Source organism: Musca autumnalis, unplaced genomic scaffold, assembly GCF_047663935.1.
Source record: "Musca autumnalis isolate F117 unplaced genomic scaffold, ASM4766393v1 scaffold_4, whole genome shotgun sequence".
NCBI lineage: Eukaryota > Metazoa > Arthropoda > Insecta > Diptera > Muscidae > Musca > Musca autumnalis.
Window position 1 is genome coordinate 180,576,304 of NW_027411977.1, and position 72,089 is coordinate 180,648,392.

The following is a 72,089-nucleotide window of genomic DNA, read 5'->3' on the forward strand; positions in this document are numbered from 1 at the left end:
GACGAAATCCGTTTCAGACAATTTGGAGTTGATTTAGCCATGTCTGTGTTCTGTCTGGCGCACGATAACTCTCAAACGGATCCACCGATTCGGTCCAAAATTTGGGTTTCGTAATATTTTGTCCAAACTTAAGTTCGAAGATAGGTTATATCGGTACACTCCTTCCGGTACCTTCCCCCACAAAAGTTCGAAAATATTGAGTCCGATTTGGTCCATATTTTCGGAAAATTTCTACCAGACTTAGATGAGGTACCAATATAGACTCAATCGGTCCACTCGTTCGGGTACTTTCAACACACAATTTCGGAAAATTTGAGTTAAGGATCAGCTTGTATTCATTGCCGCCCCATAAGACAAGTTTCATCAGGGGCAAGTCTTTCTTCTTCTTTATTTGCCAATTCGGTTTTCGAATTATAGGCGACCAAAACAATATTGCAAAAATTAATTATGTGCTTAAGATATTATAATTTCATATATTTTTCAGGATCTCTGCAAAGGCATCCCTGTCTTTAGCATCACTTAGAAGTCTTACAGAATCCCGAATTCCAGTCCATGCTTGGATATTGTCTAGCCATATAGTTTCTTTTCTTCCTCTTTCCGGTCTGCCAGCAATAGTTGTCCGTAGTATATTTTGTAGCAATTTGTATTTGGGGTTTCTCATAATATGTCCTAGGTATGCTGTCTTCCTTCTCTTTATCAAATCGATCAACTCCCTTTCGCAGTGCATTTTTCTCAGGATTTCGGCATTTGGTATGAAATCAGTCCATGATATTCTCAGTGCACGCCTATATATCCAGATTTCGAATGCCTCCAATCTTTTTATGTCTGCTGATTTTAAAGTCCATGTCTCAACGGCATATAGCAGAACTGACCAAACATACGTTTTTATAAATCGTCGCTTTGTTGTGAGATTAATATCATGACTTGACAAAATTTTTTTGTATTTATAAAAAGCGTCTCTTGCCATTTCTATGCGACTTCTAATTTCTCCTGAGCAATCCCATTTCTCGTTGATATTAAATCCAAGATATTTAAAGCTCTTTACTCTTTCGATGCAGGCGTCTTGTACTTGCAGCGTGATATCATTGTAACTGTTGTTTTTGCTGATTATCATGTATTTCGTTTTTCGCATATTAATTTTTAGCCCGTAAGATTGGCTGTATGTGGATAGTTGATGCATTAGATATTTCAGTCCAAGCATGCTATCAGACAGTATTGTTGTGTCATCCGCATATCTTATATTATTAAGGAACATTCCGTTTAAATATATACCTTTTCGAACGTTGCTAAAAGCCTCTTGAAATATTTTTTCAGAGTAGATGTTAAAGAGTAAAGGGGAAAGAATACATCCTTGCCTGACACCTTTAGATATAATGATGGTTTCCGTCAGTTCTCCGCTTATTTCTATTTGTGCTGATTGGTGCCAGTACCAGCTTTTTATACATTGGATCTCTTTTTGGTCTATATCAATGGATGCAAGAATTTCCATCAGTTTATCATGCTGCACTGTATCAAAGGCTTTCTCGTAATCAACAAAGCATAAGAAAACATCCTTTTTTGCGTTTCGGCATTTTTGAACTAGTGTCTGTACAGAGAAAAGTGCTTCACGTGTTCCCATGCATTGTTTGAAGCCAAATTGCGTTATGCCCATGACGCTTTCACATTTCTTATAAATTCGTGAGTGAATTATTCTGAGGAATATTTTTAACGCGTGACTCATTAGACTTATTAGTCTGTAATCACTGCAATATTTTGGATGACTTTTCTTGGGGATAGTTATGAATGTTGATTTTAGCCTCGAGGATATTGGCCCGTATCGTAAATTCGGTTGAACAGTACTGTTAGAATGTCCATGTTGTCGTCGTCTATTAACTTCAGAATTTCCGAAGGAATTTCATCTGGACCGCAAGCTTTTCTGTCTTTTAAGGACGTTATTGCAGACTCCACTTCGTGCTTTGTAATTGAGGTTCCTGTGAGTGGTGGGGAAATGGATTCGTAAGTGGATCTGTTGTCGTCTGTGAATAGCTGTTTTATATATTCAATCCATATTAGCTTCTTCTCTTCAGTGCTAAACACAACTTCATTATTGCTGTTATATAAGATTTTTGAATTTGTTTTCCGGTAAACTCCCGATGCTTCTTTTAATTTTTTATGGAGATTGAAGTCGTCATGTAGATTTTGTAGTCTTTCTATCTCCTTGCATTGGTTTATAAGATGGTTGTTTTTTGCAGCGCGTACTGATATTCGTATTTCTTTGTTTAATTCCCAGTACCTTTCATAATTTATGTTTTTATATTTACGACGTTCATTTATTAGTTGCAGTATTTCGTCTGACATCCATTCTTTCTGTTTTTGTGGTCGATTGCAGCATCCTAGACCATTGTCTGCTATAGATATTAAAGTTACCTTAATGGACTTCCACATATTTTCAACATCCTCTGTGTTGATCTTACTTAGCTCCGAATTGACGCGCTCTTTTATATTTGTCTGAATATTTTCATCTTTCAGTTTTTCAATATTTAATTTCTTTCGTTTTGCTCTTTTCTTTGCTGTTTTAATTTTGGTACATATGCTCGTCATTAGGAGGTTGTGGTCTGATGGTACATCTGCCCCTGGATAGGTTGACGTTTTTGTAATGGCTGTGCCGTACCTCTTGTTTATAAGAATATAATCTATTTGATTTCTGACTATATTTCCCTCTCTGTCCTGGGGGGATTTCCAGGTATAAAGCCTTCTTTTAGGTAGGCAAAACATTGTGTTTGTTATCAGCATGTTATATTCTTGGCAGAAATTAATTAGCCGGTCACCTCTATCGTTCCTTTCACCCAGTCCATATTGTCCAGTAACACCACATACTAAATCATTACCCACTTTGGCATTGAAATCGCCCTGTATTAACGTCAGTTCATGGTGTTTTGTCATTTTCATTAAGTCCTCAATTTCTGCATAGAAGGCTTCTATATCTTCATTACTTTTATCTGCTGTGGGTGCATATACTTGAATGATATTGATGTTTATTGGCTTGGCTTCTATTTTTAATAGCATTGTTCTGTCAGATTTCGGGACAAAACCACATATAAACTTCGTTATGCTATTTTTTACTATTACGCCTACTCCATTTCTATGATTCTTGTTGTTATTTCCGGAGTAAAATATTTTTGTGTTTTGGGAGCAGAATTCACCATTATCTGGCCACCAGGTTTCACTAATCCCAAGAATGTCAATATTTAGTCTGTTCATTTCCGAAATTGCATTGGCTAGTTTTCCTGATTCATATAGGCTGCGGACATTCCATGTTCCTACGTTGAGTTTTTGTTTTCTTTTACCTCCGGGGATTCTTAGCACCCTCTTATTACCGGAGATTGAGGGCCATGTTTCGTTGTTTTATTCATATTGTATGGTTTACAAGGGATAATACTTCAGTGGTTTCCCGTTGCCTTCTGAAGGGTTTAAGTTTTCCGTCTATATATTCAGCCGCTCCAATGGAGTACAGACGCTGTTTGCTGCCGCCAATTGTTGGTCAGACGCTGCCTTTTTCCTTTTTTTTTTTGGTTCGCCCCGCATATTTTATTTTTGCGGTACCCGTCATATCTGATGGGCTTTCCCCTATCCACCACCTGGGGAGGCGCCCGATGGGAGAAAGAAATATAAGGAAAAAAAAACTCCGCACGGGGGCAAGTCTTTACATACTGAGAAAATACCCAATGGTGCACAAAATCCCTTATGACACCGTGTGTAGTGAGTAGTTGGAGCGCAAGATAACCCTCGAACGTATCTGCCGATTCGGCCCAAAGTTTGGCCTTCGTAATATTTTGTCCGAACTAAGTCTAAGTTCACTTCTTCAGGTACCTCCCCCACTTAAGCTCAAAAATGTTCGGAAAAATTGTGCGGCGATAACTCTTGAAGGAAGTGAATGATAGCACTTGAAAGAATACTTTACACATCCTAATATATCTACCAGATATAGATCAGGTTTCGGATAAGTTCTCTTTAAGGTCTGCAGTCGAATCACTTTGATTTTTGTTGAAGCAACTTGCATTCGCTGCCTCAATTACGACGGTAAAAGTTTTTTCAGGGGCAAGTCCATACTTCTTGAGAAATCAGCCCGAAAGGTGTAAAAAACCCCTATGGCACCATATGTAGTGACTGGAGAGCACGAAAACTTTCGAACTGATCACCCGATTTGATCCAAAATCTGGCCTTCGTCACATTTTGTCCAAACTCAGTTTCAGTTCAAAGATGGGCAATATAGGTCCACAACTTCCGGCTAATTTGGTCCAAACTTTGGATCCCCCAATATTTTGTCCAAATTTGGTTTAACTTCTAAAATGACCTATATTCCTCTCCCCACAAAAGTTCAACATTTGTGTCTAAGTGCAGTTCAGGGTCTGTTCAAAGATCCTTTTGAAGTGTATACCGATGCTGTTCATTGTGGTCTTTTTACAGCGATATTATGTTTTCCGTGGACAACTCCATACTTCCTGGCATACTGGTCCAAAAGTTATACGATAACCCACTGAAATAACTAGTGGGCGCGATATCTGTCAAAAAATATGACTTGGTCGATTCCTTCAATACCTTCTCCGCAACGCTTTTGAACTTTAGTCCTAATCCACCTTTTTGTTGGCAAGTTCAAATGTCCAAAAAGGGCCATACAATTTTCTAAATACATTCGATCTGTCCGTAGATGAATGTTTCAATTCACATAGGCTGAGGGAATATCTCTGTCAACAAAGCCGACTGATACTTTTTTACTTGTTTTTTTTTTTTTTTTTTTAACTATTGGTAATGCCAAATATTGTTATACCCTATACCACAATGTGGAAAAGGGTATTATAAGTTTGTTTTGGTAAAAATTCATGTAACACCGCGAAATATTCGTCGGAGACCCCCAATGTGGTATACCAATCTTCATATCTCGACGAGATAAAGCGATTTTGAGATGTGTGTCTGTCCGTCCGTCCGTCCGTCCGTCCGTCCGTCCGTCTGTCCATTATAAATTGTAAACACGCTCCAGGCCGCAATTATGGACAGATCGTCACGAAATTTTGTATGGAGGTCGGGTTCAGATCAGAATAGATCCCTATTCTTATTGGTGATGATCGAGAAATATTTATCCGATTTTGTAGTGGCTCTGTATGTCGCAATTATAGTCCGATCGCCTCGAAATTTTAAATAATGTAAGATTATATGACAAAGAAGAAGCTTGCAATTTGAGATGGTGATCGGATGATGTTTAGAGGGTTAAATGGACCACAACTTTTGTGTGAAAATTGTGAAAATGTTTATTATTCCGGAAATATCTTTATTCCTGGACCACACATTCCGCCCACATAAATAATATTTGGAAGGACAACTCTTGCCCGTTCAATTAATGGCAATTATGTTGATTTATGTGGTCAGATAACAGAGTTACAGCCTAATATATCCAGGGTTTTGCTTGTAATGTAATCAAAAGCATACTAGAGGTCGCAATTATAGATCAATAGTCACGAAATTTTGCACGAGGTAGGGGTTTAGGTCGAAGAAGATGCCTACAATTTTTGATGATGATCTGATATTATTTAGCGGTTGCAATGGACCATTACTTTTGTATGCTAAATAAACACATTTTATTTTTGGTCCATATTTGAATCTCTGGAGGCCATATACCGGCAAAGTCGCCTATATATGAAAAATTAACTACCGATCTTTCCTCTGATGAAAATTGCAATAATATGTGTGCTTGGTAACGTACATACTACCTAAGATATAATGAGTTTTGTGAAGAGAACCACATCTTCCTCCCATGCTACAAATTTTCCCTATCATGACAGACAAATTCCCAGTTCTTACAAATTGCGTGGAACCCTATCATATTACCTGTCCAATTTTTCAAAATTTAAAGATGTAGCAGAAATTGCTAAACAACACCAATTTTCAAATTTAAGAATATTTCTTAAAATGTACTGTATATAATTGTTCCACAAACATCCCAGTAGGGACAAGAGAGCCTCCTCTCATATCAATGAGAGCACCTCGATTAATATCAGCTCAATGATATGTAGACAGCGGAATTTTATGCAACACCTATTTTTGTAAAATTTGCATATTTTTGGCTTCTAATTATACCCTATACCACAATGTGGAAAAGGGTATTATAAGTTTGTTTTGGTAAAAATTCATGTAACACCGCGAAATATTCGTCGACATTGGGGGTCTCAATGTGGTATACCAATCTTCATATCTCGACGAGATAAAGCGATTTTGAGATGTGTGTCTGTCCGTCCATCCGTCTGTCCATTATAAATTGTAAACACGCTCCAGGCCGCAATTATGGACCGATCGTCACGAAATTTTGTATGGAGGTCGGGTTCAGATCAGAATAGATCCCTATTCTTATTGATGATGATCGTGAAATATTTAGCGGGTGAAATGGACCAAAAACATAATATTTATCCAATTTTCTAGCGGCTCTGTAGGTCTCAATAATAGTCCGATCAATTTTAAATAAGGTAAGAGTATATCACAAAGGAGAAGCTTGCAATTTGAGATGGCGATCGGATAATATTTCGAGGGTTAAATGGACCAAAACTTTTGTGTGAAAATTGTGAAAATTTTTAATATACAGTTTATATCTTAATTCCTGGAAATGACATTCCGGACAAGTGAGATATACTTGAAAGTGGAACGCTTGACCTTTCAATTGATGCCAATTATGTTGGTGTGCATGAACAGATAACAGAGTTACAGCCTAATATATTCCGTTATTTGTTTGTAGTGTAATAATAAACTCGCTAGAAGTCGCAATTGTACATCAATAGTCACGAAATTTTGCACCGGGTAATAGTATAGGTCGAAAATGATGCCTACAATTTTGAATGATGATCTGATATTCTTTAGCGGTTGAAATGGACCATTACTTTTGTATGACAAATATAAAATTTTTATTTTTGGTCGATATTTTAATTCCTTGAGGACATATATATATATCGCAAAGTAGCCTACATATGGAAAAAAACTAGTTACCTTTCGTCTGATGTAAATTGCAATAAAGTGTTTGCTAGATAACGGGCCTACTGCCTAATATATAATGGGTTCTGTGTAGAGAACCACATTTTTATCCCATGCTACATATTGTCTCTCCAAAAGTTTATGTAACACCACGAAATATTCGTCCTAGACCCCTTATTTGGTATGCCAAAATTCATATCTCGACGAGATAAAGCGATTTAGCGATGTGTGTCCGTCCATTAGAAATTGTAAACAAGCTTAAGGCCGCAATTATGGACGGATTGTAACGAATTTTTTAAGGAGGTGGCTTCGGGCCAAAATAGAAATGATTAATTTTTGGTGATGATCGTGAAATGTTCAGGGGATGAAATAGACCAAAAACAAAATTTTAACCAATTTTGTAGCGGCTCTGTAGGTCAAAATAATAACCCGCAAAATTTTAAACAAAGTTTGAGTTTATGATGAAGAAGAAATTGGTAAAAAGAAACGAAAGTAGTAGTACTACATCAGTGGGTTTCATTACATTTTAGTTTGTGTGAACTAAATTTTCCTTTCCTGCTACAAAAATGTCTGTAATGCTAGATAACTTTTTGGTTTTGGTCATAAGCATTATATATTACATCTCTGATATTTGATAATTAAATTTTCACAGTCATTGAAAAGAAGTTCCGTGGAGAGCGATTGTCCAGGGAAGTGGTATAGGGTATCTCATGGTCGGCTCCGTCCGACTGTAGACTTTTCTTACTTGTTTTTTACATTAATTTGTAATGGTTTATTTCGCTTATATTTTTAAATATGATATATGTGTGTATGTACACAAGTGACTTGTCAGCCTAAAAATAAAGTAACAAAGCGTAAATGTAAATGAATGTCCCCAATGACATACCTTTTAATTGTGAATGAATATTTAGGCAAATATTTACAAATGGAAATGAGCAGACATTTCGAAAATGGATTTTCAATGTTTTAGCCTCACTGCGGTTACTCGTTCTCATAGATCTAATAACCGCAAAAGAATAATATAGTAGTATGCCCGGTTAGCCAAATGTCGTTGGTGTTAGGTTGTTCTACTTTTATATTACTGGCGAACATTACGAATTGGCAGGAATTTGGAAAGAAATAACACATATATACACAATCATACATATGTATATAGTTACAGTATGACTTTGGTGTCTAAACCGCATACACAGTCAACTGGGTTATGTTAAATTAATAGCAACAGCAATGACAATAAAAACAACAACAATGTTATAATAGCAACAATAACAGGGACAACAACAATAATAATAGCAATGAACGTGCAACAAAATATCCAAATACGTTTCCAAAGGGGTTGGCTAGAGAAGGAGGTAAAATCAACAGCAACTACAAATACAAAAAGTCATTTCATATTTGGTTACAAATATTTTTCGTTGTGTAAACACCGGCGAGCGAGTAAACTAAACAACGAACAAGAAGTGAACTTTATCGTTTGATTGCAACGCCCTTCCACTGTCAGAAATTTTAGTGGTGAAATTTGCTGTTACGTACATAAGTACGTATGTATGTTTGTTGTTGACAAACAAATAGCAAATTCGTACAAATAAACATTCACACTTTGCACCCACCGCATATTTGTAAATACCAATGAATACCTACATCCATACCCAAAACTGGCATTTATACACACGTAGCGTACATATAAATATTTACCCTAATATAAGCAGCACTTTATGTTCATACTCTTTGGATGGGATACTCCTTCCTTTTAGCATTCCAAGCACAACAATGATTATGGCTTTATTAAAGAAAACATGCCGACTAAAAACATTTTTACTTCACATCCCGTATGTACTTCTATATGCACATACATAAGTACATACAGAGGAACTACTATTGGCGAAAAGAAAACACATTCGGATGGTAAACATTTTTTGGTAAGTAGAGCCATTTACAAGCAGTAACAACATTACTGAATATAGCCAAATATTAGTGACATCTATTTACATACATAATGAGAAAATGTACATACATGGATGGTATTTGTAAGTACACACATATGTATGTACATATAAACAATTATGTGATGCAGGATTTAAGGAATATAAAACCTGAAGGTATATGTTGATGTCTAAGCTTTATAAAACATTTCTAATTTAATTAAAGAAATCAAACAGCTACCTTGAGTTATCATATAGCTCTGATGATGAAAATTCTGACAACTCAAGTAATCCATGTTGTTTTTTATAGAAGTGGGTGAAATTTCGTTAATTTTCGGTTCTCAACAGGTAGGAATTACAGTATAGCTAATATAATTTAGTCACAATACGCTATGCAACAGTGAATAACATGAGCGGTTTATTGTCCTTATGATAAAAACTCATATGTTTAGCACACAAGAGTTACCGCACCAAAATCGATGTCGAAAGTATATTTGATATTTTCTTTTTCTCCTTCACTGCAATGTAGAAAGAACATTTATAAGTTGGTTTTGTCGTTGCCTGAGAATGAGTTCAGCCGTGTCCAGGGTCGCCATAAGAATCCACTAAAGCTTACGGAAAGAAAATACGATCAGATATTTATTGATCTAAAACTTGTTTATAATCTAATAATGTTCAAATACGATAAGTTTAAATAACTATAATAACGAACTGGGGGCTATATGAAGGTGTAAGCCTATACCGAAAATGTTCAGGAGAAAAGTTGTATACCCCTAACGAAGACTAAATACCAAATTTCAGCCTTTCAAAACACCGGAAATCAGGAGGTATCGTTCCATTTGACCTATATAAAGGCGATAAATTTTAGGTGGAATGTTTTGTATCCCCAACGAAAACTAAATACTAAATTTCAGCCATTTCAGTGGATATTGAGGTCACAACTTTCAAAACAGCAAACATCGGCACATACCTTTTTATGGAGGATATATGAAGTCGAGGACCTATGTTGAGAAATTTCTGGTGGAAAGGTTAATGCCCCCAAGAAGACTTTTCTGATATTTCGACGGGATATTGAGATCACAACCTTCGTTATGTGAAGGCGTGGGCCTATACCGACAACGTTTTATACACCCAACGAAGACTAAATACAAAATCTCATTTTGTGGGATATTGAGGTCGCAACTTTCAAAATTCCGATAATCGGGGTGTACCGTTAAATACCAAATTTCAGACATTTCGGTGGAATATATATAGAGGCCACAATTTTCAAAATAACGGAAATCTGGAGGTACCGTTCCATTGGAGCTATATGAAGGCGTGGACCTATACCGACAATTTTCAGGGGAAAAGGTTTACATATATCCCTAACGAAGACTAAATACCAAATGTCAAACATTTAGGTGGAATAATGAGACCACAACTTTCAAAATTTCGAAAATCGGGAAAACCGTTCTATGGGGGGCTATATGAAAACGAAAAATTTCTGGTGTAAAGTAGGAATCCCCCAACTAAAATTTAATTCCAAAGTTCTGGCCTTTCGGTGCAAAATTTGGAAGGCACCCTTCTGTGCCGGGTATATTAAAACGTGGACGAACACTGACATTCTCTTCTGGATTGTTTTATACCCCAATTGGGACTAAATTCCAAACTCGGTGAAATGGATTGATAATGACCCTGTAACCTTTGAAATACCGAAAATCGGGAGGTACTCTTCTCTGGGGGCTATATAAACAATTCTCTTCTGGATAATGAAGCTTAAACCTTTAATATACCTAAAATCCCAAGGTATAACTCTATGGGGCGCTATATAAAAATAAGGACACTTACTCACCAATGTTTATGAGAAAGCATTGTAGCCTCAATGAAGCATAAATACTAAATGTCAGCCAGTTCGCCGAGATAATGAGGTTTAAACTACCGAAAATCGGGAGGTACCGTTCTATGGGGACTATATCAAATCGTGGACTGATATAGCCCATTTTCAATGCCAAACACCCTAGGAGTAATAGAAACTTCTATACCAAATTATAAAGCTCTATCTTAAAAATTGTGAACTGTATCTTGATTAAAACAGAAGGACTTTTGGATGGACCAACGGACATGGTTATCGACTTAGAATTTTATGCTGATCAAGAATAGGTATGTATAATTAGGTCTCCGACGAATATTTCGATGTGTTACAAACGGAATGACAAAAACAGGTTTCAAAAATCCCGGTATTCGGGATTTTGAAATTCCCTACTCGGGGTTTCCGGGGCAATTTCGGGACTGCGGGATTTGTCGGGACTTGCTACTAAAGGAGTATTTTGCGAAGTAAAAGATTAAATTTTCATTGAAAAATGAAATAAATAAAATAAGAAAATAGTATTGTAAAAAACAAGCAAGAGACAGCTATAGTTGGACAGAGCCGACCATGTGATACCCTACAACACTTCCCTTGGACACTAGTTTTCCACGGAATTAATTTTATATAATTGCATACACCGTTATTACTGGAAACGTTAGGTATTATTTTCTTTATTTTATAATGGACACATATACCGTTTTGGCTATATATACATGCATGTTTTTTCCCAGATAGCATTTAGAAGACTGTTTTTTCAAAAATCACATTGAGGAGTCTTTTTAGAGTCCTTTTGGTGATCAAAAATTGATTAAGTCGCTTGTGTGATCAGAAAGGGACTCGAAAGTGACTCCCTGTAATGATTAAAAAGAGTTCAATTTAAAATACAACAACAAATGTGTAGCAATCACAAATAAATCATTGAGGTGTTTAAAATGTGACAATTTTTTGTTATTTATTGTCACATTTTGATCATCTGGAAGATTGAAAAATGCTTAATCAAAAAAGGGTCATACAGGTGTTTGAAAAGTGATTATAATTATGTATACTCTGATCATATTTTGAACAGTTAGGTGATTAAAAACTGATTGCTTTGTTTTATTTTTATTTGGTTGTAAATAAAAAAATAAAATTCTCATATACACTTTCTACAAAATTTTGATATAAATGTAACGTATAATATTAAAGGTACAGACAAACACAACACAACAGGTTTTGCCAAGTGAAATGAAGAAGCAGTATACTAACCACCAAGCAACATAAAGGATAATTAAAAGACATAACAAAGCAGAAAAGACTATAAAACAAAGGAAAGAAACAAAGAAGAATAAAAAGAAAATTTTTTTAATTTATTTCGTCTAACAAAAAGACTCATAAATGACTCCCTAAAGACTCATAAATGATTATAAACATGACTCTAAAAAGACTCGAAAAAGGGTCCGAAATTAATCAACAAAACACCAATAAATGATTGAAATACGACTCGAAAAAGACTCATTTGTGATTTGTTTAGAAGAGTCGCCTGAGGTTATGTTTTCCTACCGACAAAGGAGTCATTTATGATCAGAAAATGAGCTCATATTCTAGCTTTTTAATCGTGCAGTCGGATCAAAAAAGACTCGAATTTGATTAAAATTTTCAAAAAATGCTGACTGGGTTTCTTCAAAAATTAACATTTGTATAAAGAAAGAAATATCAAAAGATATTTAGAAGTAGCTTTCGCTGATTTTTACCCAATCATCCAATGAAAAAAAGATCTATTTTTTTAGGTATTACATTACTTTTGACCAGAGGTTGCACAAAATTTTCAAGACTAGTATATCATTGCAATTTGCATCAATTTAGGTTGTGGGAATTTCGCTAGACATTTTGTAGCATATCAACTAAATATAGTTCGTTACAAGCAAACCAAAACAATAAAGAACCCCATTTATATGTTAGACAGTGTTTCCGTTATCTAACCGCTACATTGATATAATTTGCATCAAGAGAGGTCACGAGTTGGTTTTCCAGTCTCGTTTTCGTAACGTGCCTGAATATGTCCCAAAAAAAATTTGGAGCCAAAACTAATTTTTAATATCTTTCTCACAAAAGGTTTGGATAATTTTAACCGCTAAATACTATCCGATCATTATCCTAAAGTGTTGGCATCTTCCTTGACCAGTATTGAACTATAACTGCGACCTTTAGCGTGAATGTATTTACACTGCACACAATTAAAACTGTGGTATCCTTGTATATAATAGGGTGTAACTCTGTTATCAGACCACGTACATGAACATAATTGACATCAAGGGAAAGGTTAAAAGATCGTCTTCAAAATATAACTCAAGTTGTCTTTCAGGATATAATAAACATTTCCGTCCATTTTACCAGCTAAATATTACCTGATCATCATGTTAAATTGCAAGTTTCTTCTTCGTCGTAAACCCAAACTTACTTAAAATTTCGCGCCGATCAGACTATTATTGCATTTTTTTAGCATCGGAGGAAAATATGGTTCCCACCCATTATAAAAATATATAATATGATAGGCAGTAGGCCCGTTATGTAGCAGACACATTATTTGCAATTACCATGATGGAAAGGTCACTAGGTCTTTTTGCAAAGTAGCCTGCCGGTATATGCCTTCCAGGAATTAAAATATGGCCCAAAATTAAATTTGTACATTTTTCATACCAAACTAATGGTCCATTTCATCCGCTAAATAATATCAGAACATAATCCAAAATTGCAAGCCTCTTCTTCGACCTAAACTCTTGCCTCGTGCACAATTTAGTGACTATTGAGGTAGAATTGCGACCTCTAGCTTGTTTATGATTATACTAAAAACAAATAACTGGATATATAAGGCGGTAACTCTGTTATCTGATCATGTACACCAAAACAATTGACATCAATAGAAAGGTCAAGAGTTTCTTTTCCAAACATAGCTTACTTGTCCGGAATTTGTCTTCCAGGATTAAAGATATAAACTGTATATCAAAATTTTTCAAATTTTTCACACAAAAGTTTTGGTCCATAAATGGCAAACTTCTTCTTTGTAATATACTCTTACTTTCTGGTCTTAACCCGACCTTCATGTAAAATTTCGGGACGATCGGTCCATAATTGCGGCTTGGAGTTTGATTGCAATTTATAGTGGACAGACGGACGGATGGACGGACAGACACACATCTCAAAATCGCTTTATAGCGTCGAGATATGAAGACTGGTATACAACATTGGGGGCTACGACGAATATTTCTTGGTGTTACATGATTTTTTCCCAAAACAAACTTATAATACCCTTTCCACATAGTGGTGTAGGGTATAAAACAGGAACAAAACTGGGAAAAATGACTCCCTCACTAAAAAACTAATTTGAGGAACACATAAACGACCAATGACGAGGTCTAGGGTTATAACTCGGATAGCTTAAGAATGGTATTTCCAACGGCCTGAAAATTACAAAAAAAGAGAACTGAGTAGTACTTGCAAGAGCATGCGAAGTTCAATTACACTTCCAACAACTCATTTTACAGAGAATTATTCTTCAATATGTGGAAAAAACCCCATTTAAAAATAACTTTGAAATCCCGGTACCTGTAAGAAATAAATCCCGGGATTCGAGATTTGAGTAATCCCGAAAAATCCCGTGTTTTCGAGATAGCCATTCCTATTTGAGGGTATAAAAAGAGTAATAAATGTCGACGCGGCCGTATGATTGTTATTAATGATACGCACAGAGGTTCAAGTGTTTCTATACCTTACACCACTACGTGGAAAGGGTATTATAAGTTTGTTTTGGGAAAAATTCATGTAACATTGCGAAATATTCGTCGTAGACCCGTCCGTGCGTCTGTCCATTATAAATTGTAATCAAACTCCAGCCCGCAATTATGGACCGTTCGTCACGAACGGGTCGAGTTCAGATTTTGGTCCATATTTTAATTCCTGGTGGGCATATACCGGCAAAGGAATGATGGGATTTGTGTACAGTTTGGGTTTACGACGAAGAAGAAGCTTGCAATATAATATGATGATCAGATAATATTTAGCGGGTTACATGGACCAAAACTTTTGTGTGAAATTTTTGTTATATCCTGAACGACAACGTGAGTTATATTTGGAAGACGATTTTTTTAATCTTTCAATTGATGTCAATTATGTTGATGTACGTGGTCAAATAACAGAGTTACACCCTTTTATATACAAGCATCCCACAGTTTTAATTGTGTAAAGTGTAGATACATTCACGCTAAAGGTCGCAGTTATAGTTCAATACTGACAAATTTATGCACGAGGTAAGAGTTTTGGTCAAAAATTAACCAAAACTTTTGTAGGAAAGGTATAAAAATGTAATTTTGGCGCCAAATTTTAATTTCTGGGGGACATATTCAGACAAATTACGAAAACGAAACTATAAAACCAACTTGTGACCTCTCTCTTGATGCAAATTACATACATATATCAATGTAGCGGTTAGATAACGGAAGCTATGTCTAATGTATAAATGGGTTTGTTTATTGTTTTGGTTTGTTTGTAACGAACAACATTTAGTTGCTAATCTAGAAAATGCCGAGCGAAATTCTCACAATTTCAATGGATGCAAATTGCAATTCTTCTGCCTTTGGTCAAAAGTAATGTAATACCTTAAAAATTGGTCGTTTTTATTCATAGAAGGCCCTAATAAAGTATGTATATTCTTAATCAGGGTAAAATTCTAAGTCGATTTAACCATGTCCGTCTGTCTGTTGATATCAAGATACAGCTCGCAATTTTAAAGATAGAGCTTTGTACTTTGGTATAGAAGTTTCTATTACTCCTAGGATGTTTGGTATTGCAAATGGGCTATATCGGTCCACGTTTTTATATAGCTTGCATAGAACAGTACCAATCGATTTTTGTTATTTTGAAGGTTTTAGCTTCATTATCACACCAAAATGGCTGAAATTTGGTACTTATTCTTCGTTGTGGGTATAAAACTTTCCTCAGAGTTTAGTCGGTATAGGTCCACGCCTTCATATAGCCCCCATAGCACGGTTCCTCCAGATTTTCGTTATTTTGAAGGTTGTGGCCACAATAATCCACTGAAATGATTAAAATTTGGTATTTAGTCTTAGTTTGGGGTGCAAAACTTTTCATATGAAATTTTTCGGTATAGGTCCACGCCTTCATATAGCCCCCATCGAACAATACCTCCCAATTTTCTGTATTTTGAAGGTTGTGGCCTAAATATTCTTTAGAAATGGCTATAATTTCGTACTTAGTCTTTGTTAGTGGTATAAAACTTTACCCCAGAACTTTGTCGGTATGGGTCCACGCCTTCTTTTAGCCCCCATAGAACGATACCTCCGAATTTCTGGTAGTTTGGAGGTTCTGACCAATAATAATCCACTGAAATGGCTAAAATTAGGTACTTAGTCTTCGTTGGGGGTACAAAGGTTTCCACTTGAAACTTTTAGGTATAGGTCCAAGCATTCATTTTGCCCTTATACATCCCGGTACATCCCGATTTTTGGTATTTTGAGGGTTTGTGGCCACAAGCTCCAAAATACCGAAAATCAGCCACCATAATGGCTGAAATTTGGGATTTAGTCTACATTGGAGGTAAAAGCCTTTCCGTCTGAAATTCGTCGGTATAGGTCCACGTTTCGATATACCCCCCATAGAACGGAACCTTCCGATTTTCATAATTCTGAGGGTTGTGACGTCAATATCAGACCGAAATGACTGAAATGTGTTATTTAGTCTTCCATGGGGTTATTAAATATTCCAGAAGATAATTATCAGTATAGGTCCACGTCTTCCTATATCCCCTATAGAAGCGTTCCTCTCGATTTTCTCTATTTTGAAAGTTTTAGCCACATTATCTTACCGCAATATTAAAAGTTTGATATTCAGTCTTCTTTGAGTACAAAAACTTTCCGCCAGAAATTTGTCGGCATAGGTCGAAGTTTTGATATAGCCCCCATAGAACGGTTCCTACCGAATTTCAGTATTTTGAAATTGCTGAAATTTGGTATTTAGTCTTCTTCATAAACGAAAGGAAACTAATTGTTCCATTTTACTTCAATACAACTCGTTGTGGAGGGTATAACAAGTTCGGCCGGGCCGAATTTAACGCCTTTCTTACTTGTTTCATTGGATGATTGGGTAAAAATCAGCTAAAATAACTTCTAAATATCTTTTGATATTTCTTTCTTTATAAAAATGTTAATGTTCGAAAAAAACATGTATGTATGTTTATATATCCAAGGCGATATATGTGTCCACTATAAAATAAAAAAATAACACCTAACGTTTCCAGTAATGACGGTGTATGTATGTGTTATATCTCTGGTATGTTATCGTGTATATCAACTTATGTATGACGGCAAAAAAGAGTTGCAATCATATAACATTAATTCAGTCGAAAACTAGTGCCCAGGGTAGCGATGTTGGGTATCACATGGTCGGCCCCATCCAACTATAACCCTCTCTTACTTGTTATTAGTTATTTTCTACTGGCATAAAATATACTTTTGATATAACAAAATTGGAGCAATGTCCGTCGGTCAAAAATTTCACGGTCAAGTATCAGAGATACGGCAAATTGCATTGTAACTGGGAATATTTGTTGTGGCTTATTTATTTAGTTATATTAGATGTATACCAAAAAATATACTGGTATTCAAAGAAAATGTAAAGATATACCAGAATGGGCTAAACAATGTCATTTTCCAATTTTAGAATATTTGTTAGAGATATATGATTGTTCCACATCCGAGAAGTGACAAGGGAGACTTCTCTCATATCAATGAATGCACCCCGATTCGTATTGGCTATCGCCGAATCCGACACTTCTTGAAGAGAAGTTTAGCATGTCGCTAACATTATATATCTATATATCTATTATATTATATATATTCCAAAACGTGGATCTTTATGAACCATGTTTGATTCAGAAATTTTTTGACGACAATACGGTATCGATTCTATTCATTTTTGACGATATACAGTATCGTGGAGCTATGTCTAGAATTTCCTGTGGAAATTTTTTTTCCTATCACTAGGAATACAAAATACCAATTATGGTCGAAAATGTATACCAAAATTAACAAATACCAGAAATCAGGAAACAGGAAACACAAAATTCCAATTTACAACCGTTTCTTTTTAACCTCTGGAAACACAAAATACCAAGTTACAACCAAATCCGAGTAAAATTCCAATTTTCAATTCCTTAAAGCGTCGACTCCTCACTTTGTATTGGGCTATACCAAAGCGTGAACCTATATACCAACAAAAGTTCTACAGTCCTACAATAGATTTTTCCAAAATTGGATACTACCATCTACTTTGATGGCTAGAGCGATTTCCACATACATTGCTAAATCGATGTAGAGGTGCACGGTGATCAATATACATACATATGTACTTTGTGGGATCTAAAATTATTTCGAGGAGTTACAAACGGAACGACAAAATTAATATACACTCCATTACATGGTGGAGAGTATGAAAATAATAATTTACCAAATACATCAATAATTTAAATAATATTTTAAATCGAAAGATATTTTTACGAACGTAACTGATAGATTTAAGTTAATTTAGATGAATTTCTAATTTGGAATTTGAATTTAACCGCAAATTTTTATCAAGCATTTAGTTTATTCCTATAAGTTTTGCAATAACAACTACTGTATGGAGTTTACAGCACGCATGAATTTATCGCCTAGTCTTAATTCACACTCTTCACTTAGCCATTGTTTTTGTTATTGTGAATTGTTACACAACAATTCAGAACGCAACTTAAAGCGCCGTGTTATCTTAAGACCAAAGAAGTGACCCAAGTAGAGTAAAGCTGTGTGCTCAATAGAGCTATGTGCTTGAGTGAATAAGTAAATAATGTCAATGATGTCATTGTAGAATCATAATCTAAAATGAACCATCGTTTTATTTGGTAAACAAAGTCTACGCGGGATTAACTTAAACCCTAATTCCCAAACAATATTGTTATCAAAATTATGGATAGATCTATGACTAGATCTGAATCTTTCTCATTGTGCCTCAATCGGAATCTCAATATCTTTGAATTCATTTAATACCAAGCTTATAATTTAAAAGTTCATTGATTGCTGTATATATTATCCAGAAAAGTAACATCTAAAACACAAACAAAGCGAGAAAAATAATATTTGTACCTAAAAATTTCCACCAAAGCACATCGAAGCGTACACAGTCACACAGTAAATAAACGCAGTTAAATAAATTGTATTTTTGTTTGCACATGACGAATAAAGTAGAAATAAAAATATGCGGCTGCCAATCTAAGTTTTGTTTCCGCCATGTCGGTGGATGAGGAAACCAAAATAAGATTCCAAAGAAAACATCATATTCCAATGAAAGACCATACAACCACAACAAATACATACATATGATGATGACAAACCAGCGACAATAACGAATGTAAAAATATAACGATATTTGAATAACAAACACTTTTTTAACAGCAAACCCAAGCTGCAGCACCAACCGCAATCAAACAACACCTCACACTGTATTGACAAATAAGTACATACATATGTAAATGTGAATACATATGTATATTTTCCCATACATTACTGTGTACATTGCACATGCTTACATACATAAATCTAAATAGGTATGTATAATATATATTCATGATTACGATTATGGATATCCAAATGCATACAAACTATTTCCGATAAATCTCCATTTTTACAATTTTGAAATTTGTGAAAGAAATAAAATATGAATGAACAGTATATGAGTGGGAGCATACAGATTACTTAAAAAGAAGCAAAGTCTCACACTATTATAAACTAAAAATATTTTTGGACTAAATGAAATACAGTATAGTCTCGATAATCCGGACACCAATATTTTTTTCCTGTTTTGAGTATAAGATTCTTATTTACTTTATTGCCGTTTTGGTTCTTAGCAATATCAATTGGTGTATAAATGAGAACAGTTAAGCTTTTCAAAGTTTTCGGTCCCAATCTCGGCTTTCTGGCTAGCCAGTGTTGATTCAGTTATACAGCCAATATGGAATTAACTATCTGAATCTGTCAAATGATTTTCTCATCACTCAACTATTGATGCCTGGCTATGATAAACAACAGTATTTAAAATCTAATGTTGGGTAGCCTAGTTCCCAGAATGATTAATGTTGCGTGTTCTTTTCCTCTGGAGGAATTAGATCATTCGCCCTTCGGTTAGTTAGAAAGTCCCTTGGGCCATGTAATGTATTCCAAGGACATTTTATCTAGAAATGTTTGAGTCATTAAAAGCGTCGGGTTTAATAGATTAGTTTTTATTGGGATTTATAACTAAACGAGGAAACGAGTAGATACCATAGATTCAATAAACTAAAAAAAAATCGTATGGCCCCTTTTATTTTCATTCTTTGACATTCAAAATCACTGACGACTAAGGTTTGTTGTATTGTATTCTCGTAATTATGCAAACAAAAGATTTGAATTCCATTTTGTCTTATTCGTAAGCTAAAACATTTATATAAAAAACATCTCTTTTTGTTTCGTCGACGAGATGAAGTCATTTGGTGATGTTCATAGAAATCGCTAAATATTCACCATAATGAGATGAGTGCATATGAATTCTGTAGTTCTATCGTGTCCCATGGGAAAGGGAAATCATTATATGTTCATGGACTACAAAGTTTATATCCTTAAAATAACTTTGAATTAATATACACCAGTTGTAAGGAAGTTTTAGGTGACAAAAATACTTAGCAAATGTCACCTTATGATTGAGGAATATAAGAAGTAGCAAATGGTTGGATAATGTATGGGACTTTTGTAAACTCCTAATTTCTCAATGTTCCTCTTAGGTCATTAAAGCTCAAAGATAAATAATTAAATAAACAAGTAAGAACGGCGTTAAATTCGGCCGGGCCTAACTTGTTATAGCCTTCACCACGAGTTGTATTGAAGTAAAATGGAACAATTAGTTTTCTTTCGTCTAAGCAATTTCAAAATGCCGAATTTCGAGAGGTACCGTTCTATACCGACAATTTTCTGGCGGAAAGTTTTAAGTCTCAAAGAAGACTAAATACCAAACTTCCTACATTCCGATAAGGTAATGTGGCTAACACCTTCAAAATACCGAAAATCAAGAGGTACGCTTCTATGGGGCATACTGCAAGTCGTGGACCTATACTGATAATCCTCTTCTGGAATTTTTTATAACCCCATGGAAGAATAAATACAAAATGTCAGTCCTTTCAATGGGATATTGACGTTACAACCGTCAGAATACGAAAATCGGAAGGTACCGTTCTATGGGGGCTATATCGAAATGTGATTAAATATCAACGTAGACTTAATACCAACTTTCAGCCATTTCGGTGGCGGTTTTCGGTACTTTGAAGAATGTACCGTTTTATAAGGGCAATATGAAGGCGTGGACCTATACCGACAAATTTAGCGGTAAAAGTTGAATACTTCCAACGAAGACTAAATAATAGATTTCATACATTTCAATGGGTTATTGTGGTCACAACCGTCAAAATACCGAATATCGGGGTGTACCATTCTTTGGGGGCTATATTAATGCTATGGGGAAAGTTGTACATCACCAACGAAGACTTAATACCAAATTTCAGCCATTTCGGAGGGATATTAAGGCCACAACCTCAAAAGAGACAAGTAAAAAAGTATGAGTCGGCTTTGCCGACATAGAAATACCCTCAGACTATGTGAATTGAAACTTTCATCTACAGATAGATAGAATGTATTTAGGGTCTTTTCAGAATTTTGTGGCCCTGTTTGGACATTTGAAATTGCGGACAAAAATGTGGATGAGGATTGAAGTTCAAAAATGTTTCGGAGGAGTTTCATGAAGGAATGGACCGACATAGTCCATTATGGAAGTGGATCTTTTTTGGGAGTCATATCTTTTCGATAGATATCGCGCCCAATAGTCATTTCAGTGGGTCACACGCACAACTTTTCGACCTGTATGCCAGATAGCATGGACTTGCCCACGGAAAACATAATATCGCTGTAGATAGGACCACACCGAACAGCATCGGTATACATTTCCAAAGGATCGTCGAACAGACTCTAAACTGCACTTAGACACAAATGTTAAACTTTTGTGGGGAAATACTCTAAGGTACCTCCATTTTAGAAGTTAATCTAAATTTGGACAAAATATTATGAGATTCAAAGTTTGGACCAAATTTGTTCAAGGGATATCGTGCATACCATTAAAGTGACATTTTTTTAAATACTCGGGGAAGTACCGGAAGTTGTAGACCGGTATTGCTTATCTTCGAACTGAAACAATGACAAAATATGACGAAGGTCAAATCGAAAAAAAAAACCTGAAAAAACTTTTACCGTCGTAAATGAGGGAGCGAATGCAAGTTGCTTTAACAAAAATCAAAGTGATTCGAGAGCAGGTCTTAAAGTGAAATTATCCGTAATTTAATATCTACGTCTCGTAGATATATTAGGATGTGTACAGTATGGACCAAATCGGTCACTCCCTTCATGAGTTTTCGTGCGAACAATTTTTCCGAATCTTTTTGAACTTTTGTGGGGGAGGTACCTTAAGGAGTGGACCGATATGGCTTATCTTCGAACTTAAACTATGTTTGGTCAAAATATTACGAAGCCCAAATTTTGGACCAAATCTGATGATCCGTTCGAGAGTTATCTTTCGCTACATCCACTACACACGGTATCATAGGGGTTTTATTACATCTTTCAGACTATTGTCTCAGGAAGTATGGACTTGCTCCTGATTAAACTTGTACCATCGTATGGGGGCAGTGAATATAAGTTGCTACAACAAAAATCAAAGAGATTCGAGAGCAGGTCCTAATCTGAACTTTTGAAGGAGTCGACAGATTGAGTCCATATTAGAACCTCAGTTAAATCTGGTAGAAATTTCACGATGTGCAAATTATGGATCAAATCGGTTATTTCCTTCAAGAATTATGGTACGCACAAATTTTCCGAACATTTTCGAACTTTTGTGAAAGAGGTACCATTTTAGAGGAATATTGAAAACACAACTTTCGAACTACCGAAAATCGGGAGGTATTGTTCTATGGGGGCTATACGAAGGCGTGGACCTATTCCAACAATCATTTCGGAGGAATATAAAGGCCACAACCTTCAAAATACCGAAAATTGGGAGGTATTTTTCTATGGGGGCTATACGAAGGCGTGGACTTATACCAAATTTCATATGGATAGTTTTATACCCCAAAAAGCAGCGTCTGATCGAGATTCGGCGGCAGCAAGCAGCGTCTGTACTCCAGTGGGGCGGCTGAAATATAGAAGGAAACTATAAACCCATCAGAAGGCAAGGGGAAACCACTGATGTATAATCCCTTGAAAATCGTACAAAACATGAACAATACAACGCAAAACAAACGGCCCTCAGTCTCCGGCCAAAAGAGGGTGCTAAGAATCCCCGGAGGTAAAACTAAACAAAAACTTGTAATTGGAACTTGGAATGTGAGAAGTCTTTACGAAAGTGGAAAACTTAATAACACAATAAGCGAGATGAACCGACTCCAAATTGATATCTTAGGTGTCAGCGAAACATGGTGGACGGAATGCGGAGATTTCAGATCAGAAAATATGACGGTGTATCATTCAGGAAACCAGATGGGTGTTCACAGAAGAGGAGTATGTATTATTGTTAAAAATCATATAGCGGCATGTGTCACGGGATTTGTTCCAATGTCAGAAAGGACAATGTTGATAAAAATAAGTGGAAAACCGCTAAATATTAATATCATACAAGTCTATGCTCCCACTGGAGATGCAAATATGAATGAAGTTGAAGAATTTTATAGTGATATAGCGCAGTTATTAAAGATGACAAAAAAACATGAAATAACAATAATACAAGGAGACTTTAATGCCAAGGTCGGAAACCAAGAAGTTGAAAATATTACGGGAAAATATGGCCTAGGCGAACGAAATGATAGAGGAGACAGACTAGTGCAATTTTGTCAGGAATATTGTATGAAAGTGACCAATACGTGTTTTCCCCTACATCCCAGACGGTTATACACCTGGAAATCCCCACAGGACAATGAAAACCAAATTGTGAGAAACCAAATAGACTACATAATAATAAATAAAAGATATTTCTCCAGTGTTACAAAATGTTCGACGTACCCAGGAGCAGATGTGCCGTCGGACCACAACTTACTCGTCGCAAATATACGAATTAAACTTGCATCGAATCGGACAAAACTGCCTCAAAATAAACTGAATATAGAAAAACTTAAAGACTCGGCAATTAAAAACGAGCTACAAAACAACATTAATAGACAATTGCAACAGTTGAATGAAGAAAATGTGCACACATTGTGCAACAAGGTGAAAGATGTTATAAACACGACTGCAAAGAACATTCTGGGAAAGAGAACACCATCAAGAACAGAAGAATGGATTACCGACGAGATTCGAGAACTATGGAATGAACGAAGCAAGTACAAAAATAAAAATTATGAAAAATACTGGGAGATAAACAGGGAAATACGATCCGCGACCCGATCAGCCAAAAATGCTCTATTGAATGCCAAATGCCAGGAAATTGAATTCTTACAAAGTATACATGATGATTTCAACCTCCACAAGAAACTAAAGGAATCCGTCGGTGTATATAGAAAGAAAATATCTAACCCAGTTTTAATTAACGATAACAATGAAGCTGTCTTTGACTTGGATGGAAAGAAGCAGATATGGGAGGAATACATTACCAATCTTTTTACTGATAACGAACGATCACCTTATGGAGAGGTTTTGCAAATTTTAAGAAGGGGAACACCTATAACACGGAACGAAGTTGAATGCGCTATAAAATCCTTGAAAGATAAAAAGGCTACAGGGCCGGACGAAATCCCATCAGAATTGCTAAAGCTTATTGATTCTAATAACGTAAAACTATTAATCAACCTTTTTAACCACATATATAACACTGGAAACTATCCAGAAGAATGGCTCAAATCCACCTTCATCGCAATTCCCAAGTTAAATAATGCAAAGAAATGCAGTGACTTCAGACTCATTAGCTTAATGAGTCATGCTTTGAAGATATTTTTAAAAATAATTCATAGCAGAATATATACTACATGTGAAGCACACATGGGAAATACCCAATTTGGGTTTAAAGAAGGAATGGGCACAAGAGAAGCATTATACTGCATTCAAGTTGTAACACAGAAATGTAGAGATGCCCAGAAGGATGTGTTCATGTGTTTTATTGACTATGAAAAGGCATTCGACACCGTCAAACACGACAAATTGATAGAAATCTTGAATACTATTGGAATACCAGAAAACGAACTCCAGTGCATTAAAAGTCTTTATTGGAATCAGTCGGCACGAATTGACGTAAGTGGAGAACCCACAAAAGAAATTGCCATATCAAGGGGTGTTAGACAGGGATGCCTTTTATCTCCCCTGTTATTCAACGTGTATTCAGAGAAAATATTCCAAGAAACACTCGAAGGAGAAAACATCGGAATCAGAATTCATGGGAAACTAATCAACAATATAAGGTATGCGGACGATGCTACGTTACTGGCAGGGAGCATATCCGGTCTACAAAAACTAGTAGAGAAACTGGCACGTGTAAGTGAGAAATATGGTCTTAAAATCAACATGAAGAAGACGAAGTATATGATCATTAGCAGAAAAAATCCCCATGCTGAGGTGAACATAAAAGTACAAGGTACACAAATAGAAAGAGTGAGAACCTTTAAATATCTTGGGATGTTAATAAACGACAAATGGGATCCCTCGAAAGAAATAAAAAGTCGAATAGAGATGGCGCGAGATGCTTTCTGTAAATATAGTAAAACCCTGAAAAGTCATGACATAAATATAACAACAAAAATACGTTTTATAAAATGTTATGTTTGGTCGGTGCTGTTATATGGAACAGAAGTTTGGACGCTCAAATCCTCTGATGAAAGAAAATTGGAATCCTTTGAAATATGGATTTACCGGCGAGTACTGAAAATACCATGGACTGCGAAAATTTCTAATGACGAAGTACTAAGAAGGATAAATATAAGCCGGCAATTAATAACAACTATAAAAAGGCGCAAAATAGCGTATCTGGGACATGTATAAAGGAACAACAAATACATAATTTTACAAGCAATTCTGAAGGGATAAATTGAAGGAAGGCCAGCTAGAGGAAGGAAAGAAACATCCTGGCTCAAAAATATCATGGACTGGACAGGTTATACCAACGAAACCGATCTGCTGAATGCTGCAAAACACAGAGAGCTGACTACCACTATACAATAAGATAATAATTAAAATGCGATAAATATTAAAAAAAGATGAATTGTACGATCACTTATATCCGGATAACGGATGAGTAAATAAAGAAGATACCCCAAATGAAGACTAAAAACCAAATTTCAACAATGTCCGGAGGTAGCGTTCTATGGGGGCTATATGAGGGCGTGGACCTATACCAACATATTTCATATGGAAAGTTTTAAACCCCGAATGAAGACTAAGTACCAAATGTCAGCCATTTCAGCAGATTATTGGTGCCGCAACTTTCTAAATACCAAATATCGGGACCGAAAAAATTCTGGGGGAAGTTTTATGTCTCCAACGAAGACTAAATACCAAATTTCAGCCATTTCGTTGCGATAATGAACCAAAAACTTTCAAAATACCGAAAATCGGGTGGTACCGTTCTATGAGGACTATATTAAAACGTGGGCCGATATAGCCCATTTGCAAAAGCCAACATCCCAGGTGTAATGGAAAGTTCTATACCAAATTACAGACGGACATGGTTATATCGACTTAGAATTTTTCCCTGATCAAGAATATACATACTTTCTCTGATGAATATTATGGTGGAGGGTATAAAAATCGCTATAAATGACCTTAATAAGGGAAAAATAAAAAAAATCAGCATGAGCCAGGCTGGGATTCGAACCTGGGTCCCCGACAACCGAGTGTCAATGTTGCCGGCGTCATAGCGTTCTATGCCACCATCAACTTGTCATAACTTTAGTAGACAATAATTAATGATCAAAAATCTTCTGTTTTAGAAGAGTAAATCGTCACCATAAATGCCCGAAGTTGAATCTCCAAAAAGTCAAAATTAGTTTTTTGATTAAATCTAAGACATAAGACTTAAGTACATGGTATTGGCATTTCGGAAAATGGGATAACATTGCAGATTTTGTTTTAATGACGGATCCCAAGACCAAGCGTTTCCGCGGTTTTGGTTTCATTACTTACTCTCATTCGTATATGATTGATAATATCCCATATAATCGCTTTCATAAGATTAATATTCCATAAAACAGTTTTTCATTTTATAACGTTTTTTGCTTCTCCTGTAAAATTATTATTTTGTTAGTTACGACTTTTGTCATTTATGGTGACGAAATACAAATGACGTAGGAATAAAACCGATCATAGTATTTCTGAACATTGAAAAATGGGAGTACCAAGTTGGTCGATAGGAACAGTTTGGATTTTCAATTAAATAGCATAATTTCGCATTTACATTAATCAACATGAATTGCATATATCGACCTTTTCGTAGAAAATTAACTTATTTTGAAACTGTGGCATGGGGTATTGTAACTCGCGAAATGTTGTACTATACCATAACTTTTGAACGCAAATAAAAAATAAACTGTTTTAGCCCGATTTACCAATGGGTTTCTTAAAATAATTATTTGAGCGGAAGCTGTGGTCATATTATTGTAAAAAATAGGAAAAATCGTTGAAGGAAACGAGTTTTTTTGTGTTAATTTCCAATTAGTGGCATTATAACACAATGTAGAACTTAATGCTCAAAGAAGAAGTGTAATGTACAAAAGCAGTGACTAGCAATGCAGGCTACACTTTTGACTACGAATGGATGGTAAGGTGGGAAGGAAAGTAAAGATTGACAAGGACAAGATAGATAAACGGGAGCCATTGAAACGCTAGCTTCAGCCGGGCGGGGGGTTCGGGTCTATCTTGAACTCTTGACCATTCCATCGTACATAAACAAAATTTATTACAGACTCCCTAAGAAATCACAAGTTGAAATGGAGAGAACAAAAACTGATCCAGTCATGAAAAAACCCCTACAATTAACTGGGAAATAATATCAGTTATGAATAAGATTGAGTCATCATCTAACGAAGTGGATTTCTAGCTGTTTGGAAATCCTAGCCTCATTACCCTGCCCAACCATGATTTTAGTGGCACATCGATAACTAAAATCCCTACTTCCATACCTACTTTTTTATTACGTCACCACGTAAGCCGAATTATAAAATTAGCAGTTCATATTGATCGAATATTTATTCAACAACTTGTTCAGATAATGAAATATTGATAATTAGTATGATATATTCTTTTGTGACTTAGTTCAAAATATATGTATATGTTTTTTTTTTTTGGAATAGGAAACTAATCATAATTATACGGTTACAATAACAATTCTAGGATATTAACTTAACTCCTGAGCAATTCAAAGGTTATCATAAAATGAGTAGAAAATGTGGTTAATGGGTGGGGAACGAGTTCCCATTTGGACGGACATAACAGGACAGATCATATAGCTATAGTAAATTAGATGAATTGATAGCGTCTAATTTAGGAAAATAACTGGATTTAAAAAAAAATAACAAAAAAAACCTCGATATGCAAAATTTTAAATGAACAAAGGATCTTTAGAAGGATTAACTTACACATCTTCTTCTTGTTTCTTACCACAATCCAGATTTACTTTACTCATTGTCCTTTTGCAGTACAGCAGAGAGATGATGTTCGCCGAGGCCTCAGGATCATTATCCTTGCAGTTATGTTTAGTTGTGGATTATACACTACAGTGTGTGTGTCAAGGATCGGTTCGTTATAGTAAATTGGCTGTGTTGTATGTGTGTGCGTGAATAATGTTGTTTTATGCTATTTTGGGGGAAAGATTCTATTATTAATAAAACTTTGCATATTTCTAGGGTTAGGAGTAAATTTGACTCTTTACGATACTGGTTATGTTATTTTGTTCGTTGTTATACTTATTTGTGTTTTCGTTGCTTTTGGTTATTTGGTGAATTGTTTAAATATTTTAAAAATCAATTCTACTAATACTTTAGAAGTTTTACATCGATGGCGTTAGGGATTGAACCTGGGATGCTAGATTGGCAGCAGCTGCTATGACGGCCGTTCGCCCCACTGGGCTATAGCAGGTATTGAGGTGAGGTTGTCATTCGGTTTATAATAATCGTTCCTATGCGTATAGGCTTTAATACATGAAAGAGGAGAAAAGCTGGGTTCCATTTACAACCGTGTCGTCCTGGTTCACATTGGAAAGGAGGGGACAGAAACCACGTCGATAATCCGTCTGGAGGTTACACTGTGGTTGATAGCTTTACGGACACTTTCTTTGACTCAACCTGAGCTTCTCTCAATTATCTTGATAATATCAATGCGGAATATAATTTGTATAATTACGTTGACAATCATCAAAGGAAGACCTCATTTACGGGTAATTGGAAATTCCCGCAAATGAGGATTTAAAAATTATCGAATTTTCCGTGCTTTTCTTTGGACTCTGTAATAATTTTTTCCACAATCACTAAAAATTATATTTTATAGTTCACATTTTCTTACCAAATTTGTTCTTTCTTTTTGTTCTTTTGAGAATAGAAATTTCTTAGGCCACTCAATGGCTTAAACTATTATCGAAAGACAGTTTGCCAAAATAGAAATTATTCAACACTTTAATTGAAAGTATTTGTTCAAAGAATTTTTTTATATGCAGTTGAGTTTGTTCATAACTTATGTTCTGTTCGCCGGCCAATCAAAATAGGAAAGAAAGAAACATTTTTGTCATTGCATACCCGAGGTTCCGTGCATTGGTTTGTCGATTGCATCGTGAGAGTTCCGAACGAAACTACAAATGAAAGGGTTATGAAAAAACTGCATACTGATTGGCTAATCAATTCAGCAATTTTTACTCAAGAGACCCAAGTTCAACTCTTAACCAAGGAAACTGTATTTTTCGAAAACTAGGGATTTTGATTTTTTTTTTCATCTATAATTCTCTTTTTGTTTCTTAAAAAATCTAGAGGATTGGGCTAAAATAATAAGGAAAAATATTATTGAACAAAGGAAAAATTAAAAAAAATAAAATAAACAAAAAAAAAGTAACGCCAGATACTGGACTCGCACCACAGCCAAGAGCACTAGCTCTAGGCTACAGCACGATCGGGATCTTAGCTGCTTATTTGGCAATTGGGTGTAGCAACAAATGTTTGAGGGGAAACAATTTCCAATTAAGGAGAATTATTCCAAATTAAAATTGGAATAAAATGGAAGTCGATCTAAAAACTGAATTGGGAAAAGTATTATCCCAGTAAACATTGTGAAGTACGGTTAGTGACAAAGTGTACCCGAACAAAGTTCACCACAGAAGTTAAAGAATACACTTCAGAGATGAGGTTTCTAATGCATGATTTTTTAATATATCTACTTTATGCTGACATATTGAAGACTGAAAAATGGGGTTTTTTGAATTTTTGCTCCAATCATGACTCGCAGCCCGATTTCTCTAAACGCTTATTATGTGATTGTAGTACTCGCAATATAGCATTTTTTATTTAAAGTATAACGTGTAACATTCAAAAGATCACAGAAATCTCTGCTCAAATTCGAAATTTTTGTGCGTAAATTTTGCTAAAAAACCTGTTTTTTTCGACTCAAAATTTACAAATGTCATTCGATTTCAGTGGAAACCCGCGTAAATTTTTTTACGTTCTGAATCTGAACAAGCCGCTGCACGTCTAAATCCATCCACTAGATCGACGTATATGTCACCCCTCAAATTTCGAAAATCTACAAAAAATGTTTTTAAAAATATCGCGTATTTAGACGCGTTTTGGATGTGTCATTCCTATTTAGATAAACAGAGCGAAACGCCTGTTTAAAATGATATTTATTTAAAAATGTTCGCGAAACCGAAGATATAACAGATTTTTTTCTGAAAACAGAGTGCGATGCTACGTCCACGGTTTTTGATGGATCGCATGAAATGGCATAGAATGATGTATTTTTTAATGGTGATCATTGAAATCGGATGCGCATAAAATGCAAATGTACTTCGTGGAAATGATGGGTATTTTACTGTTTTTTGCACCCTACATGCAACTGATGCTACATAGTGATCGCCATGTCATGTCATTTCCAATATTACGCGGTTTCTATGCGTTTCAAGTGTTGTAATATTTACTTTAACTTTATTTTAATTTTATATCTAAATTGGATGTCCTTCTGATTTAATATAATGATTTAAAAATATTTGTTAATAAGAAAACTATAAGCCAAAATTTAATTGCAACGGAATATAGTAACTATTGGGTCAAATTTTGACGAAAAAGACGAATTACTTATACATTTTTTCCTGTAAAACCATAAAAAATTAAAATTAGAATAATGTGATTTTTATTTTTTGTTCATATTTTCTTCGTATTTTTGCAAATAATATGAATATTACAGCTCCAAGCTGCACCGACTTATGCACCATTTTATTTCTCACATTGTATGGATGCTGTTATAATTTTTTAAATATGTATTTTCGTAAGTAAAAGCGCTATTATTTTAAAAAAATTTTTTGTAAATACGCAAAATTTTGTAAGAAGTTCGATTTTTTTGCTAATTCGTTGAGACTTTTCATAAGTATTTTTCCATCATCGCAAAGGGTAACAACTTTGTAAGCAGTAATAGGATATAGTAACTTATTATATTAAGCCGCAATTTTTTTTAGAATTTTTTCCAATTATTAAAATTAAAATGCCTATATCTTTTGACATAGGTTGATGACAAAGCCACATGAGATCACGATTATCCAAGGAGATTTCAACGCCAAAGTGGGACAAATAGAAACCACCGATGTTACGGGAAAATTCGGACTAGGCACCAGAAATGAAAGAGGGGACAGGCTTATACAATTTTGCCAAGAGCACAAAATGAAAATAGCCAATACTCTATTCTGCCATCACCAAAGACGACTGTATACATGGAGATCGCCACAAGACAGTAGAGAAAATCCTGTTAGAAATCAAATCGACTATATAATAATAAATCGACGATACTGTTCTTGTGTTTTGAAATGCTCCACATATCCCGGAGCTGACGTCCCCTCCGACCATAACCTCCTATTATGTAAAATTCGCATAAAGTTGGGAATGCCGAGAAAAAAGAACCAAAAAAGCAAACCTGATGTAGAAAAACTGAAGGATCCATCAATAACCGAACTTAACAGTGTCAACAGAGAATACACTGAAGATTTGTGGGACAAAATGAAAACAATTTTTAAAACAACCACAAATATCCTAGGAACAAAAGCAAACCAAAAGGAAGAATCCTGGATCACAGCAGAGATTCTAGAACTCCGCGAAAAACGAAAAATATACAAAAACAGCAACTACGAAACTTATTGGGAAATAAACCAAGAAATTAAAAACGCCACAAGAGCTGCAAAGAACGCCCAGTTAAACAAACAATGCGAAGAAATTGAAAAGTTACAGAGATTACATGACGACTTCAACTTACACAAAAAATTAAAAGAAGCATCCGGAATATACCGGAAAACTCATCCCGCTCTACTCATAGATGAAAACAAAAAAGCTATTTTCGAGACAGAAGAAAGAAAGTGTGTTTGGTACAAATATATTAAAACGACATTTACTGATGACGAAAGACCAGAAAATAACAGTATCACCGAATCGGACATGACAGGAAACCCGATCACCGAAGACGAAATTAAATCGGCAATCCAATCAATGAAAGATAAAAAAGCCGCCGGCCCTGATGACTTCATCACCGCTGAAATTCTGAAATTAATCGAAGATAACAACATTCAGCTACTGTTGAAACTCTGCAATCATATTTATGACACAGGACAATACCCAAATGACTGGCTAAAGTCCACGTTTATAGCTATACCAAAAAAAGCAAATGCCCGAACATGCGGTGATTACAGACTCATTAGTCTAATGTGCCATGTCCTAAAAATATTCATTAAAATACTACACAAAAGAATATACCCCAAGTGTGAGGCATATATGGGGAAGACACAATTCGGCTTTAAAGAAGGCATGGGAACGCGAGAAGCACTGCTAAGTATTCAAGTCCTTATCCAAAAATGCAGAGATGTCCAAAAAGATATTTTCTTATGTTTCGTCGACTACGAAAAAGCCTTCGACACGGTCAGGCATGAAAAATTTATGGAAATTTTGATTGATACCGGTATAGCAGAAAAGGAAATAAGATGCATAAAAAACCTTTATTGGCAGCAAACTGCAAATATTCAAGTCGATGGAGAACTTAGTGACACTGTATTAATATCCAAAGGCGTTAGACGAGGATGCATCCTTTCACCATTATTATTCAACATATATTCCAATAAAATATTTCAAGAAGCAGTAGAAAACGAGCAAATTGGTGTAAGGCTAAACTACTCTGAAGTAATAAATAATATACGATACGCTGACGACACAACATTAATTGCCAGTAGCCTACATGGCCTACAGAGACTAGTTACCTTACTCAGTGAAAAAAGCGAATTTTACGGTCTAAAAATAAATATTAAGAAGACGAAATATATGGTAATAAGTAGGAGAAATAACCAAAACAGCACATCGCTCATAATAAAAAATGATGAAATAGAACGGGTAAGGAACTTTAAATACCTCGGGGTCCTCATAAATGACCAATGGGATGCGTCAAAGGAAATAATGTGCCGAATTAAAGTAGCCAGACAAACTTTTTTCAAATATTATAAAACATTAACAAGTCATGACATCAACATTGCAACGAAGATGCGACTTATTAAATGCTACATATGGTCCACTTTACTTTATGCTGCCGAAACATGGACATTAAAATCAACGGACGAAAATAAATTGAACGCGTTTGAAATATGGATTTATCGCAGAACTCTAAAAATTCCATGGACAGAGCGTGTACCAAATGAAGAAGTGCTACGAAGAATGCACACAGAACGACAGCTGCTTGCCACCATAAAAAACAGGAAAACATCTTATTTCGGACACATAATGAGAAACGAAAAATACTCAATCATCCAGAACATAATAAAATCCCAAATTGAGGGAAAAAGGCCAAGAGGAAGAAGAGAAATGTCATGGATAAAAAATATTCTAGATTGGATAAATACGCCAGATGAGAACAACCTTATAAATGCTGCGAGGAATAGAGAACTCACCATTGCAGAATAAATTTACACAATAGATATTAAATATACATCTAAAATATTCAATTTGTAATTGTATGATCGCCAAAATCCGAATACTGATCGGCAAATAAAGAAGAAGATGAACTTTTGCACAAGTACTTATAAGGGCATAGGAATGAAAATTTTCAACTTTGGTCCATATCGGTTCAGATTTGCATATAGCCCCCATATATATCTTTCCCCGATTTTGCTATAAATCGGTCAATTTTAATCTAATAGCCTTCAAATTTTATATGTGATATTTTCTTAGGCCCCTGAGTAGTTTCACCGACTTTCATAAAAATCGGTACAGTTTTGGATATAGCTCCCATATATATCTTTCCCCGATTTTGCTATAAATCGTTAAATTTTTGATGAATAACCTTCAAATTTACCATGGGATGTTTTTTTAAGCCCTTTTTAAGTTTCACCGTTTTTGACAAAAATCGGGTTAGATTTGTATATAGCTCGCATATATATTTTCGCCCGGTTTTATCTATTCAATGCACTAAGCACGCAATGTGTGTGAGATATGGATTAAATTAGGAAAATATAACGTTATTATCCGTAATTGAGTGACATCGGATGAAATTATATATGGAAGCCATATTCAAACCTGAACCGATATGAACCAAAGTTGATATTTTTCATTCCTGTGCCCTCACAAGTACTTGTGCAAACATTCATAAACCTAGGTCAACGGTCAATATTATCAACAAACTTTTCAGAAAATGTTATTTTAAATGTCGTCTAATTTTCATATGATTATCGCTTTAGATTATCTGGGAAATATTTTTCATATTTAAAGAGCTACAACTTCATTATGGATGCACATATCGACAAAATTTTTCCAGATTCGTTGTATCGGATGTGTTTACTGTAAGAAAAAACATAAACATATATAAAAGTTAACATCACATTTTTTGATTTTTGTGCGCCGTTCGGACTCGGCAATAAACTGTAGGTCCCATATCATTGAGCTAATATGAATCGGGGTGCACTCATTGATATGAGAGAAGGCTCCCTTGTCCCATCTGGGATGTTTGTGGAACAATTATATATTATATACTTCTAATTATAGTTTGGGGCCCACCGTGGTGCAATGGTTAGCACGTCCGCCTTGCACTCAGAAGGTCTGCGGTTCGAATCCCAGGCCAAGCAACATCAAATTTTCAACGGTGGCAAAATTCCCCCTCAGTAATTCTGGCGACATTTACAGAGTATTTAAGCCATGAAAAAACTTCTCTACAAGTGGTGTCGTAAGACACGCCGTTCGGACTCGGCAATAAAAAGTAGGTCCCATATCATTGAGCCTATATGAATCGGCGTGCACTCATTGATATGAGAGAAGTCTCCCTTGTCCCATCTGGGATGTTTGTGGAACAATTATTATTATTATTATAATTATAGTTATATTCCAGAACCTGGTACTCTAGCACTTTTTCCAATTTTGAGCTAAAAAACTATCCCTTTTTCCAAAAACTAGAAAAAACTGCCCTTTTATCTAAACAAAAATTTCGATGACTGACTCTAGCTCCTTTGTTTTTCTGCTAGACAATTTTGGCCGAGTAGAAACTACCACCATATTTGGACACGTTGATTTTGACATTTCTGATTGAGTTTTTGAAATTTTTCCATTACCTACTTTTATGTTTTTCAAAATAGTCAGGCTTAATCCCATAGTCGTTGTTTTAATATTTTATTAAAACAACTTTAATTTATTAGTGGGAATACTGATTCAAGTCTTATTAGTCCAGATTTATTGCTGCGGCGGAATATCTGGAGAATCTCAGTAACATAATAATTTGCAAAAAACTATGTTGAACGGCAAAAAACTTAATTTAGAACACTTTTTTGATGATTTTCCAAATTTAATTGACGATTTTCGTAAAAAAAGAACGCTTGCATATTTAACATATTTTTTGCATATTTTGAAGGCTATTCTCTTAAAATTGACCGAGTAATAACAATATCGAGGAATGATATATATGAGGTCTATATCCAAATCTGAACCGATATGAACCAAAGTTGGTTATTTTCATTCCTATGCTCTTATAAGTACTTGTAAAGGGTGTTTTTTTTTTTTTAAGCTAGATAGAATTTTAAATTTTAAAAAGTAACACAAAAAATTAAATTTTGATGAAACTTTTTTTTATTTGTTTCAGTATACTCTGACAAATCATCATGAATAGACTCACGCTTGGACAACGCTACGAAATTATCCAAATTTACTTTGAAAATCAGTCGTCGATTCGCGCAACTTATAGACGACTTCGTCATTTGTATGGCGTTCAGCGATGAGGCGCATTTTTGGCTTAACGGGTTTGTTAATAAGCAAAATTGCCGCATATGGAGTGAGACCAATCCACAAGAGACCCTACAGACTCCATTACATCCAGAAAAATGCACCGTATGGTGCGGTTTTCACGCTGGTGGCATCATCGGACCTTATTTCTTCAAAAATGAGGCCGGAGCTCGCGTTACGGTCAATGGAGATCGTTACCGCACCAAGATCAATGATTTTTTGTTTGAAAATATGGATGACATTGATCCGGAGGAGATGTGGTTTCAACAGGATGGCGCTACGTGCCATACACCGAACGCAACCATCGACTTATTGAAATCAAAATTTGGCGATAAGTTGATTTCGAGAAGTGGACCTGTCAATTGGCCTCCAAGGTCGTGCGATTTGACACCTCTCGATTATTTCCTGTAGGGCTACGTGAAGTCATTGGTTTATGCTGATAAACCAGCAACAATTGATGCCTTGGAGGCCAGCATTGTTCGTGTTATTCGTGACATACGGCCAGCAGTGCTCGAAAAAGTGGCTAAAAATTGGACGTCCAGAATGCACTTCGTCAAGAACAGCCGCGGTGCCCATATGCCCGAAATCATTTTCAAATGTTAATGTCACGTATTGATCTTTCGAATAAAAACAAGTAAAAAAGCGTTAAGTTCGGCCGGGCCGAACTTTTCATACCCTCCACCATAAAATATTCTGAACTAAAATGGAATAATTAGTTTTCATTCCTGTCCCCAACTTTAAGTGGGTACGTTAAAATGTCAGATAGTGTACATAAAATGTTTCTTTCGTAGGACCTTTTTTATGGTGCCTATATCTAACTATGTATGTTGACAATTTTTGGTGGGCTAGAAATTGGGTGGTACCGTTATATAGGGGTTATAATAAAACATGGACCTATGTTGACAGTTTTTGATGGGAGTCTTTAATGTCAAATAACTCCTAACTCGGTTAAAAATTGTAGCTAGAATACTCAAAGTCCCCAAAATCGGTACATAACGTGGGAACTTCAAATGTCATTAACAGCTAGTTCGGAGGTATGTGGGCTATACGAAAATATGAACTTAAATGAACAATTTTTGTTGCAGAATTTTTGTTGACTTTTAAATTTCAAATTACAGAAAGTTCGTCCAAAAAATAAAGCTAAGGTACGGAAAATCGGGAGGTTTGTTTTGGGGCTATAGCAAAACATGGGCCTACGTTCGGTTAAACATTTGAAGTAAAATCCTCAAAGTACCGAAAATCGGGAAGTATCGTTATATTGGGGCTATGTTGAAAATTGTTGATGCAGATGTGTGGTGATCACTACAACCTTCAAATGTCAAATTACAGTTAGTTCGGTTAAAAATTTTAGCTAAAATTGCCAATTACTGAAAATTGGGAGGTACCGTTATATGGGAGCTATATCCGAACATGGACCTATGTTGAAAATTTTTTATGGAGAAGTGTTGTGACCACTAAGAACTTCAAATGCCAAATTACTGCTAGTTCGGTTTAGTATTGTAGTTAAAATCATCAAATTACTGAAAATCGGGAGGTACTTTTATATGGGAGCTTTATCAATACATCAACCTTACTTGACAATTTATGGTGGAGAGGTGTGGTGACCACTAAGAATTTCAAATGTCAAATGTTCAAATTACAGATAATTCGGTTAAAACTTGTAGGTAAAATTCTCAAAATACCGAAAATCCGTAATATGGGGATACCGAAATCCGTTATACCGAGGTACCGTTATATGGGGCTATACCAAAACATGGACCTACGTTCATAATTATTTCTTATATAAGTTTTGGTCACTAAGAACCCTAAATATCAAATTATAGCTAATTCGGTCTAGAAATGTGAATTTAAACGTCAAAATACCTGAAATCGGGCGGTAACGTTATATGGGGGCTATTCCAAAACATGGACCTATGTCCACTAGTTATATAAGTTTATTGACATTTAAGAACCCTAAATGTCAATTTATAGCTAAATTGGTCTGTAAATGTAACTAAAAACGTCAAAATGCCATAAATCAGGGGTACCGTTATGGGGGCTATACCAAAACGTGGACCTATGTCCGCAACTTTTGTTATATAAGTTTATTTACACTTAAGAACCCTAAATGTCAAATTATAGCTTAATGGACCTGAAAATGTGGCTAAAAACGTCAAAATACCGTAAATCGGGGGGCACCGTTATATCGGGGCTATACCAAAACGTAAACCTATGTCCACAAGTTTTGTTATATAAGTTTATTGACATTTAAGAACCCTAAATGTCAAATTATAGCTACATCGGTCTGAAAATGTAGCTAAAAACGTCAAAATACCGTAAATCGGGGGTACCGTTATCTGGGGGCTATACCAAAACGTGGACCGATATAAACCATCATCGAACTTGACCTGCCTGCAAACAAAAGAAGCATTTTCCCAAAATTTCAGACAATTTTGGTGGAGAGGTGTGGTGACCACTAAGAACTTCAAATGTCAAATGTTCAAATTACAGCTTATTCGGCTAAAACTTGTAGGTAAAAATCTCAAAATACCGAAAATCAGGAGGTACCGTTATATGGGGCTATACCAAAACATGTACCTATGTTCATAATTTTTTCGAATATAAGTTTTGTGGTCACTAAGAGCCCTAAATATCAAATTATAGCTAATTTGGTTTAGAAATGCGACTTAAATCGTCAAAATACCTGAAATCGGGCGGTAACGTTATATGCGGCCATTCCAAAACATTTATCTATGTCCACTAGTTTTGTTATATAAGTTTATTGACACTTAAGAACCCTAAATGTCAATTTATAGCTAAATCGGTCTGAAAATGTAGCTAAAAACGTCAAAATACCGTAAATCGGGGGTACCGTTATATGGGGCCTATACCAAAACGTGGACATATGTCCACAAGTTTTCTTATATAAGTTTATTGACACTTAAGAACCCTAAATGTCAAATTATAGCTAAATCGGTCTGAAAATGTAGCTAAAAACGTCAAAATACCGTAAATCGGGGGTACCGTTATATGGGGGCTATACCAAAACGTGGACCTATGTCCACAAGTTTTGTTATATAACTTTATTGGTACTTAAGAACCCTAAATGTCAAATTATAGCTAAATCGGTCTGAAAATGTAGCTAAAAACGTTATATGGGGGCTATACCAAAACGTCGACCGATATTGCCGATCATCGAACTTGACCTGCCTGCAAACAAAAGACGCATTTTCCCAAAATTTCAGCGTCCTATCTCAATTTTTGTGGATGCTACAGTGATTACCACAGACGGACGGGCGGACGGACGGACGTGCACAGATCGACTCAGAATTTTACCCTGATCAAGAATATATATACTTTATAGGGTCGCAAATGAGTATTTCAATGCGTTACAAACGGAAAAACAAACTTAATATACCCTCCATACTATGGTGGAGGGTATAAAAAAATTTTGATTACAATTTAATTTTTTGTGTTATTTTTTACAATTTCAAGTTCTATCGGGCTTAAAAAAACACCCTTTACAAAAAGTCATTATCCTAGGTCAACTCCTTATATTTTTTTCCACGTTTACAAGGAAGCGGCACCAATGTGCACCGCCCGATTTCAGATATATTTGAAGTTTTTCTTTCGACCGAATTAGATATAATTTCGCACTTCGAATTCATAGTGGTCAGAAATCTTCTGCACTAAAAATTGTGGACTTAGGCCCTCGTTAACGGCACCGCCCGAATTCAGGTATTTTGAAGTTTTGGCCTGAGTTTTCGGCCCAAAATGGATATAATTTGAAATTTAGGGGTCAAAGTGGTAAAAATCGTGAATGCAGGTCTACTTTTTGGAATAGCCGCCATACACGGTAGCACCCGGTTTTCCCGCCACCAATTCTGGACGTAGGCATTTTCGTAACAACTGAAAGAAAACTCATTGTTATATTTTAGTACAGAATATTTCATGGTGGATTTTTGTTGATTTTTTCGACCTTTGTACTTTGCGAAATATTGGAAAAAAATAAATAACGGCAACAACAAATGGACCTCAAGCTCAAATAAAAAGTTCGACTCGATCGAACTTAAAGCCTTTTTACTTGTTTCGTATAATATACCCCCTTAATAATAACACAAACCGTTTTTGTCTCTACTGAAAAATATATATTTTTACTAACCATTATTTGAACAGGTGTGACATGTAAGTTTTTGTACGTTATTAAAAGTAAACAAGTAAGAAAAGCGTTAAGTTCGGTCGGGCCGAACTTTTTATACCCTCCACCACAAATTTCAGCCATTTCGGTGGATTAATGTGGCCACAACCTTCAAAGTACCGAAATTCGGAAGGTACCGTTCTATGGGGGCTATATGATGGCGTGGACCTATACCTACAAATTTCTGGGGGAAAGTTGTATACGCCTAAAGAAGACTAAATACCAAATTTCAGCCATATCGGTGTGATAATGAGGCTAAAACGTTCAAAATATGGAAAATCGGGAGATATTGTATTATGGGGGCTATATCAACACGTGGACCTATATAAACATTTTATGGTAGAAATATTTCTTAGCCTCTGGAAACACAAAATACAAAGTTACAACCGATTCTTTGGTCAAATGGGTCTAATACACTCAAAATATATTAAAATGACGCGTACTTTATAAGGGGTCTTATGTGGGGACTATACCAAAACGTGGACCTATATAACCCAACTTTGGTAGGAATATTTTCTGGCCTCTGAAGACACAAAATACCAAATTACAACCAATTCTGTGGTCAAATGGGTCTAATACATTCAAAATATATTAAAATGACGCGTACTTTATATGGGGCCCTATATGGGGGCTATACCAAAACGTGGACCTACATAACCCAACTTTGGTAGGAATATTTTTTGGCCTCTGGAGACACAAAGTAAGAATTACAACCAATTCGGTGGTAAAATGGGCCAAATATCTTAAAAATTCCTTAAAACGACGACGCGTCACGCGTCATTTTGTATGGGGGCTATACGAAAGCGTGGACCTACATAGCCCGCTTTCAATACCAAAAGTCCTACGTAAATATAACATATTTTCCAAAAATTTCATCAACCTACGTCAATCCGTTCGGACGCTAGAGTGATTTCCACAGACAGACGGACAGACGGACAGACAGACAGACGGACAGACGGACGGACATGGCTATATCGATGTAGAATTGCACGCTGATCAAGAATAAATATACTTTGTGGGGTCTACAATGATTATTTCGAGTAGTTACAAACGTAGTGACAAACTTAATATACCCCCATCCTATGGTGGAGGGTATAAAAAACACTGCCAATTATTAAAAAAATATTATATTTCAGTGTATCTCCATTTTAGAAACTTTTACTACAATAAAAGGCCGTGGTAAATACGCATATATGCATTTGTTTTAAAACTCGCCCTTTGAGTTGGGAAAACGCCTACCTCTATTACCATTAAAATAGAAAAACTACCATTCTACACCAAACTGCCAATATATATTTCCAAGACAAATTCGTGTGGCAGTAATAACAAATGGATTTTTGCCATTAGCTTTTCTCCATAAATAGGATGGAGCAAAAAATACGAGTGCTAAAAATTCACAACTAATACTAACTCAACTAGTCAGTCCGCCAGTCAAAATGTCCGCCCGTTTGTGAAAAAAGGGGTCAGAGCAGAAAAGTTTCAAATTCTAAATAACCGTCGTGTATAGTCAGCAGTCAGTCCATTATAAATTCAACATCAACTTTATTTTGCCCGAAAGGTAAAACAAAACACAAAACCATCATCAATACTTTTCTCTGTGTCGTATTTGGTTTGTTACCTACGGATGGCTACGTAAATGGATCAAATTTCAGCAGGCAACAAGCTCTATTGAATTGTAAAGTGCAAAAAGTTTCTTTCGTTTGAACATAACACCCCCGTGGGTAAATCAAGCAGAGAAGAGGAGGTGGAGTTTTTTGCAAAGAGCGAAACCGTTCTATTATAGGTACACGTGTACGTATGAACGTATGTAAAATCATGTTTTATTTAAAGTTTGCTACATTTACAGTATGCATTTGTCAAGAAAAGTTAATGACAGTTCTAGTTTGTTTAAAATAAACACATTCGCAGAATTTCAAATGTTCTTTCTATTTTTCTTGTTCAAAGAAATGATATACTCAGGACAAATTATAGATGACATTTTTTCGAAAGAAAAGCTATTTTACATAAAACAGTTCTTGTATGTTTACCTTGTCATGACAAGGCAAGACACAGAGAATATAGTTTTAATATTCCGTTTGAATGTCATTTATAAATAACTAGCAAAGTGCCCGCAACTTCGTATGCGGAAAGGGGATAAATACAAATTGACACATTGACAATAACCCAAAACTGTTTACAAATTCGTAAAAATATTTACTAAATTCTGTTCGATAACAAAATTGCCTAGTAAAAGAGGGCAAGTTGTGAGAGATTTTTTGACAGTTCTGTGACTGAGAACTTGCAAATGTTTGCTGGGAAAATTTGTCCCATAAAAAAAGTTGTACGTTTTAATCAGCTGTTCAATGTAAACAACTTGAAATGTTAAAATTTTTTACCAATAAAATTTAACAATTTCAACTTTTTTAGAGTCTAAAGCGTTATGGATAGGATTATTGCTTTAAATAAGTAGAACGAAATTTTAAAATTTATGTTTTCTTCCATTTGCTTTAAAATATTAAAAGAAACTAAAACAATTTTCATACATTTTCGGAAACAGCTGACTTTCTTGCAAGTTCTTACAAAATATTGTTCGATAACTTTCTGCAATTTTTCTTGCTTGAGAGAGTAAAATTCGCTGAGAGAAGTTGCTGGAACTTGTTGAGTAAATATTGCTGGGAAAGTTGTCGTATTTCATCATATTTAAAATGGAAATCATATTTAAAATGGAAATGGCGAACATTGAAATTTTTTATACCCTCCACCATACTATTGGGGGTATATTAAGTTTGTCATTCCGTTTGTTACTCCTCGAAATAATCATTTTAGATCCCATAAACTATATATATTCTTGATTAGCGTGCAATTTTACATCGATATAGCCATGTCCGTCCGTCTGTTAATCTGTGGAAATCTCTCGAGCATCCGAACGGATTGAGGTAGGTGGATGAAATTCTGGGACAATCTATTGTAGGTATTGAAAATGGGATACATACGTCCATGTTTTGATATAGCCTCCATACAAAGTGACGCGTCAACATTGCAAGGAATTTTGACGATATTTGTTCCATTTGACCACCGATTTTCTTGGAATTTGGTATTTTGTGCTTCCAGAGGCTAAAAAACATTTCTACCAAAAATTGTTTATATAGGTCCACGTTTTGATATTAGTCCCATTTGAATATCGAATTGGTTGTAACTTGGTATTTTGTGTTTATTTTGTGTTGGGAGAAGTCTAAGTTTTGGTATAGCTCGGTACCTCCCGATTTTTGGTATTTTAAAGGTTTTAGGTACATTTTTGGCCGAACTACTTTAATTTAACATTTGATGTTCCCAGAGGTCACAAAATATCTTCACAAAAAATCGTTAACAAAGCTCCATGGTTTTCGGAATTTTGAGGAGTTTAGTAACTTTTTTGACCGAACTACCTGTAATTTGACTTTTGAGGTTCCCTCTGGTCACAAAATATCTCCACCAACAATTGTCAACATTGGCCCATCTTTTGAATTAGCCCCCATATTACGGTACCTCCGGATTTTCGGTATTTTGAGGATTTTAGTTACATTTGTTGACCGAACTACCTGTAATTTTACATTTGATGTTCCCAGGCTGCCAGTTGTCATAAAATTTCTCTACCAAAAATTTTAAACATAGGTCCATGTTAAACATAGGTATGTATCGGTATTTGGAGATTTTTACTAATTTACCGAACTACCTGTTATTTGACATTTTAGGTTCCCAGTGGTCACAAATCTTGTCCACCAATCTTATTAGTCCGAATTCACACGTTCAAACTAGAACGACAGATTTTCTTCGTAATTTATTTTAATTTAGTTTTAGTCCAAAACCACCTCTTTATATCAATCCTACATCTCAACCTTGATTATCGTTCCAAATGTCAAGCTATTAGGTCTATACGTTCACATAATCCTAAATGGTACCAGATTTAGTACATGTTAGTATTTTTCGTACACTTGCGGTTCGAATTTCTAAAACCATTTCGTACATCTGTCCTTCAATGACTACCATTTCATATTTCAGATTTCTAGCTCATCCGGTTCGCCATATACAAATGGTACCATATTTGGTACCTTTTAGTACTTTTCGTACCTTTTTACTTCAAATTTCCAAAAACCTGGCCATATCTGATACCTTCGGACCAAGAGGATTCTGGTATCGAAATACATATATCAGTACATACACACTGTGCCAGAGCTTCTACATAACCAGCATTTTTCCAAGGAAATAGACATCATACCAGCCCAAAACTAGCACCGAATTGAAGAGCAAAGAAATTAACTTCTCTGTAGTTGAAGGGAATATCCATTGTTGCCAGGGTGAGTTAGTAAATGTTACATTTCTCTTCATAAAAATCAGAAAAAAAATTTATTTTTTACTGGAAAGTCTAAGTTCGCACAAACACCACAAAACCAAAACAATAATATCAGCTGGCCTTGTTGCTCAAACATAGAGCTGACAAAAAAACGATAAAAGATCGATAAAAACCGATAAACTCCGAAAAGTTATCGATTTCAATACAGTGAGTTGCCAACCACAAGAAATTGTCCGTTACATTCCTTGCTGTTTTAACTTTAAATATGCAACGTACTCCTCCGTCAAATGCCATTGCCACCCAGCAAACAATAAATACTCAGTCATCTAAGCGAAACAGAAACGAGTTGTCACCGGGTATTGCAACAGAAAGGTCCACATCTCCAGCTGGTCTCTCACAAATGGAACTTATACACCTAATAAGCAGGACAATAAATGCAAATTTAGATGAAAAGCCAAAAACGTTGTCTACAAAGGAAGATATTGAAGAAGTGAAAACTGAAATTTCTTCAATCGGTTCTGAATTAAACTTTTTAAGAACGGAAAATCAACAGCTGAAGGCGGAACTGAAACAAGTACGAAGAGAATGTGAGGAAAATAAGAAGGATATAATGTGGATGCATGAACAGATCAAAAGCAGCACAATTTTCATACGCGGCCTTAAGTCTTCGAAAGAACCTACAACGGAAGTAAATGATATATTAACAAATAAACTGGAATTGAGATTGATGGCAAGATCAGTCAAAAAAATTTACGAAAGAAAGGGGAAAATGAGCGTAATTGTCGAATTTGCATCAAACCATGAAATGGAAGAAGTTATACGTAACAGTAGAAAGTTAACTGGCTCCAACATATATATTGAACGCGATCTCATTCCATCAAAACAACAATTTAAAAAGGCTTCTCTTTGTCTCAAGTCAAAAATATTGGCCATAAGCAAGGATCAAAGAATCACAGTTAAGGAAGACAGAATTAGAATATATAATACATGGTTTACTTGGAATAAGGACCGCAAGCTTATTGCCGGAAAGAATGACGCTAAAGAGGAACTACAAAAGATCTACGGCGACATTATAAAGTCTGTGGACATTAATTACGAGTACTTGCTATCTGAAACTGAATCAAAAAACTAAATGCAACCACAAAATTAACCTACAATAACCTCTCTATCTTATCATACAATATAAATGGGATTGAAAATAAATATCTATTTCCATCTTTTTTCAATTATTTACATAACAATGACATAATTATACTTACTGAAACCCATTTAACAGAAAATAAATTTGAAAACATTAAAAAATACTTCCCTGGATTTCAATTATATAATGTTGCAGCAACAAGAGAACACACATACGGTCGTGCAATTGGTGGCGTCATAGTTGCAGTCAACGAAACTACATCAAAAATGGGCATTAAACATAGGGTCACAGAACATGAAAACATCAATTGCTATCAGTTTCACTCCAAACAAGGGCCATTATTCACAATTATTCCCCAGTACTGGAGACCCGCTCAATGGGACAACAACTATAATAAGATCTGTAAGCTTCTCGAAGAAAACGATTTGTTTAATGTAATATTAATTGGGGACCTTAATGCAAGGATAGGTGAAGTAACACAAGAAGTTAGTGGAATTTATAGAGAGCTATTTGCTGCTGGTATGACCACACGAAAATCTCGAGACAAACATACAAACAGAAAAGGAAACCTGCTAATAGAATTGTGTACAAATAACAATCTCCTCATTCTGAACGGTAGAACGCGTGGAGACGAGGAAGGGCATCTTACCTTCATAAGTGGGACAGGCGAATCTGTAAATGATATATACGCAGTATCCCAGGAAATACTAGGTCTTGTGGAGGAATTCGCAGTTGAAGAACAAACGTGGTCGGATCATTTACCAATAAAACTTCAACTTAAATTACCAACAGAAAACACTAACATCAAGAATCTTAACTTGTTGCCTAAGCTCTTATGGGATAAACATAATATTAAGAAATACCAGGAATGCATCCAAGAGAATCTAAATACAACTCTAAGCAGATCGAATGAAATCACTTTAGATGAGCTTGGAAACATAATAAAAGCGTCGGTAAAAACTAAAGCGAGCAGAAGAGTGTTTACACAAAAGCAACCATGGTATGATTTTAAATGTCATAATGCACGAGAAAAAATGTTTTCTCTTCTGAAAAAGTATAGGAGAAGCAATACATTTGAGGATAGAAAAATATACATAGAATCGGCAAAGAAATATAAAATTATTTGCACTACCAACAAACAGAATCATAACAGAAACTTGATGGATACAATCAACAGTGTAAATGACTCAAAACAATGGTGGAAAGCAGTGAAAATGATAAGGAACCAAACATTTCAAATCAGCTCATCAATACCTTCAAGTTGCTTTAAAAATTACTTTCAAGAGCTTTTGAATCCTTCCCATAATTCTCTGGAAATAAGTTATGCTCAACAATATATCACTGATCCGCTTCTAGACTGCGAAATTACCTTGTGGGAGCTAAGAAGTATTTTGAGAAAGGTGAAAATAAACAAAGCGCCAGGGGAGGACAGAATTCCCTATGAGCACATTATGTACGCAACAGATGATTTCCACAAGCAGCTGGTAGCAAGATACAACAAAATTTTAACTACAGGATGCATCGATAATGCTTTTAAGAAAACCATAATCTTTCCTATTCACAAAAAAGGAGATATGTCAGAACCGTCAAATTATCGAGGAATTGCTTTTATGAATACTATTGCTAAAGTAATGATGGGAATTTTAAACCAAAGGTTATATAATTGGGTTGACCATCATGAAGTGCTCACTGAATAGCAGGCAGGTTTCCGAAAAGGCTACTCGACGGTGGATAACATATACAATCTGGCTTCAATTGTAAATATTAAACAGAAGGAAAATAAGAAAGTATATGCTTTCTTTGTGGACTTTAAAGCCGCTTTTGATAATGTCTTCAGAAAATCGTTAATATATAAACTAGCTCAACTCGGTGTTTCGTATAAATTTCTAAAACTGATTGAAAGTATATACAGAAATACAGAATATGCGGTATGGACAGGAGAAGAACTGTCTGAATACTTTGAAACTAGTTCGGGGGTGAAACAAGGCTGCCTCTTATCGCCACTGTTATTCTCGCTTTATATCAATGATCTGCACGAACACCTAGAAGGAGGTATTTATATTCAAAATATGAATATTAGGCTTCTGCTTTATGCAGATGATATTGTTATTTTGTCAGATGATATAATTACGCTGCAAACTATGATCTCAAACCTTGAAAGTTATTGTGAAAAGTGGAATCTGATAGTCAATATGAACAAGTCAGAAATACTCATATTCAGAAAGGGAGGAAGGCTCAGCAGAAATGAGAAATGGACGTTCAACGGAAACGAAATAAAAGTTGTAAATGAATATAAATACTTGGGCGTCACAGTTACTCCAAAACTTTCGTTTACAAAACATATTGAAAAACGAACCAGTCAGTCAAAAATGGCAATAAATTCAACATGGACTGATTTCTTAGGAAAGAAAGATGTTAACATCCAAATGAAGTGGAAGGTGTATGAAGCGGTTTGCAGGGCAATTCAAACTTATGCCGCACAAGTGTGGGGATATTCATATTTTGACGAGGTTGATAAACTGCAGCGTTATTTTTTGAAGAAAATCCTCAAAGTACCAAGTTCTGCACCCAACTACGCTCTTATGCTCGAAACTAATATTGAAAGCTGCCACTTATACACACTCAAATTACATCTACAATATATACACCAAGTCATGTACAAATATCAAGAACATCGTTTACCGAGGAAACTAACCAATAAATTGCTGGAAAATTAAGGATTCTGGGTATCAAATATTAAAAGTATTGCTCTACGATTAAACGTTCAATGGCCTAATACCTCAAATGAACATGAGTGGATATTATTTAGTAGATGCATTTTAGGTAGCGAGCAAAAATCGATGTTACAAAAAAACTTGAGGCTAAAACATCAAAGCCAAGATAGAATATATAAACATTTAGACTATAAAATGGGAGAAATGTACTTTACTAACTCTTTTACTAGCGATCAAATTTCATGGATCTTTAAGGCACGATGTGGTCTGATCAATTTGAATGCAACCAGATATAACACGGAAAGTGGAGAATGTAAATGTACGTTATGCAATCTAAATCGGGATGAAACATTGCAGCATTTCTTAGGAGAGTGTCCTATCCTGAGAGAATTTAGAATTAGAATTTTTCAATCTGCAGTATTATCAGAAGAAGATGTGATTAACATTCTGGATGGTCGTGAAGCACATTACTGGAGAAAACTGGTCATGTACTTGAAAGTTTGTTTAAATTATAGAAAGTTTCTAATAACCGAATACAACACAGTATAAACTCATATTAACACACAAACGCAAAGGACAGACGGTTTACCTTAAAACCATTGTCTATTTAATAAAAATTTTCTTTTTTTGCGCAGTAATTTTAAATAAGCTATTAAATGTAATACACAAATTCTGTAAATAAAGAAATATAATTACAATTACAATTAAGAGAGAACCTTTCCAAAAAGCTCAAGTTTCTATCTTTAGCCGTTTCGTATGGGCGTTGATTACACTGTGATACAAAAGTGGACAAAATTTTTTTGCATGGGTTCTGATGCATAAATTCGGTATTGTGGAGGTCCATGGAAGACGAAAATACCTTTGGTTTCTTTGAGTCACTTCGTTTTTTAATTTTATAACGGTAAATGTAGTAAAAAACGGGGTTTCTTGGATTTTCAACTTTAAACGGACATAACATCTTTTTTCCACAATGGAAATTTACACCTTATTTTTTATTTTAAAGGTTTATATCATGGCTTTCGAAGAAGCCATAATTTTTAAAAAACGGGTAACAAATGGTTAAGTTATAGTGATTTAAGTGGCCTTTCTATGGGGGCTATATAAAAACGTTGAACGTTGTATACCACCAACGGAGACTAAATATTTAATTTCATCCGTTTCGATGGGATATTGATGACACAACCTTCAAAATACCGAAAATCGGGAAGAACGCTTTTATGGGGGTTATTTGAGGAAAAGGGCTTATACTGATAATTCTCTTCTGCAATATTTTATACATGACAGCTTAACCCACTTAAAGCCACTGGCCGTTTAAACGCCACCAAAAATGGTTGCAAAAATTGACGTAATACTTCGCACAGTTTTGTGGGTTTTTTGCATTTTGTTATAGTATTGTCTGTTATCTGTCATTTCACTCCTATAAAGTTTCATTTGTCCTACGTATTTCCACGCATTTGGCCTAAAACGCAAGTAATTCAAAAAAGTCGGTTTTTTTTAATATTCGACTTTTGATGAAAAATTTAAATATGCCATAAAAATTCAATAAAAAATGTTACATTCATATAACTTCAGGGATTTGTTAGGAATTTGGTATGAGTATTTTCTCAATCAAAAACCAGGAATACACCTATATTACCCCCCAAAGTTTTCTATACTTTTAACAGAAGTCTCGATTGCTGGAAAATTATTTGTTTTAGAGAAAAAATAATTTATTAAAAAATGCTTAGAATGTCTCAAAAATATAATTTTTACAAGAATTTTTAAGTTTTCTCGCAAAAAAAAAATCTCTGCGCTAAGTGGGTTAAATACTAAATTTCAGTCATATCGCTGTATATTGAGCTCACAACTTTCAAAATACCGTAAATCGGGAGGTACGGTCCTATGGGGGCTATTTGAGGACGTCGACCTATACCGGCACATTTCGGGTGGAATGTTTCATACCCCTATCAAAAACTTAATACCAAATATCAGCTATTTCGGTGGGGAACGTTCTATGGGGGCTATATGTAGACATGGACCTATACCGAAAATTTCAGGTGGAAAATTTTGCACCCCCTACTAACACTGAATACCAAATGTAACAATTGTCGGTGGGATATTGTGGACACGTCCTTCAAAATACCGAAAATCGGGCCGTACCGATCTATGGGGGCTATATACCGACAAATTTCGGGTGGAAAGTTTAACGAAGACTAAGTACCAACGTGCAGCCATAATAAGGCTAAGCCCTTCAATATACCGAAAATTGGGATATACCGTTCTATGGGGGTATATCAAAATGTGGACGTATACTGACAAATTTCTGAGGCCCAGAAAAAGATTAAGTAACAAATTTCAGCCACATCGGTGAAGTAATGAAGCTACAACCTTCAAAATATCGATAATCGGGAGGTATCGTTTTATCAAAACCTTGATCTATACCGACGAATTTGTAAGAGAAATTTGTGTAGCCCAGAAAAAGACTAAATACCAAATTTCAGCCACTTCGTGGAATAATGAGGCTAAAACCTTCAAAATACCGAAAATCGGGCGGTACCGTTATATGGGAGCTATATGAAGACGTTGACCTATACCGACACATTTCAGGTGGAAAGTTTTATACCCTCAACGAAGACTATGTACCAAATTTTAGCCACTTCGGTGTTATAATGAGGCTAAACCCTTCAAAATATCCAAAATTGGGATGTACGGTTCCATGGGGTGTACATCAAAACGTGGACCGATACCGATAAATTTCTGGGAGAAAGTTTTTCATCCCAAAGGAGGACGAAATATCAAATTTCACACTTTCAAAAATACCAAACATTGACGTCGTCCTATGGTGACTATATGAGGGCGTGGACTTATACCTAATAAAAATGTCGGGGGGGAAGTTTCATACCCCCCAACGAAGACTAAAAACCAAATTTCAGCCATCTTAAAGTGACGCGTACTATATATGGGGCGTTATATGGGGGCTATACAAAAACGTGGACCTATATAAATAAACTTCGTTAAAAATGTTTTCAGATTTTACCAAAATTTCATCCATCTTCTTCAATCCGTTCGGACGCTAGAGTGATTTCCACAGAGGAAAGACGGACGGACATGGCTATATCGATTGCACGCTGATCAAGAATATATATAGTTTGTGGAGTCTACAATGATTATTTCGAGTAGTTACAAACGGAATTACAAACATAAATACCGCCCATCTTATGGTGGAGGATATAAAAATCTATTTTTAGAACAGTTAAGGTGGAATTTGTTTTCAATTTGAACACACTCCATACTTTTATACCCTCCACCATAATATGGAGGGTATAATTAAATTTGTCATTCCGTTTATAACACATCGAAATATTCATCGGAGACCCTATAAAGTATATAAAGGGTGTCCCAACTAGAACGCAATTTTTAAATTCGGAGCCATTCGAATGTCATTGTTTGACATTTGAACCATTGTTATTGTTTGCTAGTAGAAGGTACGAGGTTAGTAAAATTGGAGCGCTACACGAATAAACAACGCATTCTCATTGGTATTGGAGAGACATCATGAAAATGCTAATTTTGCCGATAAAATCATCTTCAGTGACGAGGCCCATTTCCATCTTGATGGCTTCAACGTGTCACTGTGTGTGTTGTTTTTATGCTGGAGGAATCATTGGACCTTTTTTATAAAAATGAGACAGGTCAAGCGCAAACAGTCAATGGTGTTCGGTATCGTGAAATGATAACGAGTTTTTTCTTGCCTAGAATTGAAGAAATCAATGTGGAGGACATGTGGTTACAACAAGACGGCGCCACATGTCATACAGCCAAAGAAACAATTCAATTGCTGCATCAGTCATTTCCCGGTCGTGTTATTTCGCGTTTTGGAGACCATATCGTGCGATTTAACATCTTTATAATTTTTTCTTTGGGGTTTTTGAAGTCTATGGGTTACGCGAATAAGCCGACGACGACTCAAGCCTTAAAAGAGGAAATTGGACACTGCATTAATGAAATACCGCAGCATTTATGCAAAACGGTCATTGAAAATTTAATTAAAAGATCGCGTGTGTGCCAACAAAGCCCAGGCGGCCATCTTCACTATATCTTGTTCCATACATAACCTCTTTCTGTCTACTTTACGCTATAATAAAGTTTCACGAATTTTTTCAATATCTGTGTTTTATTTAAAATTTAAAAATTGCGTTCTAGTTGGGACACCCTTTTTATTCTTGATCAGGATAAAATTCTAAGTCGGTATAACCATGTCTGTCTGTCCGTCTGTTGAAAGCAAGATACAGCTCGCAATTTTTAACATATAGCATTGTAATTCGGTGTAGAAGCTTTTATTACACCTAGGATGGTTGGTAGCCCCCATAGAACCGTACCACCCGATTTTCGGTATTTTGAAGATTTTAGGGTCATTATCACATCGAAATGTCTGAAATTTGGTACTTAGTCTTCGTTGGGGGTATAAAACTTTCCGCCAGAAATTTGTCGGTATAGTCCCACGCCTTCATATAGCTCCTACAGGTTTTCTGTATTTTTAAGGTTGTGGTCCACGCCTTAGTATAAACCCCACCATAACGGTACCACACGATTTTCAGTGCCACTGAAGTTGGCTAGTTTTCAATTTCATTTGCGTTAACTTGGAGTCGATGTAGTGTCGCCATGTTAATCTACGGTCTAGGTGAATGCCAAGGTATTTAACGTGATCTTTTTGTGGCACTTGTTTATTGAATATTTTTACTAATGGGCAGGATTCACTTAGGAGAGTAAATGAACGTATGTGCATTTGGTTGCATTAACTTTAATTTTCCATTTTCTGAGCCAGGTTTCTAACAGATTTATATGACTTTGAAGTTGATCCGACGCAACTGTTGAACTTTTGTGTACACTAATGAATGTAGTGTCGTCAGCAAAAGTGGGCGTTACAGTGTGATTAGTAGTAGGCATATCTGCTGTAAATAAGACTTATAGGATGGGTCCTATTATGCTACCCTGTGGTACTTCTGCGATTATTTTCATCTTTGAAGAATATATACCATTACATTTAACAATGAACGAACGGTCTGACAAGTAACTCTGCAGGATTTTATGTGTATTTTTCGGTAAGACACCACATATTTTGTATAAGAGGCCTTGATGCCAAACTTGCAGAACCGAATTCCCCTTTTTCAAAAGCTGTTGTTATATTTGTGAAAATATGATGTACTTGTTCGATAGTGCTATGACGTTTTTGAAAACAAAATAGGTGGTCCGGAATAATATTGTGCGAAACAATTTGAGGTGTTATTTTTGATAAAAAGATTGATTCAAACATTTTGGACAGTACTGAGAGCAAACTTATTGGACGGTAGGACTTGACTGTTGGATCTTTTCCAGGTTTTGGGAATCATAACGATTTCATAAGATTTCCATGCTGTTGGAAAGTAACCAAGTCGAAACATGCTGTTGAAAATGAATAAGATAATTTCTAAAGCTGAATATGGTAATTCTTTAGGCATTTTTGGAGTGATGCCGTCTTTTCGAGCCAATTTTTATAGTTTAAATTTTTTTATCGAATTTTCTATGTCTTTTATATTGCAGTGCATTGGGTTACGAATATCATCGCATATTTTGGGTTGGTGTATCGTTTGGTGTAAATACAGATTCTAGATGCTTGGCAAATGCCTCTACTTTTTCTTCTGTCGTTTTCGCCCAATTCCCGTTTTCGAGACGAATTGGAGAATTATGAGCAATGGGACTTTTCATATGTTTTGTTGCTTTCCAGAGGCTGTAGTCTGATCTTTCAGAAGGATCTAGGTTTTGCAGAAAATTTTGAGTTTATGTTCTTCCAAAGCTCTTAATGCTTTTTTCAACTTCCTTTCGCAGCTTTTCAGCGGTGTTTTGCCATTCTCTTTTCCTTAATAAGAGATTCGATATTTGATGGGTGAGCTATTGTTCATTTTGTTTTATTGCTGTGGAGTCGCGACTTAACCGCCTCTGCTAACCACTTCTGAGAACTTTTCAATTGCGAAGTCTATTTCTTCAGTCGATTTCAGCGAGAAGCCCTCGCAAAGATGAGAACTTACGTATTTCTTATATTTCAACCAATTTGTGTGTAGGTTCCGTAATTGGACGGAATTGCATTCTTGGTTAATATTGAAAATGTTGATAATAGTTGGGGAGTGGTCAGAGGATAAATCAATGATTGGCAGTATGGATACCTGCTCCCGTTTTATGTTCTTTACTATGGCAAAGTCGATTAGATCTGGCGTTTTTTTCAAGTCAGAGGGCCAATACGTAGGTTGACCTGATATGAAGTTCAATTTATCTGACATAATTGCACCGTATAATTATCTTCCTCTTGGTGTAACAAGTCTGGAGCCCCAGAATGTATGTTTTGCATTGAAATTTCCCGCAGCTATAAATGTGTTTCCAAGTGTGGAGAAGAAGTCGATAAGTTGGTGTTTAGCAATACTGTGTTTGGGAGCAGTGTTTGAATTTGCTGCTAGTTTTTCACAGCACAGCACAAGGTCTATGCTGGCGCTGTGAAAGTGACGCAGCATAGCACATAGTCACAGCATCAAAAATAAAAACGAGTGCTATTGCTATGCTGTGCTGTTTTCAAAAACAAAATCGAAAACTGTTGCTGTGCTATGCTGCGAACATACACGTAGCATAGCACAAGGTATATGCTGTGCTTCTGAAATCTTCACAGCACATAGCATAGCATAGTCATCAAAATCAAAAACGAATGCTGTTGCTATGCTGTGCTGCGAACACAAAAGTAGCACAGCACATGGTCTATGCTGTGCTTCTGAAATTTTCACAGCACATAGCATAGCATAGTCATCAAAATCAAAAAGGAATGCTGTTGCTATGCTGTGCTGCGAACACAAAAGTAGCACAGCACATGGTCTATGCTGTGCTTCTGAAATCTTCACAGCACATAGCATAGCATAGTCATCAAAATCAAAAACGAATGCTATTGCTATGCTGTGCTGTTTTCAAAAACAAAAACGAAAACTGTTGCTGTGCTATGCTACGAACATAAAAGTAGCATAGCACATAGCATAGTCATGAAATCGAAAAACGATTGCTGTGCTCTGCTGTGCTGTAAACATTTCTACATAGCATAGCATAATTAATGTTAACCCAGCAAACTCACTAACCCCCATTATTATAAATAAGCTTTCTTTGGTTATAGTTTGGATTTTTCTATCAGATTTTTTAGCGTTCCGGTTAAAATAATATTAAAATGTGAAAATTATATTTTTAATGTCTTCAAATTCGTTTATTTTGCGTTTTCAAATACATCCAATAGTAAAAGAAAACTTATAATAATGGCCCTATGAGTTGATCAGTGCTGTTTATTGCTTACAAGGTACATACATGGTACTTTTTTGATCGATTGGATAATAAATGTGGTCTATAGAGTGATTTTCTGAAAATTCGCCTTTGGCCCTATAAAATGGGGACCAATTTTAATTTGTTTTGGCGAATTTTCACTTAACAGATCACATTTATTGTCCAATCGATGAAAACAGTTTACAAGTTGTTAAACAAGTAATCCTACAAAAATTTTTGAAAATCGGGTCAGATTTTAATTTTGGCTATATAAAGGGCCCATGGAAACTTTGAGGCACCAGTGGCACGTGTTAACATACTCCGATTGAGCTGAAACTCTGTCAATCTTAATTTTTAACAAAACTCAACGTTTTAGGAGGGTGCCGCATAAAAATTGGACATCGATTTTTAAAACCACTCTAGTACATATATTAAAACAGGTACAAGTGGCAATAACATGCATTTAGAAACTCGAAGTTCGCTTCCATAAGCCATAGACGCCAATAGCGAGAATTTTATTAAATTTCATCAAATTAGGCGTTCTTAGATCGAATTCTCCACTACATCAATTTAACGATTTTAGGGGTCGATTATGGATAGCAACTCAACTGTAGTTGCGTTGCCAGAAGAGAAAATCGTACAATTAAAATAGGTGAAACGACAGAAATTTTTGTCAAATTCATTCAATATCAATGTTTTTAATCTTAAGCTGTTAATTTAATTATAAAAAGTATGAATTTCAATGCGGAAATGTAAATTTCTATTATTAAATTTGTTGTCGGCAACGCAACTGGAGTTGGGTTGCTATCCATAATCGACCCCTTACTCTACTGTGGAACTTGATCTAGAAACACAAAATGTTATTAAGTTGTTTAATGAAATTCATGCTAGTGTGGTTACCGACTAAATAAATTAGTTTCAAGAAACTATTGTTACTATATTTATACCCCCATCCTTTAGGCTAAAGAGGGTATTTACACTTTGATACGACCAAAATGTGCCTCATCGAAATAATGGTTTTAGACCCCAAGTATGTTTGTATGATATCCGTTTCAGACAATTTTGAGTAGATCTAGCAATGTCCGTCCGTCTGTCTGTCGGTCTGTCTGGATCAATCGATTCGGTTTAAGTTTTGGGTATCGAAATATTTTGTCCAGATTTGATTTAAGTTCGAAGATGGGCCATATAGGTCCACTCCTTCAGGTACCTCCCCCACAAATGTTCAAAAATTCTCGCAAAATTTGTGCGCACGATAACTCTCGAAGGGAGTAACCGAATTGAACCAAATTTTGCATATGGTAATACTACCTCTAGGCATACATCAGGTTCGAATATGGATTATATCGGGCCACTCCTTCAGGTACCACCCACACAAAATTTGAAATAAGTGCAGTTTAGTGACACCTCACGAATCGTTATGAAATTTTTTGTAACAGGATGTTCGTGCGGCCTCTTTTACGTCATTGTAATTTTTTCGAGGGCAAGTCCATAGTTCCCGAGATAATGGCGCATAACCTCAAAAAACGCTGCACTATGTCGCGAGTTCGAATAAACGGTGGCCAAATATAAAAGGAGTTGGCGTTGTCAGATGAATTTTGGCATAAATACTTATAGTTCACTGACAATGTTGAGACTCAATCGGTCCACTCCTTCGGGTACTTTCCACACAAAATTTCGGTAAAGTTCAGTTTAGGGCCTGTTCAAGAATCGCTTTGATTTTTGTTGTAGCAACTTGCATCCACTGCCCCTCATATAACGGTATAATCTTCATCAGGGCCAAGTCCATACTTCCTGAGAAAAGTCCACAATTTGGTCTTTGTAATATTTTGTGCAAACTTAGTTTAAGTTCGAAGAAAAGTCATATCGTTTCACTCCTTCATGTACCTCCCCCACAAAATTTAAAAAATGTTCGGAAAAATTGTGCACACGATAACTCTTGATGGGAGTGACCGATTTGGTTCATACTTTACACATCCTAAAATATCTACCAGATATAGATCAGGTTCGAATATGGACTATATTTGTCCACCCATTCGTGTACCTCCCACACAAAATTTTGGATAAATTCACTTTAAGACCTGCTCTCGAATCACTTTGATTTTTAATTAAAAGACAATAATAAATAAACACTTTGATTTTTGTTGAAACAACTTGCATTAGCTGTTTCAATAACGACAGTACAAGTTTTTTCAGGGGCAAGTCTATACTTCTTGAGAAAAGAGCCCGTAAGTTGTAAAAAACCTCTATGGCACCATATGTAGTGCCTGGAAGGCTCGAACCGAATATATTACCGAATATAGCTATATTATGTTTTTCGCAGGCTAGTGTGATAATCCTATCCATACTTTTGTCGGTGCATACGGCCAACATTTTGAAACCCCCCCTAAATACATAAGTTTTTTTTAGGAAAAAAAGTATTTCTATCCATACAGGATGAGGGTATATCTCTGTCGGCAAGGCCGACAGATACTTTTTTACTTGTTTTATAATATTTTGTGTCAAATTTGTTATATTTTAGCGGTATATGGAAATGTTTTTATATTTGTCCTATGAATAGTTTTAGAACGATCAATTATTCAATATTTTCTTTGAAATTTTGTTATCTATAACAACAATTATTTAGTTGCAGAACATACAGGAATGTTAGGGCTTTTTACAGTAGACCAATAATAATAATCAGCAAATAGTCATGGGGTTTCTTTCCTTATTTCTCAAATTTTTCATTCAGGTAAAGAGATTCGTAACAATTTGACATAAGAGATTTTTTGGTACTTTAAAAAATTATATATTACTGTTTTGTCAATTAACAGACATAGTAGTGTGTTAAAAATATCGAAATGTGCGTTTAGTCATGGTTTCACAGGTCAATAGCAAATTCTGTTACATTTAAAATACATACATACTTCTTTGCCATCAAACATTTTTCTGGGTTATGTTTGATGCTATGCTGTTGACTTTGTTCATAGCACAGTACAGCAATAGTTTTCGTTTTTGTTTTCTTGACTGCGGCTGTTTACTATGCTGTTAAAATGTCTGCAGCACAGCATAGCAACAGCATTCGTTTTTGATTTTGATGACTATGCTATGCTATGTGCTGTGAAGATTTCAGAAGCACAGCATAGACCATGTGCTGTGCTACTTTTGTGTTCGCAGCACAGCATAGCAACAGCATTCGTTTTTGATTTTGATGACTATGCTATGCTATGTGCTGTGAAGATTTCAGAAGCACAGCATAGACCATGTGCTGTGCTGGTTTTATGTTCGCAGCATAGCACAGCAACAGTTTTCGATTTTGTTTTTGAAAACAGCACAGCATAGCAATAGCATATTTTTAGTGATTTCAGTGCTGTGCTGGTAGCAAATTCAAACACTGTTTGGGAGGACAGTAAATAGCTGATGTAACTAGATTTGTTTATTCTATTACTATAGAAGTCGCTCCTATATTCGGGCATGGGATAATGTTTTATTTTGTTTTTGATTATCACGTCTGTACCACCGCAGGCTCTCTCAGACGGATGTTTGGTGTCATATGTTAAATAACCAGAAATTCTGAAGCAATTTCTGGTGGTAAAAACCAAAAGTATGTCACTATCGTTAACATATAGGAAGTTTTCAACATCGTGTTTGTGCTGGCTTAAGCCGTTTGCATTCCAAAAACAAATTGTTAGGCAATCTATTTTTGCTTGAGAATTATTTGCATGAGCAAATGGCTGAAATTTGGTACTTAGTCTTCGTTGGGGGTATACTTTCTCTCAGAAATTTGCAGGTATATGTCCACGTCTTCATATAGCCCCCATAGAACGGTACCTCCCGATTTTCGCAATTCTGAAGATTGTGAAGTCAATATCCCACCGAAAGACTGAAATTCGTTATTTAGTCTTCGATAGGGTTATAAAATATTCCAGAAGAGAATTATCAATATAGGTCCGCGGGTTCCTATATGGCCATAGGAGCTTAGTTTTCGATATTTTGAAGGTTTTACCGAAACATCAGGAATTTGGTATTTAGTCTTCTTTGCAGTCAGATGTGTAACTGCCGAGATAGAGTTGCTGGACGTATCCATTCCGCCGAGAAATAGCTGTATCTCAGATAACAAGCCTAACCTTTGCACGCTTTTGGAAGGTCATAATCGTCTGGTCTTGGGGGACTTAAATGCGTATCATGAGAAGTGGCATTCGACCCTCGGAACGACCAGAGGGGTACAGCGCGGGCTGAGCAGATTGATAATTCTACGTTTCTACGGTCAATGAGGACGCCAGACATAACCATCGTGTCACCGGGTCTGACCATCTCCCCATAATTGTCTCCATATGCAAACCAACCGATTTCATCACCTCTGAACGCCATTTGTCAATCATAAGAAAACTGATTGGCCAGGTTTCAGAGAGTTCATCAATCACCGCTTCAGAGAACTGTCAAATTCTTCTGATGTTAGGATAGCGGAAAGGACGTTCCGAGACATCATCACTGCTGTAGCCGCTCGCCATATACCTGCTGGTCGAATACCCGAAGTAAGACCAAACTTCCCAGCAGAGGCGGCGGGATTAGCAAATGAGCGTGATGAGCTTCGTCGAGCCAGAGCCAGGAAGCTGACACTGGAAGTTAACAGACCTTTGATACTGTCAGTCACTCCACGCTGTTTGAGAACATTGAGCAGACAACCCTCCGGCCAAGTCTGAAACGTTGGATGATCACTTATATGTGTGGACGCCAGTCGTACGTGGAATTCAAGAAGAAGAAGTCTAAGCCCCGTAGTGTGAAACATGGAGTTCCTCAAGGTGGAACTGATTAACCTCTACCTCTTTTTATTCCACCACCTCCAGACGGCATCGAGATCGTAACGTATGCGGATGATTGTGTGATCCTGAGGTCAGGTACCCACCCTGATGACATCTGTGAGAGACTGAACCCGTATTTAGCCAATCTTATCACCTTTTTCCACAAGACGAATATGCAGATATCCGCCACTAAATCAACGGTCACTCTGTTCACCACTTGGACGGCGCAGTATAGAATAGAGTTGAATGTCGTGGTCGATGGTAGCAGAATTTCGACCACAAACTGCCCCAAAATTCTAGGGGTCACATTCGACACTACGTCCACTTCGGACACTTCGTCCGCGCATGCAGCAGCTATCTGCGACAAATTGAAACGCATAAACAAGGTCTTCAAGTCCCTAGCCGGCAGCAATTGGGGTGCAAATAAAGAAACCTTGTTGACCACATATAACGCGATAGGTTGGTCTGTGGTGAGCTATGCGGCTCCAGTTTGGTCCCCGAATTTAGTTTAGTATTTAGATTCAAATCTGTCAGAATTCCGCCGAACAGCAACAGGGTGCCTCCTTAAGTCTTCAGTGGACCATCTACACGAGGAGGCAAAGATTCTTCCACTACAGCAGTGCAATGAGATGCTTTCGTTGCAGTGATTGCTTGAGTGTTACTGTGAGAGCCATTCCAATCACCATCTGGTGGGTAGGCCCGACACATTCAGGCACATCAAGAAGGATATCCACGCTATAGAGGGAGAGGTCCAACAATACTGGAGAGAACCCCTAGATCAACAGGCATATCAAGCAGGTTTAAATAGCATTCACACGGATGCAGTTGCTAAGACCATAAGCAAATATAGTGTGAATAAAGTTCTCGGAGTACATCCCCCATCTATCGCAGCTGAGGAGCGTCAGCTGCCACGACAAACCAAGTAGTTTTGGCTCAACTACGCTCGGTATATTGCAGTCGCCTAAATTCTTATTGAGCCGATATATGTCGTGCAGTGCGAAGCATCGGCCCAGGATGCGGCATGTGCCCGCACGGCACACTGCACCTTTTCAACTGTCTTGCCAAACCTACACATCTAACTCCAGTGGATCAGTGGTTACATCCAATCGAAGCAGACACTTTCCTGGAACTAGAAATAGACCCAGAGCCAGTTTGAGCAGAAGAATGAACACGCAAACACATAATAATAGACACTGTTAAAACGTTTGCAGGTGACAGTTAAGTAGGAGAATTAATACGGTCACGTGACAACCCAATTGGTACCCCTAATACCTCTTAAGCGTCAAATATACAAATCACATTAAAAATCGATCGCAAAATACATACAAATTTCATGAAATGTGCCCAAAAGGGGAGATTTAATGCTTTTTGGTAAAAGGGGAGAAAACAAGCACACCAACGCATTGATAAATTCCAAAAGCGAAATTTTCCAAGCTATGCATAGCGGACATGCCATAAGCCAAACATACGCAAATAACCTGGCTAACACTTTTGCAAAAAAAAAAAAAAAAACATAACTTGTAGGTTATATTTGGACATAGTATGCATGATGTAGCCCGGCAGACACCCAACACCACATCCGTATTTTATAAACATCCATGGACAATGGAGTATTCTTTAGTCTAGTCGTTATCGTCGTCATCGTAAAGGGCGAATTGGAGTTCCAGCAACCAGTCACCGAAATGAGTTACTAAGTGAGCGGGGTAAACTTACAACCATTGAAGTGTATTGTGTGTTGATGTGCGATATGTTCGCTGTTTGTTTGCTTGTTTGGTTTTGTCAGTCATATTATTTGGCTGCCCTTAAGTCCTGCTGTTCGACGGACGGTTTTGCACACACAACTGTTCAACAGACATGTCTATAAAATTTATGTTTTTTTGGTATCCCAAACCAGTTTTGTTGTACATATGCGGGAGGATAAATGACACAGACAAGTGTTTCGTATGCCAGTAGAAAGGATACGAATGCATGTACATTTTGTATGTATGTATGTATATGTGTGTGTGGCCATTTTGGGGTTGGTGGGATTTTAGTTTGTGCTTGCGATGTTTTGAGTTGTTCATGGCGCTGCTTTTGTTGTTTTATTTGGGAAACGTGCCTGGAATTATGCCTGATATTGCTGGAGTGCAAAATATAGCCACTATATGGCAAACAAACGGGCTTTCATAAAAATAGTCGACTGGATGCGATGCGAGAGTGTATGAACGAACGAACCCTTTTAGTTAAATACGGCTATTTGCCAAAGAGTTTAAATGGCATAGCTGTGTTTATTTGATGCGTTCGGTTAAAAATGTACAACGGCGCACACATCAATGAATGTGACCTGTAGGTAGATGAGCCGAGAACATATCGATTCAACGATGTGTACACAGATGTAGTTAAACTAGAATATAACCTGGGGGACGATGAAACTTTAATAAATCTTTGATCATTTTTTTTAAATCATTGAACAAGAAATATCCATATTGCAAGCAAATATTCCAGTAGCATTGGTATCATAGGCACCAAGTAAGAATCCTAGTCAAAATTTACATAGAAAAAATAACAGGATTTATATTAGTGCGTTTCTTATCTCCGTTGGATCAATATGTTTTCATGGACTTACATACCGGGGAAGCTTTATTTAATACCTCCTACTAATAGTGAGGTAACATGCATAGTGTTTATGTATAAAAACATATTCCTTCATGAAGAACTGTCATGACCGAAACAAATAAAATCGACAGGTGGAAAGTGTTTTGATGTTGCTGGTCGGGGAATCGAACTTCCGGCCTTATGTGTGCATGGCGGGTGTCCATACCATTGCACCACGGTGGCGCCGTGGTGGGATATTGAGACTAAATCCTTCAAAACACTGAAAATAGGGAGGTACCGTTCTATAGGGGCTATATTAAGACGAAATATTATACCACCAACGAAGACAAAATACCAAATTCCAGCCATTTCAGTGGTATATTGAGCCTAAAACCTTTAAAATATCAGAACGTGAACCTATGTGAACATGTTTTGGTAGAAATGTGTCTTAGCCTTGGAAAACACAAAATACAAAATTACAACCGATTCGGTGGCCAAATGAGACAAATATCTTAAAATTTCCTTAAAACGTCGACGCGTCACTTTGTATGAGGGCTATACCAAAACGTGGACCTACATAGCCCGTTTTTAATACCAAAAGTCTTACATGCATACAATAGATTTTACCAAAATTTCATCATCCGTTCGGATTCCCCCGTGGTGCACCCCCACCTTGCACTTTGATGGTCTGCTGTTCGATTCCCAAGCCAATGTAGAATTGCGCGCCGATCAAGAATATACATAGTTTGTGGGGTCGAAAATGATTATTTCGAGTAGTTACAAACGGAACGACAAACTTAACCCTCCATGGTATAGTGGAGGGTATTAAAATGAAAGATGAAAACATTTCGTTCATTTCGTTTTCCCTTCTTGACATTATTGCCTTAGAAAATGTCAAAAATAAGACAAATCTTGTGTGTCGATCGGAGTGTTTTTATACCATACATAACACTGTGGTAGAGGGAATTACGTCTTGGTGCATAGTTCCACTCATGGGTATACATAGAATCACTTTCTGAGTCGATTTATGCATGTCCGCCCGTCCGTTTGTCGATACGTCTGTCCATGTATTTTTGAAATCAAAGTACAGGTTGCATTTATTATCTTTAACGTCTTGAATGCTCGGGTTCGGTTTCCAGTCCAGAAAACATCAGATTTTCAATGGGGGCAACATACCCCATAGTGTAATTTTTGCAACATTTCTGGTCGTTTCAGGCATGTATAAGTTATCTACAAGTGGTGTCTTCAGACACGGCTTTCGAACTTGACGGTAAACAGTAGTTCCCACTCATTGAAATGAGAGAAGTCTTCTTTGTCCCTTCTAGCATGTTTTTGGAATAATCACGCAGTGCTACACGAAAAATTTGCTGGAGTTCTGCTGTATAAATTCGGTCCTTCGTGAGAGTTCGTGGAATGTACAGGAATGCCCTAAAGTGAATATTTTATAAGGGGAGGGGTACCTCTCATATGCCCTATTTATACCCTCCACCATAACATGGAGGGTATAATTAAAATTGTCATTCCGTTGGTAACACATCGAAATATTCAGGAGACCCTAATAAGTATATACGATCTTGATCAGGGTAAAATTCAAAGTCGATATATCCATGTCCGTCTGTCAATCCGTCCGACCGTCCGTCTGTTGAAATCAAGATACAGCTCGCAATTTTGAAGAGAGCTTTTAATTTGGTATATAATTTTCTATAACTCCTACGTTTTGATATACCCACCATTGAACGGTACCACCCGATTTTTAGTATTTTGAAGGTTTTAGCTTAATTATCACAGCGAAATGGCTAAAATTTAGTAATAAGTCTTCGTTGCGGGTATAAAACTTTCCCCCAGAAATTTGTCGGTATAGGTCCACGCCTTTATACAGCCACCATAAAACGGCACCTCCCAATTTTCGGTAAATTGAAGTTTTTTGCCCACCTAGATGGCTGAAATTTGGTATTTAGTCTTCGTTGTGGGTATAAAACTTTTGCCCAGAAATCTGTCGGTACAGGTCCACGCCTTAATATAGCTCCATAGAACGGTCCATCCCGATTTTCTGTATTTTGAAGTTTGTGGCCTCCATATTCCACTGAAATGACCGAAATTTGGTATCTGGTCTTCGCTAAGGGTATAAAACTTTTCGCCTAAAATTTGTGGTATAGGTCCACATCTCCATTTAGCCCCCATAGAACGGCACCTTTCCATTTGCGGTAATTTAAAGGTTGTGGCCTCAATATTCCACCGAAATGACTGAAATTTGGTATTTGGTCTTCGTTGGGGGTATAAAACTTTCTACCTGAAATTTGTGGGTATAGGTCCATGCCTTCATATAGCCCCCATAGAACGGTACCTGCCGATTTTAGGTATTTCGCTATGTTGAAAGTAGTGATTACAATATTCTACCGAAATGACTGAAATTTGGTATTTGGTCTTCGTTGAGGGCATAAAGCTTGTCTCCTAAAATTTGTGGGTATAGGTCCACATCTCCATATAGCCCTCATAGAACGGCACCTTTCGATTTGCTACAACAATCCACAGAAATGGCTGAAATTTTGTATTTGGTCTTCCCCAGAAATTTGTTGGTATAGGTCCACACCTTCTTATAGCCCCTTAGAACGGTACCTCCCGATTTTCGTAATTCTGAAGGTTGTGACGTCAATATCCCACCGAAAGGACTGAATTTTGTTATTTAGTCTTCCATGGGATTATAATATATTCCAGAAGAGAATTATCAGTATAGGGCCACGTCTTTCTATATCCCCCTTATAACAAGTTCGGCCCGGCCGAACTTATTTTAAAAATGCTATATTTGCAACAATTGCAAATGTATAGGTTTGAAAATTAATTTGTGTCTCCGACCTTCCGTAATTATTTGGCTCTTTTTATATGTAGTATCTACACTCAGAAAAATATATGTTAAAAATATGTTTGGATCCAAACAGATATTTGTTTGGGACTGGTTGCATTTTGTAACATATCTCAATTTTATTTGTTTGGTTACCAACATTTTTATTTTGTTAGAACATATTTTCTTGGTTGGAGAGAGGATTTTTATTAAAGAGCGTAACAACAGGGCTCTCACTTGTATTATAATAAAGAGCTGTTTGTATGGTGCCACAGAAGACGCAGAAGCGACGACGAGGGCGAAACCCCTGTTTTTGCTTTGGAGGTGTGTATGCGGCCAAACGCTAAAGTAACTCACAGTCAAAGCGAAGAGAAAAAATTGTCTGCACCCAAACACATATTTGTTTGCAAGACCCAAAAGTATGTTATGTTTGGGAGTGGTTCCAAACAAATATATGTTTGCTGCAAAATATGTTTGGGACATATGTTAGAGAGTTGATGTACAAAACAACTGATCGGATATTCATGAAATTTGCAGGCATGTTGTGCCATGGTGAAAATATATTTATGTATATCCATGTGGCCTATTTATACGCTACACTACACTGTGGTATGGGGTATTATGTCTTTGTGCATTATTCTGTAATTTGCAAACAGATAACGGGTTAGACCCATAGTTCCTTTTAGGAATGTACATAAAATCACTATCTGAGCCGATTTACGCATATCCACCTGTCCGTCCGTCTATCTACCCATGTATTTTTTAAGAAAGAACGGACGGACATTCATAGATCAACTCATAATTGTACCCTTCTTCAACTCATTTTTTTAGTTATCGACAAAAATCGGTAAAATTAAAACGAACAAGTAAGATCGAGTTCTATTGAAGTAAAATGAACAAATTCGGTAAAACAATGTGGCTAACCTTCAAAAGACTGAAATTCGGGAGGTACCGTTTCTTGGGGCTATATCAAAACGTCGATCTATATCTACAAATTTCTGGTGGAAAGTTTGTAGACTCAAAGTAGAATAAATACCAAATTTCCGATATTTCGGTAAAATCTTCAAAATACCGAAATTCACAATAATAACTGATCATTTTCTTCTGGAATATTTGATAACCCCAAATTTCAGTCACTTCGGTGGTATATTGACGTCACAGCCTTCAGAATTAAGAAAATCGGGTGGTACCGTTCTATGGGGGCTATATCAAAACGTGGACCGATATAGCCCATTTGAAATGCCAAACATCCTAGGAGTAATAAAAACTTCCATACCAAATTACAAAGCTCTATCTTACAAATTCTGACAATGTAGGTACACTTTTCTGCAAATATTGGTCCAGAATGAAATCGATGTGGTAGAAATCATTCCAAAGCACATTGTCATTTTCTGTGACGCAAAAAATAGAGGAAATAAGAAGCTTTCTATAAACTAAAACTTCAACTTCAAATTTGAAATCTGAAAACTAAGAATTTTCTGATTAAATTGTAATCAAAAGACTTCTATATAGATTACATACATATATGTATGTGTACTTTTACTATACAACATAAATATGTACATAATTGTATATCATGATACTGGGGTCGGTCAATACAAATTGATTCACAATTTCAAATTTTTACTCCATTTTGCTTTTATTTGATGCTCGTAACCACTAACAAAGACTACATTTATTTTCTCTGCCCGGATCAAGGCTCCAAAGCATCACACCACCCACATTTTCCTGTTGCAGTACACAAAGTGAAAAAGGATTGGCAAAAAATAACGAAAAATAAAATAGAAATATTAAAGTCTGGCATGGAGGGTGTAAAACGTTTCAACGAAATAGCCTCTGTATGTGCTTTGAATCTTGGATTTCCTTAAGCAAAGTATCAATAAGGTTATCGAGCGTTCATAACTTAATTTATGGTTCACCAGCTTCCACCTCACACTCTCATCGAACGCGAACAAACACTTTATATTGGTGATAACATTTAAAGTTTATATTTTTTTATTGCCCCATGTTCAGCCATTCGAGCGACCGACCATCTACTAAAGTTGCAAGCTAGCGGAAGTACCAGCAACATAGCGTAACCATCATCTCTGAATTTATGGGATACTGTTTAGGGCATGATAAGCGATGTGTGTTCAATTTTATGGTCGTTAATGGAAAGTCAATGCATATGTTTCGTACACTCCCCACCACCATTCTGTTGGGTATGGAACTCGTTTTGATTTTCCTTTTTCGCATTTGTACTAAAATAGTTTATGTATGGTTGGTTTATGGTGTTGGTTGTTGCTAAACGAAATAGACGAAAACCCAGAATGCAGTAACGTATAAATAATTTGTGGGATTTTATTTACCGCAACTGTTACAGGGGTTACCGGCGAGAAACATCACATCAACTCAAGTGCATTTTAATTGGGTATGTTTTATTTGAGGTTTACACTTGAATGGAATCATTAAATAGTTTCAGAATCTAATTACGAATAACCATGAAAAATGAAACCGAAAAAAGCGTGAAAAGAAGAATTCCGATGGAAAACAAAAAACGCACAGAAGGGACTTGTCAAGAATCAATGATTGTTTACAAATTAATGAGAATGTGTATTTGTGGTGGGGTTATTTACAGTTTGGCAAACTTTAATTAGGCTTTAAAGAAATATATAGCCTAATTAATTATCTTCAAAGCCATGTACAATTGGATATTCGAAGAATTGCTCCGCCTATGTTAACATAATCTGTACTACTTTAAAGATAAAAGTCCTCCGAAAACTATGAATTAAAATAAAATTCCACAAACTGGAAATTCATTAACATACTTGGTTCCAATTTAAATCTCAAACTGACTTCTTTAATATTTAATTCAAATCGGCTACCATAGCTCCGAGATTCGTCATTACAGTTAAACATAGAAACAAGTAAAAGCAGCGTTAATTTCAATTTTACGGCAGCGGGTTCTTTCGTACCGGATTGACCCGGAACTACACAACATCATTGTTCCGGTCGGCGGTTGTCACCTCAGTGTGTGTGTTTGTATTTGTTTCGTTTTTCTGTGTTGGGAGCAGCATATCCCGGAATGCCTGCTCCGAATTCTTTTGGTCCGTGCCGGGACGGAAGAAAACCAGGACCAATATATTTGAGCTCGGTTTGTCACGTCCGCATCTTCACCCATATCCAACCTTCGGAGAGATGAAATAGATGTGAGGAGTGGGTGCATCTAAGGGGTTGTTCTGGACTTGTCCACGTGAGAGACTACGACTGGGAGAACTTTGCTGCATGTCATACAGTCCCCAGTGAATACGTTTTTCACGGACGCCCTTACCAGAATTAGTGGAAAGTGTCACAGTTCGCCAGAAATAACCATCGCGTCACCTGGTCTCACAAGTGACGTTACCTGGCAATCCGTCGTTTTTCTTGGATCAGACCATCTCCCCATAATTATCTCCACCGCCCGATTTCATAACCTCTTCCCTTTCATCTAAATAAATTGCTAAATTGCCTAGTTTCAGAGAGTTCGCTAATCACCGCTTCAGAGATCTGCCCATCATCACTGGTCGAATATCCCCAGCAGAGGCGACGGAATTAGCAAATGAGCGTTATGAGCTTCGTCAAATCAACCCCAATGACCCCAGGGTCAGGAAGCTGACACTGGAAGTTAACGGGCTGGTCGGCGAGCAACTCTCGATCCCTGGAAGAAGGGAAGATAGAACCTCAATCACGTTTGGCGATGTTACGGTGACCGACCCGAAGAGGTGCGCAAGTTATTTCAAAAGCCTGTCAGGCACTCTACGCTGTTTAAAGACATTGAACATACAACCCTCCGGCAAAGTCCAAAACGTTGGATAATGAATTATATGTGTGGACGCCAGTCGCACGTGGGATTCAGACACAAGGTGGGGTAATATTTCCGGAACTGTTTAACCTCTACCTCTCCTGTATTCCGCCCCCTCCAGACGACATCGAGATCGTAACATATGCGGATGATTGCACGATCCTGGCGTCAGATACCTTCCCTGATGACACCTGTGAGACACTGAACTCCTATTTAACCGACCTTACCTTCTTTTTCCACGCGAGGAATATGCAGATTTCCGCCACAAAATCTAAAGCCACATGGACAGCGAAGTTTGGAAGAGAGTTAAATGTAGTGGTCGACGGTAGCAGAATTCTGACCACAAACCGCCCCAAAAATTTTGGGGATCACATTTGACACTACATTCAAGTCGTGCGCACACGCCACAGCTATCTGCGACAAACTGAAAAGTAGGAACAAGGTCCTCAAGTCGCAAGTCGGCAGCACTTGGGGTGCAGAAAAAGACCGCATATAACGCGATAAATCTATCTGTGGTAAGCTATACGTCTCCAGTTTCGTCACCGGGATTATGTGATACGAATTGGAAAAAGATTCAAACCTGTCAGAATACCGCTCTGAGAACAGCAACAGGGTACATCCTGAAGTCTTCAGTGGACCATCTACATGAGGAGGCAAAGATTCTTCCAGTACAGCAACACAATGAGATGCTTTCGTTGCAGTGCTTGGGTGAGAGCCATCCCAATCACCATCTGATGTGTAGGCCCGACACATTCAGGAACATCAGGAAGGATATCCACGCTCTAGACAGGAGATGTCCAACGATACAGGAGAGAACCCCAAGATCAACAGGCATATCAAGTAGGTTTAAATAGCATTGACACGGACGCAGTTGCTAAAGCGATAACCAAATATAGTGTGAATAAAGTCCTCGGAGTACATCCCCCATCTATCGCAGCTACGCTCGGGATATTGCAGTCGCCTAAATTCTTATTGGGCAAAAATTGAGCACGCCATGCAAGACATCTGCCCAGTATATGGAATGGACCCGCACGACACAAAGCATCTTTTCAACTGTCCCGCCAAACCTACTCATCTAACTCCAGTGGATCTGTGGCTTTGTCCCATCGAAGCAGCCACTTTCCTGGAACTGCAAATAGACCCAGAGCCAGATTGAACAGAAGAAAGAACATACAAACATAATAATAACTACTGTTACAAAAACAACAACAGCGTTAATTTCGGTTGGGCCGAATTTTTTATACCCTTCACCACTTGTTGTATTGAAGTGCTAAACTCTTCCGCCAAGTCTAAGATTATTCCTAGAAGAAGTGGAATATTCTTCCTGAAGAATATCACTTTCTTTTAAACAAGGTTTAATACCAATGAGACTTCCATGTTTTATACCCGTTCAGAATCCGGAATACCATGTTACAGTCATTCCAATTGGACGATGAGTGTACAACCTTCAAAGAACGTTAGAAGTACCTTCATATTGGGAATATACTAAAAATTTGAACCAGATAATGATTCGTCTCGTCTGGTTCGTTTTTCGAAGTTCTCCGTAGACTTCAGCCAAACAAATTGTCATGCACCACTCAGAAGAATTGACCGTCCTACGTTGCTAAAACGGAATGGTCGCCACATGCCCAGTTTTGCCTAAGAAACAAGCGACCATTTGCTCTGAAGTGCTGACAAATTTCTGGGGAAAGTTTGGAAGCCCCAATGAAGACTAAATGCCAAATTTTAGCTTTTTCGCTTAGATATTGAGGAGGTATGTTTTATCCCCCAATAGAAGACTAAATACCAAATGTCATGCATTGTGGTTTGATAATGACACTGAAACCTTAAAAATACAGAAAATCGGGAGAGACCGACATATGGGGGCTTTATGAAGACGTAAACCGATACCAACAATTTCTGCTCGAAAGTTTTATTTCCCCAAAGAAGACTACATACCAAATTTCAGCCATTTCTGTGCGATATTAAGGTCACAAACTTTGGAATTTGGAATGTTTTACGGAACTTGGTCTAGAAATAAATGTGATAATTATATCGAAATCGGTTCAGATTTTCCCAAATCATATTTGTAGCAAATTTGGTACCATTTTTTCCTTACCCCAATACCGAATTTCAAAAT